The sequence below is a fragment of the Quercus suber genome, unplaced genomic scaffold, assembly GCF_002906115.3.
Source record: "Quercus suber isolate HL8 unplaced genomic scaffold, Cork oak 2.0 scaffold_40, whole genome shotgun sequence".
In the NCBI taxonomy this organism is placed as follows: Eukaryota; Viridiplantae; Streptophyta; class Magnoliopsida; order Fagales; family Fagaceae; genus Quercus; species Quercus suber.
The window spans coordinates 1135189-1206403 of NW_027069505.1; the positions used below are offsets into that span (position 1 = coordinate 1135189).

Genomic DNA, 71215 nt, shown 5'->3' on the forward strand with positions numbered 1-71215 from the left:
GTTGACAAACGATTAGATGTGGAGTGATCGATCTAATGTTTGAGAATGCGACAAAGGGAGGGGGTGATGAAAGATTTGATTTTTTGTGTGGAGGGATCTTATTTTTGTTAGGGAGAACAAAAGATATGATTTTGTTGGGGGGTTATGTTGTCAGTTTTCAAGCTATTTTCAAAACTTGTTACTGACTACTACATTGAACTCATTGATCTTGAAATGTTTAGACTAAAATACACTTTTGACTCTTAAAGTTAAGGCTTTTTTTCATTTCGGCTATTTAAGTTTCTAAATCTTTATTTTAGCCGGTCATGTTTAATTCAATTTTTTATTTGGCCCTTTATGTTTTAAATTTTTCATTTTTAAATGAAAATGGCCAATATGAAAATAAATCAAATATGAATGGTATGAAAATTTTGAAACATAAAAGATCAAATTGAAACAACCTCAAACATTCCAAAAGTGAAATTTAGTCAAATATTTACTACCAACAACGGCTAATGACCTTGCCAGAGGCCACCACTGCCAGTCAGCTATGATTGGTGGTGTTCAGTGGGTGAACAACCACACCCATATATCAGAACTTAAAATTATGTTCAACTTTGGATGGACCAAATTGTCATGCATTCTTACATATTATAAGCTTAACCTCGACAGCAGTGTTCAAAAGTATGATCCCATGCATGGTTAAACTTTAAATTAACGGCCGTTTGTTATATTTGTTGTAATGTTGCTCAGGAGATATAATTATCCTTAAGATTTGCAGCCATATGTCAGAGCCTAGGTTAATATTGATTAAAACCAAAAGTACCAAAAATTCAAAATGTAAATGTAAAGCTAATAACAGGATCATCATGCATACTCTAAATTATGAAGTAAAAACAAAATACATAGATTCTGTGTGAATTGGACTAGGTTGCAGTCTCGGCTCTCATTGCATATAGAAATGCATAATTAGATTACAAGAGCTTCAGATATAAAAGAAAAGGAAATGTAATCTATTAGTTAATCTTTTTCTTTTCTTTTCCTTTTTTTTGTACTGGAGTATGCTAAATGTCAAAACAAAGCTTTTCCTTTGCCTCTCAAGTTGCCCTTAGATTATATTATTGTATTCTTCTTCTTCTTCTGCAGTTTTAACTCCATTACTTTGAGCTTGAGTCTGTGTCCCTCTGAGAGCAGAGAATAGCATCAATTGCTTCCTTTACTTGAGAAATATCAGGAGCTTTCCCACCTTGAGCCGGCCAAAATTCATCTGTTGCCAATACCTGAAACCAAAAAAAATAAAGTCATATATACGTTTTCAATTATTTGAGGCCTTGGATTTGAGAGTAAAAATGGCTTCAAGTCACACCTTTACTTGAAGTTGAAGAAACTTGACATAACTAATGGCTTTTTCTAACATGGTAACAAGATCAACCTGTGTAAGGCAAAAATAAAAATTAGATAGAAAATTTAATAGAAACCCAACATTGCAAGATAGTGAAAAGTTTTTGTTATGAGCCCTAAAGTAAAGAAGCAAGAATACAGAAATGGGAAGTAGTAGTGAAAATGCTCATCACCTTGGAACCATTAGGTACAAGTTCTTGTAGTACTTTAAGCCGCTCGCTAATCCTCTCTCTTCGATTCTGAAGGTCAAACATTCTTTCAGTACCACTTATTGATTTTGCTTAATTTGCACTCAAACTATGTATGGATATCAGGTTAACTTGGGATTGAGGCAAACCTTGGCAGCAATACTTTGCGGGTCTTTTGACGAACTTGTCTTTGGCTTTGGCTTCTTATTTGCATTGGTGAATTGCTTCTTTGAAGCTTGTGTGCTCTCTCCCTTCAAAAAAAAAATTCACTAAGTTAGACCGTTTATGTCTACAACCCTATACCAAAGGCAAAGACTGACAGAAATTATTAAGGTATTCATAGAGTAACTAAACGTGGTACTCTCATTTTACATGAATTATGGTTCCATTATGAAATTAATAGTGGGACCAAATTGAACTCCCAAAATACTGAATATTAGTGCTAATTATATGTGTAGTGCAAGGTGAAATTGAAGAAAAATTACCATATGGGGCCGCTTGTGGAAGCTTGTTTCATGTGTTGCAGACTCTTGGATGCTATCATTGTCCACGGGTTCTTCTGAGTATAACCACCCATATGCACCATCCTCATGCTGGTTTTCTTTTGTAGTGGTACTAGTGATGGAGCTGTAATTGCTAGCTGTCTGAAAACAATTGAACTCCGCCAATAGGCGAGGGTCACTGCTGCATTTCGAGCTAATTTCATTCCGCTGGTAACTCTGATCACTGAAATTACCCTCCCACATTGAGTACTCTTCTTTGTGATTATTAGTTTTCAAGAAACTGTTCCGAGAAGAACGTTCAGTTTGCTCGAAGCTAAGCAAAGATTCACAAGTACTATGCATAAAACTACCATTACCATACCCGTTTTTGAAGTTTATCAACGAGTGAGCTTCTTCATGAGCTGGTTGATAATTTGTTGCCCTAAACACAAACGCATTAGAATTCACGCCCACATTCTTGACATACCCAGCACTCTCCAACCCGGCTACTTCCTGAAGCGCCACCTTGTTACATTCATCATCATCAACTGCATAATTAGGTCCTGGTGAGGAAAGGTCTGGGACTAATTGATGAACCGAGCCCATGCATGAATCATGTAGCATTCGGTCCTTGGCGAGAGCCATTGAGAAAGACAGTATATAGGAATGAACTAGCTAGAATTGGAGCTACTAAGGCCAGTTCAAGCAGACAGGCAAGATTTAGAATGACTACAACTGTGGGAGGGCCTATTTGTAGAGACTTATAAACTAAATACAATAGGTGTTTTACACTGTATTATATTAACGGTGAAGGAATTTATTGTATTGTATTTTAAGCTAACAAAGAACAATTATAAAAATCATGACTGATAGTAGTTAGAAAGTCTTAATGGTCATGGAAAGTGTGTAAAATTATAGATGTTATGAAATTGCTAACCACTATACAATTAGTTTTTGTATTGGGATTGTTAGCTGGCAGAAGAAAATAGATTGGAGATTAAAAAAAAAATTGAGAGTAAACAAGCAAAAAGCTCGGCGGATCTTTTGGTATCCCACGTCTTCACTGAGATTCCCATCTTGTAAATTAGTCTCACTTTCGGGAACCTGGACCAATTTGCAGGATACTTCCTCTATTGTTTCCTTCTTGCTTGGGCACGTGGACACCTACTCTTTTTAATACTATATGTTACATTCTGTGTGTAGGGGTGTAGCTGGTCATGGATATTTTTCATGGTTATGAATTGTTTTTAATGGATTCATTGTTATGGTTACTGCATTCAGAAGAGTGAATTGTATCCAAGTTTAAGCGCATCTTCTGCAGAAGATGCCTTTGCCTACAGAACTCTCACATGTTTGCCTGATTTTTTTTTTTCCGGAATAGAAAGAATAGGAAACTAAAATCACTAAGTCAACTATATGATATGCAGTTATATATCATATCCTTGCTTAGACAATTTTACAATAGGATTATTATCAAGTTTATATATTTCTTCTTCTTTTTTTCTTTTTCTTTTTTATAATGAAGGAAAAGCTGCAAAATGACGTTCTATCATGTTAAATTTTGAAGGAAAGAAATGTTAAAAATGTGGAGGTAACTTAGCTTTAGCCATTTTTAAATGAGTGGTGTTTATTTCACATTATTGCACACAAATGTACATACACTCACACTAGTTATTGCACACAAACAATATACGAGTATTAATCCTTTTTTTCAAATAGTGAGATATCACACTCGAAGTTATTTAATAAGTCTATTATAACATAATGTTTTACTGAAATTCAAATCCATAATTGCTGCAATTGAGAAGAGAACACTTGAGGGGATTCCAATTGAGGGTTTTATTTTTATGGAATCCAATTGAATAGTAAATATAACATATACGAATGTCACTTAATTCAAAAGATTAAAACTATAAATTTGAGCGAAATTATGTTATATTAATTACCTACTTTTGTCATTTTGTTCAACTAATGTTGTAGAGTATTCCCTACAATAACAAATGTGAATACTCCATCAAACAAATGTGAATACTCCATCAGTCGTGAGTTGAGCAAAACCCAGCCTAATTCTCTCCATAAAAAAATTAATTAATTAATTAAAAAAATGCCACCTGACAAGAAAGCATAGGGTAGAAGTACTGTAATAAGTCTCCATTTAACTAATACATCACATCACTAATAATATTTAGTTCATGTTCCAAACTATTTGATCTCACCAAATCAAGCACCTTCAATCCCTCACGAGTTATAACTCAAAGATAAAGATTATCCCCAAAATATGTATTCATATATAATTACTGAATATACATAAACCGAAATAAGGAGCCACGAAACAAAGATATGTATTGATCATCATGATAGGAATTTGGTCCATATATTCATTGAGCACTTAAAGAAATAATTGGATGGTGTAAACTCCACTGATGTGAAGTAGTGTTGACAATCAAAATTGGGCATTGTTATTTGTTAAACCTAGTACTGGTATATTGAAGGTTGTTTGCTAGGATCTACGTGCGATGCATGGTATCATGGAAGAGAGTAACTATCAGTGAAAAAACACTTGGAACATGATAAACAACTTAACAAGATGAAACCTTGTGTTGCATGATGCAAAATGTACATATACAGACCATAAAAACTTAAAAATTGTATATGATCAAGGGTTCAGCTTTTGTCCAGTGGCCAGTGGCCACTGGACACATTGGATATTATAGGATCTGGTTTTTGTCTAGTGACTAGTGCCACTGGACACGTTGGATTCGCGACACATGTCCAAGACTGGACACGTGTCGCGAATCCAACGTGTCCAGTGGCACTAGTCACTAGACAAAAACCAGATCCTATAATCAACCAGTTTCACTTCTTAAAATCAAAATATGGAAGTCGATCGGGACTTTATTGTAACTTTGTAGGTGCAAGGCTTTAAGAAATGACACGTGTGCATTGAGGTTTGTATAAATGCAACAAAAGAACACTCACTCAGTTTTGTGGACAAATGACACCTTAAAGTTTGTATAAATGTATAAGAATACTTTTAAGATAAATAAATAAATATTCCACTAGGAAATAATGGTTCGACATCATGGGCTTATATGTTGCATTTGAAAAATGATAAAACTTAGATACAGTTTCACAAATGCAGTACTTTAATTAGGTTTCTTGATTAAATTCAAACACATAATTATATTGAATTTAATTCTCATTAGGAAAATTAATGACTATATGCATTGCATTAGTCAATGTAGCCGTGTGTTTGAATTTGATTTGTGAACCTTAGATACTTTACATATGCAATTTCCTTTATGAAACCTCAAGGGTATGAGTGTCATTGCCTGAAGCTAGCATTTGGAAAGCATCAATTCATGAACAATAATGTTAACTATGAGCGATGAAAACAACTAATTAACACTCGTGAAACGTGATGGATCCATGATCCTATATCTATCACGTTTTATTCACCACTCACAATCAATCATTTCAATAATTATAAAATTTATCGTGAAAAAAAGTTGTGCTTGCCGCATTATTTCGTGAAACTTCAAGTAACATCAATCTAATTAATACCAAAAAAAAAATTAAAAAAATAAATAAATACTAAATAAAACATATATATAGTTCAGTGGTTTCGAAGAGGATCAAAAGGTGAGCATGATGTGTGCTATGATATTTCTGAGATGATATTTTTTTTGTTTGTTCTGAATGAGTGAGCAAATTAACTGTCGTTATCAGTTACCGACGCCGACTATAAATTCCTTCCTTCCACAGCTTCCGGTACAACCACCACTATGACTTTATATCAATATTAGTATCTTTATTAAACGATATAATCATAGATTTAAATAGTAAGTAGTAAATAGGCATGCACTACTGAACGTTAGCAAACTATTAATATGATGCAAGCAAACCCTTTTTAAAATACCCCTATAGCCGTATAGAGCCAAAACTTGCTTCACCCTACTTAGACACAAACCGAATCAAATTAAACATTGCTTATAGTCAATAACTTGTAGTAATAAATTAATAATTACTATATTTAAACTTTTTGGCTGCATATTCAAACTTTTGGTGGCATATAAAGAACAGTTAAATACAATAGTATATAATTTATTAGTATGTTAATGTTAGCTCGGCTGATAAGAATACTAACATCGGTTTATGTAAAATTGTGTAAAAATACATAATTGCTACACTGACACTAATAATTTTCCTTTAGTTTTATTTTATTCTTTCTTTACATATTCTGATGATGAAGAAAGAGAGTGGATGATGATTGTAGTGTGTGAAAAAATAGAAAATTTTTTTAAAAAAATCAATAAAAATTAATATTTAATGAAATCTAGTGTAAAATACATAATCTGATGTGGGGTGTTTTAAAAAGTAAATATACGAAATAGAAAAAGTAAATTCTTAAACTAAAATAGATAAAAAAAATTTGCACAAGATATACAAATATTGCTCCAAAATCTCTTATTCTCGAATAATAGATCTGGAATTCCAGCCCCAGATATCTGTCAAATAAAAAAATACTCGTATATCATTTACTATTTAAACAAAAATATATATGTCATTTACTGCCCCAATGAAGATTATCATCCACACGTTTTCTTGTCCAGACAAGAAGAATTGAATAGGTTGATGAAGCAGCAAGCTGGCATTGACAGAGGAACACTATCCCTTGTTTTAAGGAGTTTTGAGCTATTCCTCTAATGATGAACTTGGCAACCCTTACCACAATGTACAGTTCATATTTATTATTGCCGGGCTTACCTTATCTCAAAGATTTAGGCATTAATGACAACCTGAAAATTTGATATCCTAATGTGCTCTCTCTCTCTTTTATACGGGTCTATGAATCCAACTGGCGAGTTTAAGTTCCTAATGATTCTTAATTATTTATTGAACATTATTGTTTGTTAATGTCACAGCTCTTAATTAAAGAAGTTGATGAAAACTATAGTTCTTGGTTGTCCCGATATGATGCTTATTGAACCTTTTGGGTTTCTCTATAACTCACTAGCGCACACATACACTTGTGCACGCACATTTAGAACCCATTTGATAAGAGATTTCTAGTAATGTTATTTAAATTTTGTAAAAATACATATGAGTGAAAAAATGCATGAAAATAAGTGTTGTAGTGTTGAAACAACAGTTTTCATTGTTTAAACATCGTTACCAAACAGGGCCTTACTCTCCATTGTGAATATCTTTATATTGAAATTCGTGTATGTTTTGTATATAGGATCTCAATATTCATATTCATCTGGTATTTTATTTTATTTTTTTATATGGGGATTTGAAATAATACACACTGTATATAGTCTTTGCTGCCTAATGTGGGGAATGAGAATTTAAAGAACATGATCGATAACAATTTATCGAAAGCCAAAAGTACTATTTATTTTTCCTCCTTGGATAAGTGAGTAAATGATCCTAAGGAGAAGTAATGAAAATTTTGAATGAGTATTGATAATGAATGTTCTTTGGGTATTTGTTAATAAGCTATTTAAAAAAAAAAAAAATTCTAAATTAATGCCTTTAAAATATTCATTAACTTTTTCCCATTTTGAATTTAGATTGGGGTTGGGTTTAATAAATTGGCTTATTTTTTAAACCAACTTGTGTATGGTTTATGTACAATTATATTTTTACTTTACTTTTTTTTAACAAATACTAAAAAATACTAAAATGTGGTGAGACTAGATCCATGTTTCACTTTCAAGTTTGAGCACGATAATCAAGATATGACTCTGAGGTGAACTTGTTTGGACAAGGCGACAAAGGACCAATCTGACAGATGAAGGGGACAAGTGCAGCGGAAGGAATTTGCAAAGGAATGGCAATTTCTCTATAATGAGAGTAAAACTGAAATGCAATGGGTGGTGGACGAAGCGGGTGGGGTTGATCTAAAATATTTTTTTTTAATGAATAATAATAATCCCAAACATTAAGATTAGAAAGAGTGGACCTTTTTTTATATTAAAACATAGAAATTATAAATTGATGAATTTAATGATTTTGAAAAATAAAAACCTTGCAAAAGTTTAATAACTTTCTTTTTGGAAAAAAATTAATGAATTTCAAGTTAGTTATAATAAGTTAATTCCAAATTACATAGATTTGATAAACTTTAAAACTATAAGATGCATTTGATAAATTTCAAATTACACAGAATTTTAAAGAAGTTTCACGAGACTAACACAAATTTGATAAATTTTGAATTACAATAAAATTTGAAAAATATAGCTGTTATGAAATAATAATAAAGTAAAGAAAAATATTTAAATGAAATACAGAGACATAATATTAATTTTGTTGAAAAATATATTTGAAAAAGTAATTAGATGAAATTTTTTTTAATAAAAAAATAGCTTTTCTTTCTATGTGAGAAAATAAAAAATCTACTAGAGATGCTCTAAGAGTCTAAATGGATCTTTTTAACTTATTGCATAGGAATCTTTCCTCGTGCATTTGTCCTTTCATTTGTCTCAAAAGGTATTGCATTGGATTGGATATGGATGTAGTGCAATTACCCCTTAGTGTGAGGAAAGTTATAAAAATAAAAATAAATATAAATATAAAAAAAAATTATCCAAGGGCTGAAATTAAAAATTAACTTTTTAACTTTTTTTTTTTTATTAAACCAAAATAAACTTTTAACTTTTTTTTTTTTGCTAGGTAAATGCGGGGCCTCGAGCTCCCAAGTAATAAGTTACTTACAAACTAAGTACCAACTCGCCTGGAAGTAGTGATGGTAATAAACTTTAAACTTTCAATCTTAGCAATTAAACACTTGACATAAAGCTTATATGTTGGACACGCCATGACAGTTAGTTTTCTCTGCTGCATTGGGTCAAATCTGCCAAAGTGTGTAGATCATGGCATAATTTTTTTTTTTATATGAAAAATCATAGTATAATTGACTTGGTTATATAAAGGTTTCATCATTCATGTTATATACAAGTAATTGGAGAGTTATCACTTGTCACATGGCAAAACTTGTACAAGTAATGGTTTCATGTTATATTTTCGAAAAAAAAAATTTACATTTTACACAACAATTAAGTTAGCAAGCTTTTCGTGGTTTGTATTTAAACCCACCACTATCACTTTCTTATTTACTACTAACAATCTACCACATCAACAAACATCAATTATGAAATTTTGTCAAAATAGGTGTGAAGATACAGAGGGTATACATACTTTGTTATCTATTGGTTATGGGAAGGAGAACAGGTGTACCAGCAAAAGCTGGGACTAGGATGGTGGCCTCAGTTATAGGAAACAAGAATATCCTTGAGAGAGTAAACTTATGAGAACAGCCTAATCAATTTCTCATATTGCAAAAAGTCCAATTAATTTTCTCAAAGACTCCAAGAGCATTTCTTTGCTCATTATGCAAGCCATCACCAAATTTAATTCACTAATGACAATTTACTAAAAAAGTATTTAACCCCCCTCACCATTTTCTCACCCTTTCCATTTGTCCTTGACAGTCTTTACCAATGCCTGCATAAGCGACCAAGACTTGTGCATACTGTATATCATGAATAGCGCTAACGCTTACCACCTTAAATGCATTTTCCATTTTCAAACACAACGCAGACAAAAAAATTGCAACATAATGTGGAACTGATTTCCAACTGAAAACAAAAACTCCAAACAATAGCATTATAAACATTGGTCATGTTTATCTGAATCATGTTAATGTTCAAATGTGGCATACATAATAAAGCATCGTAATATGGAAGTAACATCAGCAGCAATCCGTATGATCAGTACCCAAATTGTAATACCTTCTAAATGACCACTAGGACATTAAACAAGAAACAAACAACAAAATTGGCAAGATGCAACCACATGATGTGGCAGGTTTTTCCATAATAGTAACAGGTATCAAACAGTTAACACAGATCCATATAAAGTATTTTAATTACAAAGCATAAAACAGAGAGGGACTAATGCCTAACAAAACTCAATATGAGAGCTTTGATTCCGCCTAAACAAAATACATACAAAATATATACACTTACACTACAGAGCAAGTTTCCAAAGCATAAAATGGGGAGAGATTAATTTCTTGCTAAACCCAATATAAGAGCTTTAAGCCAACCTAAACTAAATATGCACAGAGCAAGTTTCTTTATTGGGCTACCGAACAGGGTGGAGCTTGAGTTATTGGGGCTTGAGTCATAGGAAAGACGGCAATTGACAACCTGTAACAACAAATTTACTTCCAATTAAGCAACATAAAAACCTATACAGGAACAGCAATATATATGGAAATATGCACATATAGATTTATGACACATGGGGGCATGCAATGCAGAGAGAGAAAGAAAGATAGGTGCCAGCTTCAATGATATTCACATGCCTAGAAAAACTGAGAAAGAGATAGTGAAGAAAGCTTTTAAAATTAATGAGGAATTTGCGAACTTTTGCAAAACAAAACCTGTAAGTAATTTGAGAGAAATGTAAGATAGAGCTCTTTCTTATGTAAATATCTAATTTATGACCTTATCAATGATCATCCAAAGCACATCCAAATATCTAATTTACGTGTTAGTCTAATATAACCATAGAACATGAAAATATCCTTTTTTTTTCCTCACTAAGATACAAAGAACTTAAATCAGCTCTATGACTAATCAACAACAGCATGATGTGGAAATTTTTTATGAAAGGAGTAACTAGCAATAAGAAACTTACATAGACCCTAACTGGCAACAATAAAGTTACATAGATCCAATTAAAGTATTAAAACATAAAGCAACTACAACCTCAGAATCTGGTTCATAGTGCAGAAACAATAACAAAATTTACCAAATGCTCTATGCTATATACAAATATATATATATATATATAGAGAGAGAGAGAGAGAGAGAGAGAGAGAGAGAGAGAGAGAGAGTGAGTCGTGTGCTGCCCCATCAACCCTGAAAGAGAGAGAGAGAGAGAGAGAGAGGAGTGATCGTGTGCTGCCCCATCAACCCTGATAGGGCCTCACTGATTTTACATATATTGGTGAGATTACAAATATTTTTAAACCTAACAAAGAAATCTATTAACTGAAGATGGACATCTTTTAATTTTTGCTTGATTTACCAGATCAAAATTATTTATATACATAAATACATAGCTATGTCATAGTGTGCATGTGTGTGTGTGTGTGTGTGTGTGTTCGTTCGTGTGATTGGTAAGTTATAAAATCAAAAATAATCAATGATAACCTTTAATAGAAAGATACATAACATATAATAAAAAGGGTTAATAAATTAAAATTTAGTAATATATTGTCTATTAGTTCAAAGGACAGTGCCACTGCACAAAGGTTGTAACTTGAGATTTTACATATATTATTTCAGTTTCTTAAAATTTTTATATAGTAAATTTGAAAATAACAATCAATGGACAACATAATAATAATAACATAGACAAATTAGGATGCATAGATACTCCATTTTTGCTCACGTACCTGTATCTGATACGTATAGTAACAATGTCATAACGAATACATCTAAATCCATACCCAAACATTTTTTTTAAGTGCCAATACATATAGGATACACCCGTGATACGACTTGAATATCATAGTAAAGCAACCATCGATAGTAAGAGATAGCCCAACCAGCTATTGGCATCATTCTATGGCGCCCTTTTTGATTGGTCTAGCGCTTGGGAACTTGCCTCTAGTGATTCTCTACTTATGTTTCTTAGCTCTCTCCTTTGTAATTAGTATCTTTTCTTTCTGTTTTTTATCTTCGTTCTCTATACTCTTTTATCACTGCCTTATGTCTTTCTGCATGAGGTAGTGTTCTTGAATATACATCTTTATCACTTATCAAAAAAAAATTTATTGTTTTCAATGCTGAACACTTATCTAGTTATCTTTTATTTACTATTTAGATCTTAGTTTGTATTCTAAACATTATTTGATGGTCATGGATTCACTTTACAATCCATTATTGCTTTTAAAGTGGTATATGTTAAAAATATATATAAATAAATGCTTACTAATGTATAAAGATATATATGTATTGTACCCTAAGTTTTTCAACCAATATTGTATCACCGCACCAGTATAGTACCCATACCCATATCAATACCCACGCATCTATCACGTATATAGTTATACATAACATTTTCTATCATTCTCTTCTACTTTATATACACATAACATTTTCTATCATTCTCTTCTACTTTATAAAAATACATAATGGTAATAGCTATGATCAAAACGAAGTAATGGTTCAATCAAAATATTGAAAAGTATAAAAGCAAAAGGCAAAAGAATAGTAAAAATTTTGATACGTAAACAAAAAATTGTGCGTATAGAATCTTAAGAATGGTGATTCTATGATCAATCAATGGTTGGTGTCATTTCCTTCAAAAATGAGTGGTTATTTTTAGTGCTTCATTAATTTTTTTAATAAAAAAAATTGTGCCTAGCCATGCTTTCGTCTTCTTCAAAAAGCACCGAAAAAAGTGTGCTTGAAGGCTTACATCTGGTTATCAACTCTACCATCAATGAAGGACATTCAGGCCAATAAATGGATTAAAGAGATAGAGTTGATTCAAGAAAAATTCATGACAAAGTATTCCACTAGATAGAAGTAGCCAAAATAGTAATATTTCCAAGCAAATGAAACCTACAGCAAATAAGACAAGAATCATGCCAAACATGAAAAGAGAGAGAGACTAAAACATACGGAGTGTCAGACCGCAATTTCTTGTTAGGTTTCTTCTTATTCTTGCGCCGCTTCTTCAAGGAACTTGGACCTACATCTGAAGACTCTGGTAACACAGCAGACACAAATTGAATTGGCAAATTCACTGCTTGAGATGGTTCAGGTTTTGATACAATGAGTTCATGGCTAACTTGCCCAGAACTTTGTCCTATGCTAACTCCAACAGCCTGGGGTACAGCACTAATATTCTCATGGCTTGTATCCTTCAGTTTATGCAATGCAGCATAGAGTTTGTCTTTAGACTTGATTATCTCAGAAAGAATCGTTCCCGACCCAGAATTACCTGCATTATATCCTCAATTAGTAGCCACACAAAGTTTAGAACACAAAAGGCGTAAATAGTTTAAAGACAACTTCATAATAATCATAGAGAAAAAAGATACCCAAAAGAGAGATAATAACAGCGCGTGCTACCAATTGTTCAGCTTCTTTCTTGTTTTTACCAAGTTCACCAGTATGATATAAACCGTTGAAAACCAAAGTAGACATGAAAACTGGAAGGAACCCTTCTCGTTCTACCTTAACAGTATTGTAAGTAGGCTTCTCTAGGTTCATCTTGACAGCAAACTCATTGAGGATAGACTTGCAAAATATCTTATCCTGGAAAATAACTACAAAAAGGTTATTTTATAATTTTTTTTAAAGAAAAAAAAAAGGAAAAAGATCTTGGTCAATCGTTGAATCAATATTAGATCTAACATAAATATGTCAGACATACATAAATAAACAACCCTAATTCTCAACAAATTGATCCTACATGACATTGATAAGCACATTAACATTACACTTCCTATATGTGTTCATCATTCATAATTCCTTAGATTCACATATGTAAAGAGTAAAGTGCAAGTTTCATATTTAGATGAGTTACAAACATAGAGTGACATTTACAAAGAAACACATAAATCCCAATGTCTTGGGAAACAGCAGTGAGATTTAGGAGAACATATTAACATTGCTTGATAAGTGGGTTTTATTGCCCGTTTAGCTAATTTTGCAAACATATCAATTATGTAACCAAATTTGAAACATATTAGTTATATGGCCACTTTTAGAACACAGGGACTCAAGTTCCATGGAGAAATCATGAGATAATATATTTTTTTAAGTTTCTAGTGGATCTCGAGTTCTTCACATTGGAATTTGAGCCCCAGTACTCAAGTTCCAAAAGTGGCAACTAATAGGTTTCAATTTTGGTCACATAACTAGTATGTTTGCAAAGTTAGCATAACAAGCACAAAAAAAAAAAAAAAAAAAAAAAAAAAAACCTTGATAAGTAAAGTGTAAACTGAAAAACACTCCTTTTCTCCATAATTAACACGTGTTAGCTTATCATTTAGAAACTACCTAGCTTATCAATAGCCATACCAAAGTTAATATATAGTAACAAAATAATTATCTTAGATGTCAAAGCTAAATAACATGCTCAAGGTTGTACCTTTTATATAACAATGCAACCAAAACAGGTAACTTTTTATATAAGCATCGTTTTTTCCTTAGGATCTAGCTTGAATACTTATTATCCAGATTAAATTACTAATATTCAAAATTAATCCACCTAGAAAAAGATGCAACCTACATATTAATGTTCTAAAAGTTCACTAAAACTTTATTGTAATTGAAATGAAAAGATCATCTTCACAGACATGAAGACATTCTTTCACACATAGAAGCATCTTTCAGGCTCACAATCTAGGCTTCTTTCAACCTCAAAAAAGTTAATCTCCCATCTTTTGCAAAAAAAATAAATAAATAAATTTCAAGTTTCACCAGACAAAGTCTAAATTTACAACATGATGTAACAAACCTCATGAATATGAGGACATCCTTCATCCTTTATCTTCTTTAATATGTGTTCCAACGCAAGTTTGGCAGCGTCTTGTTCGGCTGTTTTTCTAAGCGAAAAAGTGTTTGGAGAGGTATAGCTGCATCCATCCACTTCCACGGTTGACCGAAACTTTGGCGCATGTTGCATTCCCTCATTTCTAGTTTGGTATATTGGCATTTGAATGCCCGACCTTTGTGTGTATTCCTGCAGGCGGTTCTTGTGCATCACTGGTTCTAAAAGGCCTAAACAAATTCCATCCACACAACTCTTAGAGAATACTTCTCTACAACAGCTAGCAAAACATATTCAAGCAAAATATTGCTTATATTATTAGAAGCCTTGAAGGGAAACACAAATCAACAATGAGAAAGCACTGTGCAATATTATAAGAAGCCTTGAAGGAAAATTCTAATGGAACACAAATTGCTTAATTACAATAACAATAGAAGTGAACTAGTCTACTCTTTAAGCAAACACATCATCTTATACATGGGAAATAAAAGCATCAAGAATTTAGACCCCTATTTGAACAAGTACACCACCAAAGACTGATTGGGTCCTAAAAAACACATTAAATAAGTTGATCTAGCACATGATGGGGTTTTGTTTGTTTGATGACACTTCTTTGCTAAAAACACCTACCCCAAAGCAAATAAAAATTAAAATATGAATCTGCACAGCCATTTTACATAAGAATCACATCCCAAGTTTTGATTTTTCTAACAAAATGTAAAATTTGATTATACAGCTATTTTACATAAAGATCAAATCCCAAGTTCTGATTTTTCTTTTCCCTTTATTCATCCACAGAGTCCAACAAATTGTATAGCATAAACAAGCACCATTTCCACTCAGAAAACAGGAAAATTCCCTTATTTATTATTTTGACAAAGAAAGTGAGACACCCTTTGGTTGCTCAGAAAATGTATTAAAAAAAATTCTAAAATGTTCAACAACAAAAATTGGACAGAGAAGAAGCAAGAATTTTTCGAAAGCTCGTATCTTTAAGTATTAAGGACTAAAACTAAATTATCAAAACCCAAAAAGGAAAATGTATGAAAAAACAGAAACAAATAAAACCCAGAAAAGTTTAGACTTACGTGAAGAAGAGAACTGTGCTGCAGAGGTAGAGGTAGTCTGAGGGTGAGGCTGAAGCAGAGGCTGAGGCTGAGGCTGAAGCACAGGCTGAGGGTGAGGCTGAAGCTGAAGCTGAGGCTGAGGCTGAAGCAGAGGCTGAGTTGAAAGCTGAGGCTGAGGAAAGGCATTGGAGCTCAATTTCTCAATTTTCAAGGGTTGAGAGGACGAAGAAGAAGAGGTAGGCTGAAGCTGAGGCTGAGGAAAGGCATTGGAGCTCAATTTCTCAATTTCCAAGGGTTGAGAGGACGAAGAACCCATCATCTCTCTCCAAAAAGTAGTGAGCTCACTGTGTCTGTGACTGTGTGCTTGTGTTCAAAGAAATGGGAGAGAGAGAGAGAGAGAAAGAGAAAGGTCTGTGTGTGCTTGTGTTAAAGCAATTGAGAGGTCTGTTTTTTTTTTTTTTTTTTTTGAGAGATTCTCAAAAAAAAAAAAAAATTTGAGAGGTCTGTTGTTTCGCCATTTTCGGGAGAAGTGAATTTTATTATAGAGATGCATTAAAAAATAAGACCAACCTTCCCCTTTTTTTTTTTTTTTTTGAGAAAGAACCTATTAATTTCCTATACAGAACAGAAAACGATTAATTTCCTAATTGAAAATCATCCCCTTTTTTTTTTAAGAAACTAAAAGTGGATTGAATTTTTTTTTTAATTCAAGCCTAAAACTGGATTTTTTTTTTTTTTGGTAAAAAGAATACTATCTTTGTTATATCAATTAATACACACATAAGTTTGAATTAAATTAAATAATTTTTTAGTATCATAAATGTATATTTCTCTATCTCACATAGATTGGGATTTGGGGGTGGAATTTGAAAAAAAAAATTTAGATTAATTTGGGTAACATATCTACTAGAAATACAATGATATTTTTGAATTTTCCTACATGCCCTTAATTTTCTTTAAGAATAGTTTGAAATATATATATATATATATATATTAATATTAATAGGGGTAATTTTTGAGATTGTGTAGAGGCATTAGTAACTAACTTTTGGTATTCACTTAATAGTAACAAAAGTTTTTTTTTTTTTGAGAAGCAATAGTAATATTGGTATAATGTTAAGAATTTAAGATTGTGTGCTGTAATTTCTATCTATTAATTTGTGAAATTTTAGTGGATGTAAGCAAAATATGTACACCAAATCCTTTTTGAAGACTCATATAATGTTAAGAATTTAAATCCAAAATTTTAAATATTGGAGACAAAATTAAATTATTTTTTTTTAGAAACATTTTGTTCTTTATTTTATTTTATTTTATTTTATTTTTTTGGATAGAATAGAAACATTTTGTTTTGTTCCTATAGTTTGACCCGTTATAAGGAGGAAATGTGGAGAATATACGTGCACGTGTCAGAGAATATACTCGGAATTTACAAACACTTTTTTTTTTTTTTTGGGGGTTAAAACAAACCAAACGTTTTTTTTTTTCTCCCAAGAGTGGCAATTAATGGATTCATAATTGGCTGTTTGGTTGTAATTCTCAGAAATAATGATAAGTATTTAGGAATGTGAACAGGTGCTTAATTGCACTTGTTAAGGAGGAATTGGATGAACCATATTGGCTATTATATTATGGAGTGTTAACTATTCAACTTTTCGGGTAATAATAATGCCACTTTAACAGATGTTATATAATTTTTTAAAAAAAATTAGTTAATTATGATAAAATATACTAGTCTCATCATATCATACACGTAATAAAAAAAACCATTCGTTGATTTTTTTTTCTTCTTTACAAAAAAAGAAGTTTTATTTTTTAAATTTAGACAAAAATAAATTGAATCCAAACTTAAGCTTTAAAAATACAATTTAGTCTACAGTCGGCCATTGCTTTTGTTTCATCTATAAATATTTCCCCAGTTGTAGGTTTTTGGTGTAACTGAAAAATGATCGCCAACTTGAAAATATTTTTTTTTTTTTTGATGGGACCAACTTGAAAATATTTTAAAGTTGATTGTAAAATAGGTGGCATTTTAGCATAAAAATATTCCAACATCTTGATTTGTTGTCCTAATATTTCATGCTACCCATGCTCTCCTACCCAGTAGTCAACGTCATCATCCCACTTAGCCATCAATGATGTTGTCCTACGCGAGCCATCAATGTTGCCATTCTCCACCACGACCCTTGCCCTACTCTACCACCGTCGATTGGAAATTATTATCTCCCTAGTTCTCTCTCTCTCTCTCTCTCTTGTAAGTCCCAACAAACAAACACCCTTGCTCCTCCAAAATGGAGTGGATGAGGCCCTCGCCAGCATTCTCGAGCTACGTTTTAAAAATCATACCAAATCGGCAGGTCCGACCAGTTCAACTGAGAACTGACTACTAATTCAGTTCGGTAAAACCGGTCAACAACCTGCCAAAACCAGTCAAAAATCGAGAATAAAGTGCCAAATCATTTCATTGACCGATTCGATTTTTAAAACCATGTTCTCGAGTTGAGTGGCCATTAAACGTTCTCAATCTTATTCTTTGCTATAGTCGATGTCTCTAAATAATCCCCATTCGCATTCACATTCGTCAAACCATGGAGTGCAATTGATAAGGAAACCCTATGCCATCATTCTCTTTCTTTCTCTCTCGACCTTTTTTTTATTTGGATTTTTTATTGGAATTTTTTATTATATATTTGTCTGGGAGTTCAGAAAATGTGAGGAAGTGATAAAAAAAAAAAATATATATATATATATATGTAAGGACCAGATTTGGATTCCTAACCCAAAAATATGAATGGATTTAGACTCAAAAAGCCCAAAACAATGAATTTGTAGAGAAATGGGTTAGAAAATTGGGTTTTAGTTAATCGAACAACAGATTAAGTGATAGACAACTGTAGAATGAATAATAAATGTCCTTGACAGTATCCAAGGAGACTAGTTCTTATATAATAATCATAAATGTGGTTACAAGTTTGGTTCTATACTGCTACAGTGTTTCTTCCCTGATTTTTCTATCCTCTAGTCTTATTGCCTCATTTTTCTTTTATACTCATTTTCCTTTTCATCCCTATCTCCCACGTGCATGTCAGATGGTTGGTGTTGTACTTGTCACATCAGCATCTCCCTTAAGTCTTCATGTAGTAGCTGTAAGGCTGAAATCCACTGTTCATGTATCACTTCCACATTAATGCGGTCAGGGAGTTAGTTGCAATGCATTTAATGTGAATGTATCAATTTTCTCCTTAGATATTTTAGAACCCTTCCCTGTCCTGAGCTCTCATAATGCTTATTCGTATCAACTGAATGTTCCTGTGGTGTTCCTTCAGATGGCAAACCATCTCTACGAACATCGACCTCAGTCAGCCGAAGTGGCTCTTATTCTCGGCACAACCCCCTGAGCCGTCATGATCTAAACTAACTTCTACGTTTGCCAACATGGGCCCTTTTGACAGTGTTTACCCCTTTCTCAGAAGCCTTTAGTCCTCGGCTTGGGCCTTAGGTCCATTATATACCCAAATAATGGGCTCTAGGGCCCAAGGCCCCTACAATATATATATATATATATATATATAAATATAAATGTTTTTCAAAGTATTTTCATAAACACAACCAAATATCTAAAAATATTTTATTTTCAAGAAGGGCAAGTAAACACTTGAAAATATTTAGGTAAAATATATAGCAGTCTAAGTTTTATCCTATATTAGTATTAGGCTAAAATGTAAGGGTCACCATCTATGTTTCATGCTAGAATTCATTTCAATTCTTTAACTTTCCTTTCACTTATTTCAATACTCTAAGTTTTAAGTTTATTCGATTAGTGCCTCTCCATCAATTTCTATTAAATGTTGTGGTTAATTGTTCAAAATTTTAATTTTTTTTTCTTCAAATTTTTCAAATTAAAAAAATCCAATTAATGATTGAAAAATATTTCTCAAATTTTATTTTTTAAAATTTTTAATGAAAGTTGATGAAGGGGCTTTAATTGAATAAACTTGAAACTTAGAAGACTAAAATAAACAAAACCAAGTTAGAAAACTAAAATGAATTATAGTGACTTTAGGTGTCGAGTTTTACATTTTAACTTTTATATTATCTTATACATTTTAGCTTTTGTATTATCTTATAAAAAATAAATTAAACATTCTCAAGAATGAGTTAAACCCTACAAATGCAAACTCAAAATTGGTTCAACTATTATGCTATGTTTGGCTAGAGTTATTTTGGGGAGGATGGAAAAAGGGAGTGGAAAATATGAGAGAAATTTGATAGGAAGGATATTTGGTTGGAAGGAGAAGGGGAAGAGAAAATTGGTTAGACCAAACTGTTTTATTACCGTGCCCACCAAAATTCAATTTCTCTAAGGCTATGTTTGTTTCAGGTGAAATGGAGATTTGGAAAATATTTTACACCAAGGCATGTTTTTGGGTGCACATGAAAATATGATCAAACTGAAAATCATTTTTCAGTTGACCATAAAATAACCCCAGCTGACCCGTAAATGGAGTTACACTTCCATGTTACCTTCATTCAATTTTCAAACTCTCAAAGAGAGAGAGTGAGAGAGGGGTCAAAGGGACACAAGTAGAAGACAACCCAAGCAAGGTTCTCCAGTCAGATCGCGCTATCCTCTTCCCTTCCACGCGACGATGAGTACTATTTTCATTTTCTTCCTTTCTTTTCTCTCTTCTTTCTCGGCTTTTCTTCTCTCCCTGTCCATCCTCATCCCCTCCATCTTGCTCAAACCCAACTCCCACGAAGCAAGCCCAAATTGAGCAATGCATGTACCCAGTCTACCCACTGCAACTAAACCCACACCGATTTTAGCATCCCAACACCTGATCTGTCCCACTCCAAACACCGTCTCCTCAAACTCATCCCTCAAACCCACCACTCAAACCCATCCCTATACCAGATCCGCTATATATATATATATTATTTAGATATTGATATATATAAATATATTTATAGTTATTTATATATTCATTTGTATATAAAATATATGTGCATAATGTTACCTACAATAAGTGTTTGTGAAGGTATATGGTAGCCTGTGAATACTTTGGTAAATTGAATTCAGCATTGTTCTTGAATTGGGCTTGTTACAATATTTATGTGAATTTGAATGGTTTAACAACAATTATCGTGGAGACTGAGATGATAGTTGAATGGGTCTACACTATCTTGTATTGCAGGTTTTTTTTTTGGAAAATATTATCTTCTTGCTTACACATTTGGTTGAATGGTATGTCAAATAATTTCCTATGCTAAATATATATGTCATAAGGCCAATTTTAGTTTTTAAACTGTTTATCCTATTGACCACTTAAAGGGTAAGACATACGTTATTTTTGTTGGCTGTGTGCCTGGTGTGTACGACACGTGGGAAGAAGCCCGTGCCCAAGTTCATCAATATTCTGGAGTAGATCACAAGGCATTTAAGCATAAAATGGAGGCAGAAGTTGCTTTTATGACGTTTTGGCAAATTGATGGTGGGAATGTGCAACAAAGTTTTTCATCTAGTACATATTATACTCATTCTAGCTCAAGTTCCAGAATTCTTTTAATTGAAGAGAGCCTCTACTGCACAGGAGATGTTAAATACAATTTATTGAAATATCAATTAGATATTGCAATTGAGCAGTGAAATCGTGCAATGAAGATTGCAAAGTTGAATGCAAGAATGCCAAACGCAGTGGCATCTCAAGTCCTGCCCAATGATGAGCTCAATAAAATGGCATATCTAAACTTGGGTGAATGACCATGAAAGAACCGTTGATTTTTTTATTTTTGTATGTGGATACCTTTGTAATTGTTATGTAAAACTTGGATGTGTATATGTTAATGTATTTTGTGATTGAAAATACTTTTTCGGTGTATACATTAGAACCCAAACAAACATCTGAAAATATTTTTATTTTCGTAAAATATTTTTAATTATTTTTCTTATCATTCGAAAAATATTTTACATGTTACCAAACATAGCCTAAATTGAGAAAAAGACACAAAGGCAAACAATGAACAAAAGTTTTTGGATTTTTTTGGGACAAAATTGCCCCTAGCAATGCTAATTATCATGCCCCTAGCAAGTTTGCTTCTTTCCCCGTTATTTTGTTGTTGTCATTTTGTTCGTTTTTTATAAAATTATTTATTACGTTTTCTTATTCTCTAAATTTGTTGGGTTATTGAAATTTGTTTTTTAATACAAAATTTTTTTAATAAAAAATATAACGTTTTACTTTTTTTTTTTGTAATATCTAATAGGAACAATATGGTACATTTATACAAACTATATTTTCTATTTCTTCATTTTTCTTCTCAACCAAACAATAAAAAAAAAAAAAGTTTCTATCTCTCCATTTTTTTTTTTCTCCCTAACCAAACAAACTTTAATATCTACCATCCAAACGCACCATTAATAAGTTTCACTTTCCATTTTGGCATTTTCCAGTTCCACTTCCGGTCTCCTCCCCACTGCCACACACTGACACACTTAGGTTTCCTCTTCCTCTTCTTCTCAAATCCCTCTCCCAAAACACCCAATTTTCAACCCAGAACAACACCATGGGCAAGAACAAGAACAACAAAAGACCCTATTATAACAACAATAACAACAGACCTTCAAAGTCACCCAAAAAACACCATCCCTCTTCAAACATCTCAAACCCAAAAAACTCCTCACCATCATCACAACAACAACAACAACAACAACAGCAACTCCAACCCAAAAAGCGCCCAACTTTCTCCTCTTATCTCGACACCCCAAACCTCCCTCCGAAAGTCAAACTCCTCTGCGAAATCATCGCCACCACTCAGTCCAATTCCATCGACGCTTCTCTCACCGACACCGGCATCCGGGTCACCCAGGCCGACGTCGAGCAAGTCCTCAAGCTCTCCTACTCCTTCCCGGGCCCTTCCGTCAAGTTCTTCCGCTGGTGCGGCCACCAGCTCAACGACGATCACAGCCCCTACGCCTGGAATCTGGTCGTGGACTTGCTGGGCAAGAACTCCCTTTTCGACGCGATGTGGGACGCAGTCAAGTCGATGAAGCGAGAGAGGCTGCTGTCCCTTGCCACCTTCGCTTCCATCTTCAGTAGCTACGTGATTGCCGAGCGGGTTCAGGATGCCGTGCTGACTTTCGAGGTCATGGAACAGTACGGCATTCCGCGTGATGTTGTGGCGCTGAACTCCTTGCTCAGCGCCATATGTAGAGATGGTAAAACCATCAATGCAGTTGAGTTCCTGCACGCTGCGAAGGAAAGGATTAGACCCGACATGGATACTTATGCCATTTTGTTGGAGGGGTGGGAGAACGAGTCCAATGTGGTTTTTGCCAGGAAGACGTTTGGTGACATGTTGTTTGATATTGGTTGGGACCCGAATAATGTCCCGGCTTATGATTCGTTCTTGACTACATTGATCAAGGCCGGGCCTGATGAGTTTGATGAAGCGCTTAAGCTGTTTCATTCTCTCCGGGAAAAGGGGTGTTGTCCCGGGTTGAAGTTCTTTAAGGTAGCACTTGAAGCGTGTTCTAAGAAACGTGATGCTCGTGGGGCTGCTATGCTTTGGGATGTAATGCTTCGTGATCGTGATCGCGGTGTGGCTTTTCATGTAAGCCCTGATTTGGAAATGTATTCTTGCGTTATTACTTTGTTTTGTACTTGTGGTGATATGGAGACTGCGAAGAAGTTGTTGGATGAGATGGTTTTAAATGGGATTTTCCCGAATTCGAAGATTTATAATGTGCTGTTTCAATTCATGTTGAAGAGCAGGCGGTTGAGGGATGCAACGGTTGTGTTTAATGAGATGGTTAAGAATGAGTTTGTTCCGGACTCTGCTAATTGTGCTTTAGCTGTTAGGAGTTATTTGAATTCTACGGAATATGTTATGGCTATAAAAATTTGGAAATGTATGATTGAGAACTATGATTCTGACTTGGAAGAGACTGGGAATCGCTTGGTTGTGGAGCTTCGTGATATGAATAGGCTCCCAGAAGCCGTTAAGTATGCTGAGGATATGATTGCTAGAAGAATCAAGGTGAGCTCTTCCACATTGTCAAAGCTGAGAGAGGGCCTTAACAAAGCCAGAAAGACATTAGTGTATGACGAACTTTTCAGAAAGTGGAAATATCATTAGGTAAGTTACGGGCAGTCTCCAAATAGCATAGAATTTGATAATTTTGCTCTATGATACATGCAAGTTCCATGGGCCTGGATTTATCTTTGTTGTGTACATGTATGGAAGTTCGTCGGATCATCTCACATTATGGCTCTTTCCTTTAAAAAGATTGGGTGCATGATGTACATATTGTATTCTTGTGCATGTCTATAGGTTTTTCCCATGTTCTAAACCATACTAGAACTGTGTAGCTTGAAATTTAAAAATAAAAAATAAAAAAAATAATGGAAACAAGCTAATAAATACTTGAGGTCGAGAGCCTTGTAGCTTAGTGGCAATGACTAGTCTCCGTCATTAAGGAGAACCGGAATTAAATTATCAAAAAGGCTAACAAATAGTTGAGAATGCATTGGACTGAATCAAATGAGTTTGTTATCTAACAGATTAGCACTTTCTTTAACATACGATTGATCAATAATCTTAAGAGGAAGAAATTTGTGAGGACCATGGAAGGTCTCTTTGTGCATTTGCTAATAAATTCTGCCATATACAATGCTTCCTTTTTTAGTTATTTACTTCATATCACCAATTTCATCCTGGAATATATAACGGTAGAGAAAATACATCTTCAAGACTCTTAAATTGATAATTAGTCAGCTAATTCTAGTTAATGTAGCTTTGGTTATGGAGCTTGTGAAGGAGTGGTTGTGCAGGACCCAAATCCGTACCTCAAACAGATTACTACAAAAGGAGCTTAGACCTACTGAAGAAGTCAGCATGATAGGTTTCAGTAATTTAAAAAAGAGTATGATGACTTTTTGAGACTAAGCAACTGTATAATTTTTTTAAAACGTGGATGATCTTAGATATCTGTTTGGCAATTTCTTGAGAAAGAGGAGCAAGAAAAATGTATATGATTTGTGCCTCATAGTTTATTAGAAATTATCATTGAGGGCATTAGGAATGTGAAACTACTGTTCCTAGAAGTTCCAAAACAAAGGTTTTGTTGCTTTTTTTGATAAGCTCAAAATGCAACATCTGATTTGCTCTTTACCTTTAAAGGTCATTTCTTTCATAAAACCAGTTTCTAGGTTCATTATTTTCGCTTTAAATTTATCGAATCCAATCTCTAGTTTGAATCTCCCCTTTGATTGTTGATTGCAGCATGCTAGGCCTAGCCGAACTGCTATAAAGGTTCTGCAAACATAAATCAGGCCTAAGCCTATAATTGTGGAAACCGGATAATTTACCTAGTTTATGACCTTTTTTTGTGATGATTTCATAGTTGGGGGAGGGGGATTGGAACCTAGACGTTTCCATTGGAAACCCCAAGAAGTGCCAATTTAGCTACAAGGCTCTTGGCACCTAGTTTTTGACAATTTTGAGTCTGGAAGTAGTTTTAAGACCTTTTCTTTGGCTCTCTGTTGCACTGCAACCATTTTCTGAAAGGGGGAAAAGTCATGTTTCAGTTGACTATGTTATTAAAGCAGCTGCTGGTTTTGGCTCCTATCTAGTGACTTCTCATCTGTACACTCCTGTCACCTTTAAAATGTTGCTATTTTTCTGCTTCAAATCTGCAAAGAGAGAAGCTTTGAGACCCACAATATGGCAAGTCTTGTGTGATACCTCAAGTGAACCTGAAACCTGTTGAATTAAATTGTTAGGTGCTGGGACAGTCTGATGGCTATTGAGTGCAGGAGAGTATTTGATGCAGGACAGCAACTTTAGTGGGCCCTGATACCAATTTGATGTAGGATCTTTAGAAATTTAGGTCTAAGTTAGGATTCTTGATAAGTTCTTGAAGGATTCTTGTATAAGGTTGGATATTTAAGGGTTTAGGAATGGTTAGGTGATGCATGATTGGATCTCAACTGATTCTTGGGAAATTTGATGGTTGCATGATGTAACCATGAATTGAATGAGAAGCAAAGGGTGCTAAACTCTAGGCAATCACATCCTTAAAGCTTAAGAATATGCTAGAATTTTATTAAATTCAATCTCTCTCTGAGTTATATTGAATTCATACAAGTCTATATAGGCTATGGACAATTGTTTTCTTAGAAAGACCATGATTCCTAACACAATAAAAAGTAATTAAAGAACTTCTAAACCAGTACCGGATTGCCCTCTGAAATAATAAAAGCTTAAGAAAATTTAATTTGATCTGAGCAGCAGTTTTTTTTGTTGTAAAGGGACATAAAACTAAGACTTATTAGCAACTAAAATAGTCTTTGAAGGTGCTGATTAGATCCCACATCAAAAGTGGACCATATTTTTGAATTATATTCTTATTTGCTATTTTTTTTTCAAAAGCTTTTTGATGGCTTGCATCAGGTTTTTTTTTTTTTTTTTTTTTTTTTTTTTTTTTTTTAATTTTTATCACAAGGTCAGCAATAATTCAATCAAAAGTCAAAGCTGTTTATTATCTAGAACTCAAAGACCAGGAAACGGAAGCATGCCGTGCAAGACTATCTAACCTCAATGGTTGGGATTTCAATTGTAAGGGTGTTGCTGTGCTGCAAGATCAATTGAGTCTCACATGTGAAAAAAATCGAGAGGGAAGAGGGACTCCATTCCTTGTCCTTCCTTGCTTGCCAACTCCTTTCTGCAACTTGTAAAATGTACAAGTCCAATTCTTTCCTATAAGTTAAAATTTGGCGTTTAGCATTTCAAAACTTTTCCTTACATATATAGAGACACATATTGTTTGCATCATTGATGCAACTATTGCATTGTTTAGATTTCAAAGGAAATAATGCCATTGCCTCAAATGTAGCCTTTACATTGGAATGGCTGATTCTTTAGGTGTCTCATCACAGCATAAGCACTTCTAGTTACCTTGTCTCTAAAACTTAGAGAAGGTAGAAAATTTAGAAGTAGAATGCCGGTTCTACTAGAAATTGTGTTTTATCTGTCTCTTTGCTGACATTCTATAGAAATGGAATTGTGTTTATCTGTGTATGTTAGCATCCTCTTTTTCATGTATACGACTTTGTCATTTTGTTCTCTGGAGAAAGAATACCTTTGGTTGTACAGTTGCAAAAATACATGCACACACACGGAATTTACTATTCTTTTATTGCAATTTTTGGTCTATAGTCTTTAGTTAGGAGTGCATTGAGCTTTTTAGTAGGTTTTTTTGTGTGATGGGTGGTGGGCTGAGGACACAAATTGTGGAAAGTTTAAGATGGTTATGTTACCTCGAGAAAAATATTCTTGCATTTATTGTAGCTTTTGGGAATTTTTAGTTTATGGTTGTACCTCATTGTTTGATGTGGTATATTTAGGGGAAGAGGAATTACTAGAGCTTTAAGGATTTAGAAAGGACTTTAGCGGAACTGAAATTGTTTTTCCTTAGAACTTTATTGGATTGGATGTTAGTTGTAGGAAGTTACTCTTTATTTTTGGGTTGTGATTGGATAGATGTTTGTTATTTGAGTGTTTGATTGTTTTCGGTCCCAAGTTGTATACACCCTGTAGACTTGGGTGATTTTTTTTTGGTTCAATAAATTTCATTTATATATATATATATATAAAGATTAATTTTCTTATATAAGTTCTTTTAATGAACCTATAACTGGTGAATTGGTTTCCAAATTAGTGGCACTACCAGTGTGGACTGTTAAGTCTCATGATTGTTTATTTGGTGAGGAGAACTTAGGTCTAACGTAGAAGAAGGGTTTAAGAAGAAATTTTAGTAACAATCAAGGTTTAAGTAAAGAAAAAGATAACAGAATTAAAGATAATATAGGCTTTTTTACAATAGACTTTAGCAACCATAGAATCCTAATCCTTTATCTTACATATAACAATTAGATTCTAACCATCCAACTTCATTAAAGGTCACTTGCTAGTGACATGACATTTTGAAATACTAAATACATAATAATAAATAAAATATAACATAGAGAAATAAAAGATAAGGGACAAAAGATATGGGACTAATGGTTTCTTTTTTAAAAATAAAAAAATTCTTTTAGGCTTATGTTTCCCTACATCAGTTGTGAGTTGTCTCCCTTAACGTATGTACTATTTGTAGTGGTTAGTCCTTTTTCTGTTGGTTGATTAACTCCTTATCTCACAATCTTCTTGGTTTATTTTGGGTTACCTTTGATTACATCTCTCCTTTTTTTCTCATGTTATAGCTTGTTTCCAATATCATGTGGTTCTTGTTGCTTGTAATGCGCTTGTTTGGATACCTTATTTGTTTTTCCTACCAAGTGTTTCATTATTGCACTTCATTTGGAGTTTCATGCTTCCAATCCAATAATTTTTTATTCATTTTCAGATTTCTGTGCACCAATGCATCTTTTGGTGATTTATTCTCGATTAAGCTTGAAACTTATCTATTTGAGGCATCAGAATTCAGAACATTAGCATAATAGATACTTATATAACGAATGTGATTGGTAAATATTTTGTATGGTATTTTGCTTATCAAAATTTTATATAGTATTTTAAAATGTTTCTTCTGTTATATTTCAGAATCTAGAACTCAGCTTTGAAGCTCTTTGTAATGTGAGAGTTTAATGCTTTTAATGAAATGAGTCCTTTTACTCCATGCAATTTTTTATTTGTTAGCTTTTCTGACAATTTAATACTCATTTTGTTAATTTCGATCCAAGTGTATATGCTCCAATCACCACAAATATGTATTCTTTTAGGTTCACGAATTGGCTTCTTTTCTTTCCTTTTTGTTTGTTGTTGTCGTTTTTGTTGTTGCTACTGCTTTTTTTTTTACCCCATTTAGGTAATGGTTTAGATCAAAACTTGCCTACCTTATAAACTTCAGCACAATAGGAGAATGTACTAGGCTTACATGAATTATGACTTCAGGAACCCCTAGCAAAGTCCAGATTACATTCCTTTAGGTTATAGTGCTTCCCTATAATTGGGTTGATGAAATAATTCCCCATTCGTAGGTAAATCTTCAATTTTTATCATGCAGCAATGTGATACTGGTACCTAAATTCTTGTTAGTATCCCAGAAAAAGAAACTATCTCTTTGTTTATTTGGAACACCTAATAAATCATGCTTGTCCAGGTTGGCATGAGAACACAGGTTTGACTGGAATTCCAGGTTCTGAAAGAAAAGCTATTCTCAAGAAAATACTCATTAGTCTCCATAGTCACCCTCTAGAGATATTGGGTTTCAGAGTCTTGTGTCATAGACTTTCAGACTCTGTCGCTAATAAAAAACTTTTGGCTTAGTTTGCTAGGATAGATTCCTGGATGAGCATGTTACCATCCAATGTGATTTGGTTAAAGCTACTTGAATCTCTTATTAATTGTAATATACTAGTCCTCTGGAGTTATGTCTTAACTTTCTTCAAGTGTCATCAAAGATCAAAGATATTGTGGCGAAATGAGTGGTGGTTCATGCTTAAATTGATGGGAGCAGTATATGAATCTTGTCATGATTCATGAAAACATCTTGGTGATTGTGTGAGGGTAGTTAAATTATTAAACTGTATATATCCAAAATGAAATGAATTTTTTTTTTTTTTTAAATGTACTTGGCGGGGCATGACCTATAAATTGTCATGCCTTTGGCATAGATGAAGATCCTGGAGTTCAGAGGTAAGCTTAATGGTTTATGAAGTGCATAACTTGCTAGGAACATGGAGTCTCGAAAAAGTTTTTCATTTATCCTATCTCCCTTGGGAAGCAAACGTTATCAAATTTCTAGTTGATCGAAAATGGCATCCTTGTTTTTCTCCAGAAGTCCGGAGGGCTTCTAATCCAGTTGTTTCAACTTTCCACTTAATAGAAACTTATCGAGGAAAAAAAAAAAAAAAAAAGAAGAAGAAGAAGAAGAAGAAGAAGAAGAAGAAGAAGAAAGAAAGAAAAATTAACTTAGTGTTTCCTCTGTTCTGATCAGATCTAGACATTTTTGTTATGCATGAATGCATATAAACACCAATGCTCTTAGGACATTCATTAACTTTTCCTATAGTTACATGTGCTGCTCTTTTGGGTAGTCGCTTTTTCATGATTTTTGTTCCTCATTATTTTCATAAATTTTTTGTTAGGTGGGGTTGATATCCTTACTTTCTTATTTGTTTGTTGAGAGCTTTAGTAGGCAATCTGAATTTATTGGAAACCTATCATCTCACCAAGTTCCTTTCTTCTAAACGGAAATTTGAAAGAAGTGAGGATTGATTTAGTAATGATTGTAATGTTGTCATTGGATTTTAGAGCAATAATGAACAAAACTCTATGTGAAAGATATTCCATGGCCAGCGTAATGTGTAGATGTTCCTTACTTCCATCCATGTCGTGTAGAAATTGTCCATCAATTTATCAGCAAAAGCCTTGAGCTATAATGGCTTTCATATGTGGGGAAGTTTCTGAGGCAAATTTGGTTATGCTGAACCATTCATAGTATTCGTAGCCTAATAAAGAGAAAAAGTCCTTTATTTATTTTATTTCTTAAAAAAAAAAAAAAATTAATGTTGGTATGAATAACAATGAGAATAGCCTATATAATCTTATAATCAATAGTTCACAATTATAAACAGTATTTGCATTATAGATTCCATATTGCAATGATTCTATCTTTTAACAGCTATGGAGTCAAAAAAATTTGGTAATGGTTTGTTCAAGTTTGAGCAAATCCTTTTTGGCTCAATTGATGCCTCTTTGTAATCAGTGTTATGCAGAACTCTTGATAAGGGGTATAATTTCAAATTAGAGTGTTTTCGCGTTTTCTCTAATAAAATTACAAAATAACTATAAAAAGTGGATCCATTGTATTTTCTCTAGTTTTTGTATTTGACCATCTTTCTCTCTCTCCCTCTTCAAACTTGTTGGCCCTCACACAATATTTACAACAATTGGTGTGAATCAATCTTCAAATTCCTCATCTCCTTCTCTTCCTCCAACAACAACGAGCTTTATTGTGTCTTATCTATACAACTATAAACAAATTATTATGATTTTAACTTTGAAATACTGCTACATACATATTCTAGGAGCTTTGATGTATGTTGTATAGTTTTGAAGTTGTTCAAGTTGATGCACCCTTTGTTCAAACTGGTATATTTATTACCAAATAATCACACAATTTTACTAGCTTAATGCCTTGCTTTTTAGCTTATATGTTGCCAATGGCTATATGAGATATAGCATATGTTAGGATCTCTATTATAATTAGGTAAAAAAGGAAAGAAGAAAGGTTTACATGTCAAAGCTAAACCAAATGGAACCTCGTGATGATAAATAAAGTAATATTAGGTACATAATATTTTTCACAATTATTGATATTAACATGATTTGTTAAAGAATAGAGCAACATCACGTTTATCAAGGTTAATCACTAACATTATTTTTATTATGTGATGATTTGGTGCTCTCTCTCTCTCTCCCTCTTTGGGTTGCTGAGTTGTGAAGGAGGCCAAAAATGGGTTGAAGGTAAAATGGCTATATAATTGGTTTTATCGAAATAAGGGCTCTATTTTACGGTTAACTGAAATTTATTTTCAATTTGACCATAATTTCACGTGTACCCAAACACCCTTAAGGGTGTAAAATGTTTTCCTAATTTCTTTTACAACCGAAACAAATGCAACCTAATTTTGAAGTCAAAATTTTTGAGTTATATACACACACACACTAGTGTATAACTAGTGCATATGCATGATACAACTAGACACATATATATTCAAATTATTCTCTCTCTTATTTTTTATTTATTCTGGACATATACATGAGTTTACTCTTTCTTTTTTTCTTTTTTTGTCTTTTGAGTTCTTGTTGATTTATTTATATTAGATTCTTTGTCTTTTGCACCTCATTAGCTCACTTAGAATAAAAATAAAAAACTTAAATAGGGTACGTGGTGCAAAATTAGACAATAGTTAGAATCTAATTTATAACCTAACTAGATTTTCGTTTAGTTTTATCTATTAATATATATATATATATATATGAGATGAATTCAAATTACACATTTTTTTTAAATCATTAGATTTAAGTAGATGTAAAGGTTAAAAAAGATTATAATTATTACAAATATTCTGATTAGAATCTAATTAATTACCTTCATTTATTACTTTCTAAACATATTTCTAAACTCAAAAAAAGTTTGATTTCTACCTCTCTCTCTCTCTCTCTCTCTCTCTCTCTCACATTTACGTTTCTCTCCCTCTCCTTTTCTTCTCGACCACCTCCACAGGTTGCCAGAGAAAAAAAAACAAAAAAAAACAAAAGCAATATGGATCCGTTTGGATAGCACTTATCATTGCTGAAAGTTGATAAAAACTGATTGTTGTTGAAAACACTGTAGCAAAATAATTTTTAAATGTGTGAATAGTATTGTGGGACCTACTTTTAATATTAAATATTACGTGAACAGTGTATAAACAGTGCACGCACAGTACATGCACAGTGATTTTTGTCTCTCAAAAGTCAACAAAACTGGCAAAAAAAAAAAAAAAAAAACAGAAAACGCAACTCTACTTTTAGCAAGAAGAAACGCTATCCAAACCTAGGCATGGTGTACAAAGATTATAAAGCATACAAATAGCAATTGAAGAAGGTTAGCACGTGTTGCTCCGTTGTAGAGCCCGTGGACATTTTCATAAAAGGCCAGTATAGGCTATAGCACCACTAATTACAAAACTGATGCTGCATTGGTGAAGCCAAAGTCAAATATTTTGGCTTCTCACACCTGCAATGAATAGCTACTTTTTAACTGTTCACTGTAACTCAAAGGTTAAAAAAAAAATTTACTTGTGCGTTATATTTAAATTATTTCTTTTATTTTTCTCTTTGGTTTTTCCTTCACTGTCTCTTCTCTTTTCTTTTCCCCGAGTCAAAGTCTCAAACTTGCTGTCTCTCTTCCTTCTCTATCTTTTCTCTTTTCTTTTCCTCTGAATCAAAGTCACAAACTTGCTGGGTTGTGGGTTCAGATCCTGGGTTTCGTGGGTCAGATCGGCGTGTGGGTTGTGGCCTGGTTCTGTTTTTAGACGATAGGGATTTACATCCGATCCAACTCTCTCTCCATTTTCTCCTAAGTGAAGTGAGTTTCTCTCTTTCTCTCAGTTTTTTGTTTCTCGCACTTTCCTACTAAAAACGAAAAACAAAAATCTGGGTCACTTGTCATTTGTGGATTCAGTACCCATTTCATTGTTTTTCACGGTTGAAGGAAAGCGATGTCAGACAATTTATCTACGTTGGACTTTCTACCTCCTGAAATCCTGACCAATGTTTTCGTTCGCCTACCTATAAAATCCATAGTAATATGCACAGCAGTGTGCAAAACATGGAAATCTCTCATCCAAAACCCAACCTTCATTTCCAACCATCTCCACCACTCCTCCAACAACAAACACCCCCTACTCCTCTTCAGGCTCTGCTCTTTGGAGCTCGCCGAAGCGGTTACTGAGATGTCAATTGAAGAAAATGAAAAAGAACAATACGTTTTGCATTTTGACAACCAAGATTTCAATGAGTACACCAGGTTTGATGACTTCCCTTTTCATGGTCAAAGCTATGGCGGAATATTTCATGTAGTGGGTACTTGTAATGGCCTTATCTTCCTTGCTGATGATTTATATGGGTACCATTATAAGTTCTTTCTCTGGAACCCTTGTGTTAGAAAGTTTGTCAAACTTCCCAAACCCAATATCACCTTCTTTTCACACGGCGGCTACGACGCCTCTGTTGGGTTTGGATTTGATTCCAAAACCAATGACTATAAGGTGGTGAGGTTTGTGACTCTTGGAGAAAAAGGCCAAAAGGGTAAGTCTCCACCGGAGGTGGAGGTTTACTCACTCTCCTCTAGAAAATGGAGAATGGTTACTGCTTCGCCTCCTATAGGTGCTGCACGTGATCGTGAGCCGGAGGCTTTTGTCAATGGGGCTCTGCATTGGGTTGCTTTGAGGAAGACTGGGAACAAATTTCTTAATTTTGTTATGGTGTTTGATTTGGGGGATGAGGTCTTCCGTGAGATAGCGTTGCCGAAACTTTCAGATCAAAATAGAGATGAGTATTGGGCGAGGGTATCTATTTCAGCGTATGGGAATTCCCTTGCCCTGTTTCAACGGGGGTTTTCTATTCACCGTCTTAGTATATGGGTGATGAAAGACTATGTGGATGCGTCATCATGGACTAAAATTATAAGTTTGGCTGATGAAGGTCTCATAGAGGGCATACCAAGGTCACATTGTATACCAACGGCAATAGGTTTTAGGAAGAGTGGTGAGGTTATTCTGGAAATGTATGGAGGATACCTTGTCTCACGAGACCTTGAGACCCAAGAGATTAAAGATCTTAGGATTCGTGGATATGCATATACTTTTGTTGATTCTTATGTTGAGAGCCTAGTTTTACTTGACAAACCCAACCAACTAAGGAAAAGACAGAAAAGAAAAAGGAACAACCACAGGCAAGATAAATTTTATTGTCAAGCTTATTTTTATGGTTTTCCATTTTGTTCTTCATATATGCCTGGCTTTGATTATGAGTTCGATATGAATGTAATTCTATAAATACTTATTGTTGATTGATTACCTTAATTGAGTGGCTTTATATTTAGAATAGATAGCTGATCAAAGTTGTGGTTGTTTTCAGTTATATTGAGAAACAAAGTGGTTTGTGTTGGTTATGAACTCTTAGCATGCTTATTTATCAATTGGTTGAAGATATATGGACTGTGTGAGTATCATGTTTCCTGCCACTTATAACATTATAAAGATAGATGTACTCAACTTATTCTTTCTTGATAATGTTACGGTGACCTCTTTTAACTTCATGTTTTTGCACTCGTACTAAATGTTCTTTGTGTTCTCCTGGGATTATTAGAAAATTTCTTAATTTATCAATTATGATCTGTTTATGCTAAAGATAATGCTTGTACATTTTAAATCTTCTACTACCTTAGATGCCTATCTTCTCACCGCAAACATTCCCATAGAGCCATGTTCATTGAGAAGGCAGCTCACCAGTTGTCATTGCTAGCTTTGGTGTTAGGATCTTGGATATTGGGTAGTTAAGAGTATGAATATTAAGGTGATGGCTAGATTTGAGGGTAGTGTTGCCTCCTAAGATGTGAGAGAGAGAATGAAAGACTAAAAGGTAAAACTGGTTTATTCATCAATTGATCATTATACAGCAATACAATTGAGCAGATCAATTGTTAACTACTTAATCAGCTGTAACAACTAACTGATTACCTCAAACACCTCTAACAACAACCAGCTGACATCACTGTTTCTACTTGTAACAGCCTATCACTTGACTTCTTTAACACTTGTATATTTGCAGATATACCTGTAAGACATGCATCCCAACATAGCACAGGAAGTACATATCATAATACTACCAACTTCTAACTTCTAATTTCAGCTTAGTGTTACCTTTGCACAATCACCCCAATGCATCAACTTCTTAATGTTTTGTTACATATCAGGTTCCTAACCTTTGGGTGGTTAAGAATTGAAAATGACTTTTTTATAATCCTATTCTTCTTCTTCTTCTTCTTTTTTTCCCTCCCTTCCCCTGGATAAGTAAATATAAGGGCAAATTACATTTGACCCACCTGTGGTTTGGTCAAAATTTAAGTTGTTTTCCTGTGATTTGAAATTTGACACTTTACCCACCTGAGGTTAGCTTAGTTAGAGTTCTGTAACCCACCTCTATTAAAAACATGGCTAAATACGTAATTTTGCTCCATTTTTATGTCTCTCTTTTCCAAAAACACAAAAAAGGATAAAAAAGATGTTGGTTTGGAAAAATGAGTGAATGTCATAAGATAAAATTGAAAAGAAAGAAGAATGTTTGAAGGAATGATGGATCCAGAGATGACTTGCTCAGGAGCAGATGAGTCAAATGTCACCTGCCAGTTTCACTTGAATCCAATAACAAATTTCTACCTAATCATCAATCTATGCCTTTTCATATATGGCTTTGAAAATTCAAAGCTGAAATTGTGGGCGTTATTCTCCAATTTTGAATTTCTGCTTTCATATTATTAGCTTTTTTTTAAAAAAATTTATTATATAATCTATTGATTTGATTAAATTATGAGTTTTGAGAATTGGGTATCTCATAAATTTTCTTTTCAAGTTCTGGGTGCTGATTTTTTTGAATTATGGTTGAATTGGGTGTGATTAGGGCCTTAACTGACGCTCACATTTGCAAAACTTTTTTGGATCTTTAAATTGTATGGTTTTATTAGTTATAATTATGTGACTGACATTGCAGCTGATTTCTAGTCCAGGTTTGATGAAGATGGCCACTGAAGGTATGAAGAACATGAGGCCTGAAGACTTAAAAATGGCTGCAGAGCAGTTGATCTCAAATCATGCTCTAATAATTATTGAGCAACATCGATTTCATATTCAGTTCTTTACTTTATAAATTAGTTTAGTCATTTATTATGTCAATTGAATTGATGATTGAACTGCTTGTCAATGTTTGTGAACGGCATTTTCCCCTCTTTCAAAATACTTCTAATCTTATTTGATATAGTATTTTTATGTTTTTTGTGCTTTTGGAGGAGAGAGGTATAAAAGTTGAGCAAAATTACATATTTATCCATGTTTTTAACAAAGGTAGGTTACAGAACTCTAACTGAGCTAACTTTAGATAAGTAAGGTGTCAAATTTCAAACCACGGGTAGGTAGCTTAAATTTCGACCAAACCATAGGTAGGTAAAATGTAATTTGCCCTAAATATAAATTCAAAATAAAAATGTAATTGCAGAAAACAGATTTGTGGACCAATGTTATATAAGATCCATAGGTTTTGGTTCTTCTGGAGATGCAAAACACAGAATTGCTCTTGGTCCAAACACTCCAAACACAGGTATAATCCTCTTCTTGAACTAATATTTTTTTTTTTTTATCTTTCATTCCTTGGCTTAATTTGAGTATTTTTATCCCAATAAAGTAAAAATGCTTAGATGTATTGTTTTGTTGACCCCATTTCCTTCCATTGTTTTTCATTTCCCTCTCTTCATCTTTTGTGAATGAGTTAATATTTTCTATTACACAGTTGTATGAAGTAGATGCAAAACAGTGTTTGCCATGCTTGCATCGTGTGTGTGTGTGTGTTAAATTTATGCTTTCTCAGTGAACTAGATAATAGTTATGTCTATGTAATGGGTGTAAAGGTATTTATGGAAACTACTTATAAATCTGTTCTTTAATCTTAGGATATTTACATTGATAGGGTGGGATTGCATATTACATTTCACCATCTAATAAGGGCTTTGCTGGATACATTCAAACTGCAACAAATGTCACCTAGAAGAACCAGGGTTTAAATTCCCCCCTCCCCCTCTATAACAGTATAACTATCAAATTGTCAACAGCAAAAAAATGGCAACATAAGTTTAATTTTATTTTTCTAGTTATTTGTATTGCACATAAAATTTGAATTTTATGTTAGTATCCTGCAATGATAGCAAGTTTAAGAGACAAAACCAAATGGACTTGTTGATCAGATGCCATCACTTGAAACATTAAATTGAAGGCTTTCTTTCTATGTACAGGAAAGGAAGCAACCTTGGAGGTAGGAATGGTGAGTTTAAACATAGGATTTCCAATGTTTAGGAAAATAATAATAATAACTGTTTGAGACATGTCCGCCATGCTTGCATTGGGATGAAAGATGCTTGCCAGTGCTGTATGGTCTTCATCTTACAACATTTGGTCACTAATGTTTCTTTAAATGTGTATAAGTGCTAAATTTGTGTGATAATTCTTCTTCTATGCAAGCATACAAGAGTTTTTGCCTTACTGTGCTCACTAATGAATATATTCCCCTACTTGGAAGTGATCATTCTGGAAGTTCACGGTAGTTAGCATCTTTTTAGCCTTTTCTCTTTCTATAAATGAAAACATGTTGATGGAAAAATCAATCCTTGGTACCTAATTTACTGTTGCAATGAGATCTGCGATAGCGATGCTTAATGAAAAAGGCAATGATATTCGTGATAATTTGTTAGTGTTGCTTGGCAAGAGAAGGTGGTTCAGTCGTAGTTTTTGGTTATATTTTTTCTTCTTATGAAGATTGCTAACTTTTGCAGCTAGTTTCTTTCACTTTTCCCCCATTTGGGTGGTCGTTTCTCTATTATGTAACTTTTCCTTATTTGGCCTTTCCTTATAGACAATCCTCTCATCCCTTGTGAAGGTGAAACTCAATCCAAAATCCTAACACCACTCCCAAAAAAAATCTACCAAGAAGCTAAGTTGGCAACTTTTCTTACGTGATTTATAAGCTGAAAATCTTTTCATCATATACTGTGATAATGTTCTTGCTTGGTTCTTTAGATCAAAGTTATCCCTCAGAGAATGGTTAAAATATTTTTCTTAGAGAAAGAGGTCATTGATGTTATGAATGTAGAGAACACAAGCGATCAATTATTGTTGATTAAGGGACAACACCCTGCACAAAAGGAGACTCTAAGTAATACACCTCTAGGTGCTAGTTAAGGGTTTTTTTTCTCCACCCCCTTTTAAATAGGACATCCTTAAGTGTTCAATTGTTGATGGATGATACAAACCTTGTCTCATAGTCATAATAGTGATTTGTGGTTATCTAGTTGGCTTTAGCTTTACTTTGAAATTATTTGTTTTTGTTGTAATTAACAGTTGATTTCATATCGTATTTGTGATCTTTCTATTACTATGAACTTTGCAATATTTCTACTCCCATATTTTCTTTTGGAACAATCTTTTCTTTACAATTGTCCTTAGTTAAGTAGCAAGCTATCTTCTTATTGTATAATTGTTGTCATGGGAACCTTCATAGATCATTTGCCCCCGTCCCCCCCATCCCCATTGTTGCACATGTTCATGTGGTAAAGGCTGGGAGTATCTCTTAATTTGTATATCTCGAAAATACAAATCTTAGTGTTTATTTTTCTATATGATTACTAAATTGATTAGTATTGTTCTATCTTCTTATGTTAAATCATGAACAAGAATGCTCTTACAGTTTTTAAATTCTTGCAGGACCTTTTGAAATCATGCTTGATGATGAGTTGTACATAAGTAACAAACTTTAACTTAGGGAAAGAAAAGATTCAACAAAGTGTTTTGATGGTGTTTAGTTTCTTAGTATTGGCATTAGTTTTTATGTCAAAATGGACTGTAGTAGTTATTATGTGATTTTACTTTGTTAAACTCATTTGGGCTACACCACTCTTATGTTTGTAATTCTGATGATATGTAGTTTGGTTTTAGTGTGTTTATAAAAATGATTAAGCACTAAATTGTTTGCCATGCTTGCATTGTGTGTGTTTGCACACATGTATATGTGTGTCAAATTTCTTCCATCTTAGTGTGTTAAATTTCTTCTTTATAGTGAATGAACTAGATAACTGTTATATCTATGTAATGGGGTTATAGGTTTCTATGGCAACTGTACGGGGTATGATCCCAGGCCCATTGGGCCTTGGGCATTAGCTCGAACATTCTTTAGGATCACAATCGAGCCCAAATAAGCCCATTTCGTTTCGAATGCATGATAGACAAGCTCATATTGGTCAATTATGACTTGATCGGGAATGTGTTTGCTCGAAGCGGCCCATGCCCTCGGCAGCTCGGTATTACCTTGGGGAGTATCGCTGTCGAGCAATTTTTTGGAGGCAGGACTCAGTTCCAATGCCATTATCACTGTTTCCAATGGAGCATATTCTTTTTTAGGAATAATCAAATTGGACTCCACTCACACAAGTGAGACCAAAAGCTAATCATGGGCACCCCACCAACCTCAAGCTATAAATAGGAGGAGGGAGTAAAGAGAAGGGGTTGTTGATTCTGGGTAAGAAATAGAGAGTGATAGAAAGAGAGAGTGTACTATCTAAAGAGCGAAACTAAAAGAGAGGAAAAGGGAAATTCGTGAAAGTGGAGAGGCGTAATGAAGATACTTGGTAAAGAACTACCCTTAGTAGTAAACTCTAAGCCCACCATACAAATAAGTTGTGAGCCCAATTCTAAGCCTGGTCCATTAAATAGAATTTGAGTACTCACAATTGGCACCGTCTGTGGGAACCTCCTATGAAGCTGTAGTTTAGCCGAGATCTACACAAGGAAAATGTCTCAACAACAATCAGGAAATTATATATAAAGATTAGTTTTCATATATAAGTTCTTTTAATGAACCTATAACTGGTGAATTGGATTCCAGTTATAGGTCTAATTGAATTTCATAATAGTTTTCATATATAAGTTCTTTTAATGAACCTATAACTGGTGAATTGGATTCCAGTTATTTGGTGAGGAGAACTTAGGTCTAATGCAGAAGAAGGGTTTAAGAAGAAATTTTATTATCAATCAATATTAAAGCAAAGAAAAAGATACACAGTCTTTTTTATAATAGACTTTAGTGACCATAGAATCCTTATCCTTTATCTTACATATAACAATTAGATTCTAACCATCCAACTTCATTAAAAGTCACTTGCTAGTGATATGACATTTTGAAATACTAAATACATAATAATAAATAAAATATAACATAGAGAAATAAAAGATAGGGGACTAATGGTTTCTTTTTTAAAAAAAATTAAAAAATTCTTTTAGGCTTACGTTTCCCTACGTCAGTTGTGAGTTGTCTTCCTTCATGTATGTACTATTTGTAGTGGTTAGTCCTTTTTTCTGTTGGTTGATTAACTCCTTATCTCATAATCTTCTTGGTTTATTTGGTTTACCTTTGGTTACATCTTTTCTTTTTTTCTCATGTTATAGCTTGTTTCCAATATCATGTGGTTCTTGTTGCTTGTAATTGCTTGTTTGGATACCTTATTTGTTTTTCCTACCAAGTGCTTCACCATCTAGCTTGCAGACATTAGAAGATAATATAGTAGGATCTTTTTGTCTTCTTGTACTTCATTCGGAGTTTCATGCTTCCAATCCAATAATTTTTTATTCATTTTCAGATTTCTGTGCACCAATGCATCTTTTGGTGATTTATTCTCAATTAAGCTTGAAACTTATCCATTTGAGGCATCAGAACATTATAGCACAATGGATAATTATATAACGAATATGATCTGTGAATATTTTTATGTGGTATTTTACTTATCAAAATTTTATATAGTATTTTAAAATGTTTCTTGTGCTATATTGCAGAATCTAGAACTCAGCTTTGAAGTACTTTGTCATGTGAGAGTTTAATGATTTCAATGAAATGAGTCCTTTTACTCCATGCAATGTTTTATTTGTTAGCTTTTTTGACAATTTAATACTCATTATGTTAATTGTGATTCAAGTGTATGTGTTCCAATTACCACAGATGTATTCTTTTGGGTTCATGAATTGGCTTCTTTTCTTTCCTTTTGATTTGTTGATGTCATTGTTGTTGTTGCTACTGCATTTTTTTTACCCTATTTAGGTAATGGTTGAGAGCAAAACTTGCTTGCTTTAAAAAATTAAGCACAATAGGAGAATGTACTAGGCTTACATGAATTATGAAAGTCCGGGTTACATTCCTTTAGGTTATAGTGCTTCCCTGTAATTGGCCTGATTAAATACATACCCATTGGTAGGTAAATCTTTGATTTTTTTTTTTCAAGCAACAATGTGATACTGATACCTAAAATCTTGTTGGCGTCCCAGAAAAAACAAATGATCTCTTTGTTTATTTGGAACACCTAATAAATCATGCTTGTTCAGGCTGGTATGAGAAAACAGGTGTGACTGGAATTCCAGGTTCTGAAAGTAAAGCTATTCTCAGGAAAATGCTCATTAGTCTCCATAGTCACCCTATGGAGATATTGGGTTTCAGAGTCTTGTGTCATAGACTTTTAGACTCTGTCGCTAATCAAAAAGTTCTGGCTTAGTTTGCTAGGATAGATTCCTGGATGAGCATGTTACCATCCAATGTGATTTGGTTAAAGCTACCTGAATCTCTTATTAATTATAATATACGAGTCCTCTGGAGTAATGTCTTAAGTTTCTTCAAGTGTCATCAAAGATCAAAGATATTGAGGCGAAATGAGTGGTGGTTTATGCTTAAATTGATGGGATCAATACATGAATCTTGTCATGACTCACGAAAACCTCTTGGTGATTGTGTGAGGGTAGTTAGATTATTAAACAGTATGTGTCCAAAATGAAATGAATTTTTTTTTTTAAATGTACTTGGTGGGGCATGACCTATAAATTGTCATGCCTTTGGCATTAATGAAGATCCTGGAGTTAAAAGGTAAGCTTAATGGTTTATGGAGTGCATAACTTGCTACGAACATGGGGTCTCAAAAAAGTTTTTCATTTATCTTATCTTCCTTGGGAAGCAAGCAAACATTATCAACTTTCTAGTTGAAGGAAAATGGTATACTTGTTTTTCTCTGGGAGTCTAGAGGGCTCCTAATCCGGTTGTTTCAACTTTCCACTTAATAGTCACTTATTAAAAAAGAAAGGGGAAAAAAAAAATCACTTTAGTGTTTTCTATGATCTAATCAGATCTAGATATATTTGTTATGCATGAATGCATATATAAACCAATGCTCTTAGAGCATTCGTTAACTTTTCCTTTAGTTATATGTGCTGCTCTTCTAGGTAGTCTCTTTTTCGTGATTTTTGTTCCTCTTTATAATCATAAATTTTTTGTTAGGTGGGGTTGATATCCTTACTTTCTTATTTGTTTGTTGAGAGCTTTAGTAGGCAATCTGAATTTATTGGAATCTTGTCATCTCACCCGGTTCCTTTCTTCTAAAATGGTTATTGGAAAAGAAGTGAGGATTGATCTAGTAATGATTGTAATGTTGTCACTGGATTTTATAGCAAGAATGAACAGAACTCTATATGAAAGATATTCCATGGTCAGCGTAACGTGTAGATGTTCAATACTTCCATCCATGTCGTGTAGAAATTGTCCATCAATTTATCAGCAATAGCCTTAAGCTATAAAGGCTATCATATGTGGGGAAGTTTCTAAGGCAAATTTGGTTATACTGAACCATTCATAGTATTCGTAGCCTAATAAAGAGAAAATGTGCTTTATTTATTTTATATCTTAAAAAAAAATAATGTTGGGATGAATAACGATGAGAATAGCCTATATATTCTTGTAATCGATAGTTTACAATTATAAACAGTATTTGCATTATAGATTCCATATTGCAATATTTCTGTCTTTCAACGGCTATGGAGTCGATTAAATTTGGTAATGGTTTGCTCAAGTTTGAGCAAATCATTTTTGGCTTTAATTGATACCTCTTTGTAATTAGTGTTATGCAGAATGTGAGGTTATATGTTCAAGATTCATTAGGTGTGTAATTGATCAATAAAGATAAGGGTTAAGAAGCTGTGCAAGCTGGGTGTGGTTTTCAGTGGTGTTGGTTGGGCTATGGTGCTACCATGAATGGGGAGAAAAAAAGAAAAGAAAATAAATTAATTAGCAATAGAACTAATTTTTTAGGAGTCTGAATTTGGTAAGGATGAAATGTAAAATTCATGTTTTACACCATCGAATAAGAAATTTTCACATCAACATCTTACTAAAAATTTAATACATCCTATTATAAATTTTCAATAAACTTCTAATTTGGTTGGATTTATATTTGGGTATTAGAATTGATTGGGTGTGATCATATTTATTTTTATATATGTAATAAGATGATGTAGCATGATAGGATTGGAATGGTAAAATATGAGTTTTACACCACATCTTTAAAAAATTTAATCTCTTGTTGTAATTAAATTTATTTAAATATTTTTTATATTAAATGCTTGCATATCTTGTCTATTAATGGAATGGTAACACAAAGTGTCAAGGTATGAGAGGGGTATTTATCAAAGTTCAAAGATTTTATTATTATTATTATTATTTATAATTCAATAGTACAATAATAAGGAGGGGAATTTGAATCTTGATTCTTCTAATAAAAAAGAGTAGACCATACCACTTCACTACAAAACTCTCGACAAAGGGTAAAATTTCAAATTAGAAGTACAATGAACAATTTGATCAAAGGGTGTTTTCACATTTTTCTTTAATAAAATTACAAAATAACTATAAAAAGTAAATACATTGTATTTTCTCTAGTTGTTGGCTTGTGACCCTCTTTCTCTCTCTCTCTCTTCAAACTTGTTTGCCCCTCACACAACATTTACAACAATTGGTGTGAATCAATCTTCAAATTCCTCATCTCCTTCTCTTCCTCCAACAACAAGAAGCTTTATTGTGTCATATCTATACAACTACAAACAAATTGTTATGATTTTAACTTTGAAACAGTGCCACATACATATTCCAGGAGCTTCGATGCATGCTGTATAGTTTTGAAGTTGTTCAAGTCGATGCAACCTTTATTCAAATTGGTATATATGTATAACCAAATCATCACACAATTTTACTGGCTTAATGACTTGTTTTTTAGCTTATATGTTGCCGATGGCTATATGAGGTATAGTATATGTTCAGGATCTCTATTATAATTTGGTAAAAGAAAAAGAAGAAAGGTTAGCATGTCAAAGCTAAACCAAATGAAACCTTGCCATAATAAATAAAGTAATATTAGGTACACAATATTTTTCACAATTATTAATATTAACATGACATTGTGAATGGAGCAACATCACATTTAATCATTAACATTATTTTTATTGTGTGATGATTTGGTGCTCTCTCTCTCTCTCTCTCTCTCTCTCTCTTTGGGTTGTTGAGTTGTGAAGGAGGCTGGAAATGAGTTGAAGGTAAAATGATTAGGTAATTGGTTTTACAGAGATAGGAGCTCTATTTGATGGTCAATGAACTGTAATTTATGCGTTGTTTGTTTTAGTAATGATGTTTTCTAGAAAGTAAGGTATTTTTCAAAAAGTATTTTCTATAAAACTGTCTTATTTTTCTATATTTTGTAACAATCTTAAATGAATTGAAAAACAATTGGCTAACTTCCTTTATTTAGCTTCTTGTGAGATAAAGTTGTTTTCCAAAAAAAAATTAGTAGAAAATAATTTCTAAAAGTAAGCTATACTTTTTATGTTAATTAAAGATAGTTTTCTGTTGACTCAAACACAAAACACAAAACAAAATCCAATTCTTAAAATAAAATTGAATCAGAACAAGCAAATATGAAAAAAAAAAAAAAAAAAAAAAAAAAAGCCAATCTGACCCAAGCCGATCAGTGGGGAGGACGACGAGCGGTGGCTGGAGCGGCGATGGAGATGCTGTCGCGGCGACTGGAGCGGCGGTGAAGTGCTAGAGCGGCAGTGCATGCGGTGGAGGCCCAAGCTCTCTCTCTCTCTCTCTCTCTCTCTCTCTCTCTCTCTCTCTCTCTCTCTCTCTCTCTCTGATGTGATGAAGCTTTGATGTGATGGAGGGCTGGAATGTTTGTGAGGTGAAAAAGAAAATAAAAAGAAGGGGTATGTGTGTCTTGTGTGGAGGAGAAAAAAAGAAAAAGAAAAAAAGGAAAAAAAGAAAAAAACGTGGATGAAAATGAGAGGAAAGGTAGAAAAATAATATAAAAAATAAACAATCCTAATTAAGAAATTCTACTACAATATTTTTACAGTAAATTTTAAGTAACAAATTTTTATTAGATAATATTTGTGAGAAAAAAAAAATTTCAATAGTGAGTTCAAATTAGAACTAGTAACAAAGTTTTAATTAAATTTTGTTGTGAAAGTATTGCGAAAAATGTTGTAAATATGACACTTTTCATTAANTCTGAGTTATACTATTATATAAAAGAGCAGATCATATACATAAGAGCATCATTATTTTATGTTTTAACTTTTTTGGCACCGCTACTACTTTACTTGAACCTGAAACACCACACCACCACCACAGCCAAAATCCAAGAAACCCACACCCAAAATCAATCACCACCACCAAACCCACGGCCAAACCCACACCTAAACCCATCTCCAACGCCATTATTGTTTTCTTTATTACAACAACAGAGTCGTGGTTCTGTTTTTAGACGATAGGGATTTACATCCGATCCAACTCGCCGGGTCGACTCGCTCTCCATTTTCTGCTAAGTGAAGTGAGTTTCTCTCTTACTCTCATTTTGTTTCTCGCACTTTCCTACTGAAAACGAAAAACAAAAATCTGGGTTCCTTGTCATTTGTCGATTCAGTACCCATTTTCACTGTTTTTCAAGGTTGAAGGAAAGCAATGTCAGACAATTTATCTACGTTGGACTCTCTACCTCCTGAAATCCTGAACAATGTTTTCGTTCGCCTACCTATAAAATCCATAGTAACATTCACAGCAGTCTGCAAGACATGGAAATCTCTCATCCAAAACCCAACCTTCATTTCCAACCATCTCCACCACTCCAACAACAACAACAAACACCCCCTACTCCTCTTCAGGCACTGCTCTTCGGAGGAAAAAGAACATTACATTTTGCATTTTGACAACCAAGATTTCAATGAGTACACCAGGTTTGATGACTTCCCTTTTCATGGTCAAAGCTATGATGGAAGATTTCAAGTAGTGGGTACTTGTAATGGCCTCATCTTCCTTGCTGATGATTTATATGGGTACCATAAGTTCTTTCTCTGGAACCCTTGTGTTAGAAAGTTTGTCAAACTTCCTAAACCCAATATTACCTGCTTTTCACATGACGCCTATGACGCCTCTGTTGGGTTTGGATTTGATTCCAAAACCGATGACTATAAGGTGGTGAGGTTTGTGACTCTTGAAGAAAAAGGCCAAAAGGGTAAGTCTCCACCGGAGGTGGAGGTTTACTCACTCTCCACTGGAAAATGGAGAATGGTTACTGCTTTGCCTCCTGTAGGTGCTGCACGTGGTCGTAAGCCGGAGGCTTTTGTCAATGGGGCTCTGCATTGGGTTGCTTTGAGGAAGACTGGGAACAAATTTCTTAATTTTGTTATGGTGTTTGATGTGGGGGAAGAGGTCTTCCGTGAGATAGCGCTGCCGAAACTTTCAGATCAAAATGGAGATGGGTATTCAGTGATGGTATCTATTTCAGCATATGGGAATTCCCTTGCCCTGTTTCAACAGCTGTTTCTCCGTCTCCGTATATGGGTGATGAAAGACTATGCGGATGCGTCATCATGGACCAAAATTATAAGTTTGGCTGATGTAGTTCTCATAGAGGGCATACCAAGGGCTTGTATACCTAAGGGTTTTAGGAAGAGTGGTGAGGTTATTATGGAATTGTATGGAGGATACCTCGGCTCACGAGACCTTAAGACCAAAGAGTTTAAAGATCTTACAATTCGTGGATATGCATATACTTTTGTTGGTTCTTATGTTGAGAGCCTAGTTTTACTTGACAAACCCAACCAACAAAGGAAAAGACAGAAAAGAAAGAGGAATAACAACAGGCAAGGTAAATTTTATTGTCAAGCTAATTTTTATGGTTTTCCATTTTTGTTCTTCATATGTACCTGGCTTTGATTATGAGTTCGATATGAATGTAATTCTATAAATTCTTATTGTTGATTGATTACCTTAATTGAGTGGCTTTATATTTAGAATAGATAGCTGATCAAAGTTGTGGTTGTTTTCGGTTATATTGAGAAAACAAAGTGGTTTGTGTTGGTTATGAACTTTTAGCATGCTTATTTATCAATTGGTTGAAGATATATGGACTGTGTGAGTATCATGTTTCCTGCCACTTATAACATTATGAAGATAGATGTACTCAACTTATTCTTTCTTGATAATGTTACGGTGGCCTCTTTTAAATTCATGTTTTCACACTCATACTAAATGTTCTTTGTGTTTTCCTGGGATTATTAAAAAATTTCTTAATTTATCAATTATCATCTGTATATGCTAAAGATAATGCTTGTACATTTTAAATCTTCTACTACCTTAGATGCCTATCTTCTTACTGCAAACATTCCTATAGAGCCATGTTCATTGAGAAGGCAGCTCACCAGTTGTCATTGCTAGCTTTGGTGTTAGGATCTTGGATATTGGGTAGTTAAGAGTATGAAAATTAAGGCGATGGCTAGATTCGAGGGTAGCGTTGCTTCCTAAGATATGAGAGAGAGAATGAAAGACTAAAAGGTAAAACTGGTTTATTCATTAATTGATCATAAGACAGCAATACAATTGAGCAAATCAATTGTTATGGAGATTTGGGCAAGAAAGGGATGCTCTTTGGCGTCAAGTGATAGAGGTGAATTATGGTTGTGATTGGGGTGGTTGGTGTTCTAGCTCTTTCTCTGGTCCTTATGGAGTTAGTTTGTGGAAAAATATTAGAAGAGGGTGGCACTACTTATCTCGGTTTATTCTGTATGAAATTGGAGATGGATCAAAAGTGCAGTTTTGGCTTGATCGTTGGTGTGGGTCTTCTCCCCTCGCAGATCTCTATCCTGATTTATTTAGGATTTGTTGCAAAAAAGAGGCAAGTGTAGCGGATCTTATGAGGTTCACCAATGGAGTACTCCACTGGGATTTTCAGTTTTGTAGGGAGGTGCATAACCGTGAATTGGAAGCTTTTAGGAGTTTCGTCAATTCCATTTATTGCACTCTCGTAAGGGGGAACGGGGAGGATAAGAGATGTTGGCTGCCTTATAAGAGTAAGGGGTTCACGGTCAGTGCTTACTACCATCTTCTAGTTGGCCATAGTGAGCATTTTTTCCCTTGGAAAAGCATTTGGAAGCAGAAGATCCCCTCTAGAGTAGCTTTCTTTGTATGGACGGCAGCCTTGGGGAAATATCTGACTATTGACAACTTAAAGAAAAGAAAGGTTTGCATTTTGGACTGGTGTTTCATGTGCAAGTGTAATAGTGAAACTATTGACCATCTTTTCCTTCATTGCCCTGTTGCTTTGGAGTTGTGGGATATGGTTTTTGGGTTATTTGGAGTTTGTTGGGTTATGCCATTCTCTGTTGTTGGGCTTTTGGCTTGCTGGCAAGGTCGTTTTGGTCGCCATCGTAATGGAGATTTATGGATGGTTGTTCCTCATTGTTTGATGTGGTGTATTTGGAAGGAGAGAAATAGTAGGTGTTTTGAAGACAAAGAGCGTTCCATGCCTGATCTCAAGCTTCTTTTTTTAGAACCTTACTTGATTGGTTCTTTGTGTGGAGAAACCATCCTTTTTCTTCTTTTTTGGATTTTCTTGATTTTTGTAATGTTCGTTTTTGATTTGTTCACCCCTGTATGCTCCCTGTGTACTTGGGTGTTTCTCTCTTTTTGATATCAATGAATCTTTATTACTTATCAAAAAAATTGTTAACTACTTAATCGGCTGTAACAACTAACTGACTACATCAAACACCTCTAACAACAACCAGCTGACATCACTGTTTCTACTAGTAACAGCCTATCACTTGACTTATTTAACACTTGTACATTTGCACATATACCTGTAAGACATATCCCAACATAGCACAGGAAGTACATATCATAATACTACCAACTTCTAACTTCTAATTTCAACTTAGTGTTACCTCTACGCAATATCCCCAATGCATCAACTTCTTAATGTTTAGTTACACATGAGGTTCCTAACCTTTGGGTGGTTAATAATTGAAAATGACTTTTTTATAATCCTCCTCCTCTTCTTCTTCTTTTTTTCCCTCCCTTCCCCCGGATAAGTAAATATAAATTAAAAATGAAAATGTAATTGCAGAAAACAGATTTGTGGACCAATGTTATATAAGATCCATCGGTTCCAGTTCTTCTTGAGATGCAAAACACAGAATTGCTCTTGGTCCAAACACTCCAAACATAGGTATAATCCTCTTCTTGAACTAATATTTTTTTATCTTTTGTTCCTTGGCTTAATTTGAGTATTTTTAACCCAATAAAATAAAAATGCTTAGATGTATTGTTTTGCCGACTCCATTTCCTTCCATTGTTTTTCTTTTCCCTCTCTTCATCTTTTGTGAATGAGTTAGTATTTTCTATTACACAATTGTATGAAGTAGATGCAAAACAGTGTCTGTCATGCTTGCATCGTGTTTGTGTGTGTGTTAAATTTATGCTTTCTCAGTGAACTAGATAGCAGTTATGTCTATGTAATGGGTGTAAAGGTATTTATGGAAACTACTTATAAACCTATTCTTTAATCTTAGGATATTTACATTGATAGGGTGGGATTGCATATTACATTTCACCATCTAATAAGGGCTTTGCTTTTTTTTTTTTTTTTTTTTTTTAAAAAAAATGGCAACATAAGTTTAATTTTATTTTTCTAGCCATTTGTATTGCACATAAAATTTGAATTTTATGTTAATATCCTGCAATGATAGCAAGTTTAAGAGACAAAACCAAATGGACTTGTTGATCATATGGCCTTACTTGAAACATTAAATTGAAGGCCTTCTTTCTATGTACAGGAAAGGCAGCAACCTTGGAGGTAGGAATTCATAAGGCTTTCTTTGGGACGGCATTGATACTTTTCCTTAGAAATGGAGTGGCCTAACTTGGTGAGTTCAAACATAGGATTTCCAGTGTTTAGGAAAATAATAGTAATAACTCTTTTTGAGACATGTCTGCCATGCTTGCATTGGGATGAAGATGCTTGCCAGTGCTCTGTGTGTATTGTCTTCATCTTACAACATTTGGTCACTAATGTTTCTTTAAATGTGTATAAGCACTAAATTTGTGTGATAAATCTTCTTCTATGCAAGCATACAAGAGTTTTTGCCCCACTGTGCTCACTGATGAATATATTCCCTTACTTGGAAGGGATCATTCTGGAAGTTCATGGTAGTTAGCGTCTTGTTAGCCTTTTCTTTTTCTATAAATGAAAACATGTTGATGGAAAAATCAATCCTTATAGACATTCCTCTCATCCCTTGTGAAGGTGAAACTCAATCCAAAATCCTAACACCACTCCCAAAAAAAAAAAAATCTACCAAGAAGCTAAGTTGGCAACTTTTCTTATGTGATTTATAGGCTGAAAATCTTTTCATCATATGCTGTGATAATGTTCTTGCTTGGTTCTTTAGATCAAAGTTATCCCTCAGAGAATGGTTAAAATATTTCTCTTAGAGAAAGAGGACATTGATGTAATGAATGAAGGGAACACAAGTGATCAATTATTGTTGAGCAAGGGACAACACCCTGCACAGAAGGAGACTCTATGTAATACATCTCTGGATGCTAGTTAAGGGTTTTTTTTCTCACCCCTTTTTAATAGTACATCCTTAAGTGTTCAATTGTTGATGGATGATACAAACCTTGTCTCATAGTCATAATAGTGATTTGTGGTTATCTAGTTGGCTTTAGCTTTACTTTGAAATTATTTGTTTTTGTTGTAATTAACAGTTGATTTCATATCGTATTTATGTTCTTTCCATTACTATGAACTTTGCAATATTTCTACTCCCGTATTTTCTTTTGGAACACAGTCTTCTCTTTACAATTGTCCTTAGTTAAGTAGCAAGATATCTTCTTATTATGTAATTGTTGTCATGGGAACCTTCATAGATCATTTGCCCCAGTCTCCCATCCCCATTGTTGCACATGTTCATGTGGTAAAGGCTGGGAGTATCTCTTAATTTGTATATCTCGAAACCACAAATCTTAGTGTTTATTTTTCTATATGATGACTAAATTGATTAGCATTATTTTATCTTCTTATGTTAAATCATGAACAAGAATGCTCTTACAGTTTTTAAATTCTTGCAGGACCTTTTAAAATCATGCTTGATGATGAGTTGTATGTAAGTAACAAACTTTAACTCAGGGAAAGAAAAGATTCAACAAAGCGTTTTGATGGTGTTTAGTTTCTTAGTATTGGCATTAGTTTTTATGTCAAAATGGATTGTAGTAGTTATTATGTGAATTTACTTTGTTAAAACTCATTTGGGCTACACCATTCTTATGTTTGTAATTCTGGATGATATGTAGTTTGGTTTCAGTGTGTTTATAAAAATGATTAAGTGCTAAACTGTCTGCCATGCTTGCATTGTGTGTGTTTGCGCACATGTATTCGCGTGTCAAATTTCTTCCATCTTAGTGTGTTAAATTTCTTCTTTATAGTGAATGAACTAGATAACGGTTATATCTATGTAATGGGGTTACAGGTTTCTATGGAAACTATCTTTAAATTTGTTTTTTTAATCTTAGGATATTTACATTTAAAGGTCCGTTTGGTTCGCGTAAAATAATTTCTGAAAAATAGCATATTTTCCGGAAATGGTATTTTTAGGAAAGGAAAATATTTTCAAGTGTTTTGTTGCATTATGAAAATTGTGTGTAGAAAATATTTTCATGTGTTTGGTTGTATTCTTGAAAATACTATAGAAAACACATTTTCTACTTGTTGCTCACATTTTCTCAGCTTCCAAACAAATATTAATATCATTTCTCAGTCCACAGTCACAAAAAAACAAAACCCAAAGAAAAAAAATCATCAAATCCGGTCAAAAGGCGAAGGCGTGTGGGTCGGGTGTGGGTTCGAAGTGACGGTGACGATGTGTGGGTTCGAAGTGACAGTGACGGTGTGTGGGTCGGGTGTGGGTTCAAAGGTGTGTAGGTTCGAAGGCGACTGCGACGGCGTGTGGGTACGAAGGCGAAGGTGACGGCGAAGGCGCTTGAGGCAACCGTTGGAGTCGATCGTTGCTTGGAGTCGATTTGGAGCTTGAGGCGACCGTTGGTGTTTGGAGTCGATGGTTGCTTGATCGACGCGGTGCTGCGATCTGGAGCTCGGGGTTCGCCGGCGATCTGGTGTGATCTGGAGCTGAGTTTTCTCTTCTTTCTCTCGCTCTCTCTCTCTTTTGCGTTTTTCGGAAATGGTTTGAAGTGAAAATAAAAACGTAAAATCATTTCCGGGTCAAAGCAACATTTTACACGGTCAAATGAAAATAATTTTCAGAAAATGCTATTTTCAAAGCCAACCAAACAGCTTATTTTACGGAAAATAATTTTCGGAAACCATTTGAAGTCAAAACAAACGGAGCCTAAGATGATAGGAAGGAGGGGGTGTATTTTTACCATCTAATAAGGGTTGTATCTATGTAATGGGTTTAAAAGTATCTATGGAATGAACACAACCCGTTGCCATGTAACTTTAAATTTGTTTTCATCAATTGCTCGATAATGTGTGGCATATTCTCAATGATAGATGAGTGGGTAAAAATTCTAATCAATGCAAAAAGATAACTCAATATTAAGAGAGAACAAGTCTCAGACCTCCTTTTTGCAAACAATAATGTACTGTGATGTGTTGTGGCTATATCCCCAGATATGAACAAAGCCTACACTTCGCACATTTTCTCTTGGGAATTTATCAATAGGCCTCAAATGAAGAGACTTTGACTTCAACTCCTCCCCATGCTTACAAAATCAATTCTCACCTCCTGATGCTTAAAAAATTATTAGCATACTTTGCTCTAAATAAAACTGTAATACTAAAATTTTAAGAAATTTAGAATACCACACTAATAAAACTAAATACCAAAATTTTAAGAAATTTAAACAACTTCCATTATTTATTGTAATATACTATTTATAGTTTTTAGTTTTCATAAAAGTTTGGTTTTACGCAATTTGCTTCAATATGTAAATTGAAGTAATTTATTTTAGGAAAAAAAATAAATTGTTGGTTCCTAAACTTTAGTCCATAATCAATTTCACTCTTTGAAATTTAAATTAGTGGCATTTAATCTCTAACAACTTGATTGTTCTATTCCTAACAAACTTATAATAATCACTTTTAGTACCTAACATGTCTAATATGAAGTGATGACATATCAATCTTTTGTTGAACTCGTTATCTATAAGACTAAAATTGATTGTTTTTAACTTGAACGGCTAAAATAACTAATAGGCTAGGTTTAGTACCAGCGTTTTGCCTTTAAATATATGATTTTTGATTTACCCATGGATCAAACTAGCATACTATTAGTATTTTAGAATTTTAGTGAATTCATCCCGGGCCTTGTAACTCAATTAATTGGCGCCTTCTAATATTTTTAAGACATCTAGGATTTAAATCATCTATTTCCTATTGTAATTATCAAATTATAAATAATAAAAAAAATATTTTAGTGAGTTCAATTGAGGGAAATGGGAGGAATTCAAAAAGCCCTATTTGCAACATTACTTTGTTGTGAATTTGTGTGTGTGTGTGTGTGTGTGTGTGTGTAATTTGATAGTTGGAGGAGTGGGGATTTGAATAATATCAATATGTAGTAATTTTTTTTTTTTAAAGTTAAAAGATAGAAAAATATGTAGCAATACTAAGTGATCATTTGACTCTTCTTAATTATGGCAGTGTCAAATTATGACTACTCTAATTAATCAAGACTGATAGTTTGACAATATCCAACCATCAAGACATAGTAAGATTTGTCTTAGATCCCCCAATGCAGTTAATGGGGCATTCTCAGTGGTCAAAGGAAGATTCTCAACAATATACCTTGTTTGTGGTTTTAGTTCTTGAGGTTAAGATTCTCAACAATATACCTTGTTTATGGTTTTAATTCTTGAGCTTATTTGGAACCTCAAGAACTTTGTTGCTCATCAGAAGGACAAGGTGAATATTCCAGTCATCATCAACAACATCAACAACAAGGCAAGAGAATATATATACCAGACATAGATCCAGCACAATCTCAATTTCAAGTTCCTAGACAAAAAATCCAATGGAAACCTCCCCCGACAAAAATAGTGAAGCTAAATGTTGTCGCGAATATCACAAATAAATTCACAAAAAAAGGTGAGGAAACATGAAACATCTACTTGGGCTAGGCAACATGGGCTTTGTGACCCAGTGCAGTCAGAAGCTACAGCCATAATCTGGGCCTTACAGTTACTCTGGGTATTAGAGTTATATTGAGTAATTTCACAAAATCATCGTGGAAGGAGATGCTAAAACTTGTTTTGATGCTTTGAAGTTTAGGTTGTCTAATGTAGAGTGGTCTATATCTACACTATTGAGCAATGTCTTAGAGCTTAATAGTATATTTCTTTCTTGTGATTTTAGTTGGGATAGAAGGGGTGCAAATTGTGTTGCTCAAGCTCGCTAAGTATGCTTTTTGTACATAGGTGGTTTATTCTTTATAATATGTTCTCCCTCACTCCGTAAGTGTTTTAATGATATTATGCTTTATAATAATTATAATAAAAAATGAACTTAATCAAAATCGGAGCCAAAAAAAAGAAAAGAAAAGGAAAAAAAAAAAAAAAAGAGGTGGTTCTATTGTTCTAACATGGGTGTGATCCACTGTATAGGGAACATAAAAATCGTGAAGTCAGTTGCAAAACAATTATTGAACCATAAGCACATCATGTTCTTGAGTCAAAGCAGACAATTTTAATAAATTTCATTTTTTTTATTAATCTAGGAATTTTAAACAGTAAATATTCAATTGGATTAAAGCATCTCCATCATTGTGCTTTGAGGTCAAATGGATCAGCTAGCGTCGGAGAATCATAGGCCTTTTTTTCTCCTGATAATAGAAGAAGAATCATAGAAACTCAAACTCCCTATAGCACATGGTCCACATTCAGTGGTGTCGCTCTAAAGGGGCAGAAGGAATATGGGCAATTGTTAAAAGGGAATTAAAACTATCACTAATAATATACTTGCTCCATTCCTGGACTAGCATATTTTACACAAAGTTGCTACATCTCAACCGGCATATATAGGAATAGAAAGGAGATGGCCCCAGGTCCATGTCCTTTTGTTCTGTTCTCATTGCACAATCAATAAAGTATTTATTCACCAACAAAAAAATAGGCATAGAATGGGTTCTAGTTAGCTCAACTAGTAAAATCTCTGATAGTTGAATATGAGATTTGAGGTTCAATTTCAATCCTTGCCGACACCAAAAATTGATTGTATTTTGGTTTGATGATAAATAACTATTATTAGAAGCGGACGTCATAAGTTGAAATTTTCTAAAAAAAAATATATAAGATGATAATGCCCAAAAAAATCACCAGTGAACCACACGGTTCTCGCACACTTGAAACAACACCTGCACAACAAAAAGAGAAGACCTCGCAAAGAGAACCGGTGTGGTGTCGGCCAAATACCCTCCGAAGGTTAAGTTAGAACTTCTCAAAACTCTAAAGTGCTAGAGCAGGGTCAATTATACGTACCTTGGCTAGTGAGGGTATTGAAGCTTTTATAGTAGTAGAGGGTTAACATTCTTTCCTTGAGTCAGAAGTCTTTTCCTTATAGGAGTCTTTATGAGTGTATTTAGCAGAACCCTTTCCTTGTAGGAGTCCTTTTGATTAGCACTAAACGTGAAGCGCAAGACATTTCCTTATATACACAAATGTGGGACCAAGACAAGCCACGTCAAGGTCGTTAGCTTTGCCTACCCCCTTCAACTTTATTGGCGTCAGCTACCCATCTTCGTTGCCTAAGGTCAACTTGTCAGCTATGCGGTGAGCTTCGTGGATTCCCTAACATTGTTACTTACTAACGGAGCCCGACGGAGGTTTGCTTACCCTCTTTAGCTTGTTCTCATCAGTTTCCTCTTCAGCTTACTGTCTTCAGCTTACTATCTTCAGCTTACTGTGCCCAAGATGCAGCCGTTAGGTATGGGGTGGAGCTGTAGACTTTACAACAAGGTTTTCTCTAATGAGTGAAGCTAACAACTTTGTTATCTCCGTTGCCTTTTGTTTCGTCATGGGTTAATTACAAAATTACCCTTATCAAACACCAAGCGTGGGGTGCAAGATATTTTTTTATATATGCAAATGTGGAGACCAAGTAAGGCCACGTCAGGGTCGTCAGCTTCACCTATTCCCTTTACCTTAGTAGTGTCAGCTTTCCCTTTATAACAAGTTAACCCCGTCTTCCTAAAGCTATAGACATCCTAAAGCTGTTTGACTGCCATTTATGACAAGTGAGGTTGATGGGTCTATTTTGAATGTCGCTTTATGATACTATATTCATGAGTATTCACATTCACAATTTTACTTTTATCAGCTGCCCCCCACTCCATGATCTCGTCAGCTTAAACTGACAAGTTTATCGAGTTTAAAGTCCTTTTCATTTGGACAATTCCAACTCGTCTCTTCAGTAGACTTGTTCATCTTGTTATCTTTTATGTTAAAACCTTCGTCTTATAATTTTAGTCATATCCTCTAGTGGACAAACTCGTCAGCTTTATGGGCTTGTCCGCTTTGGGGACTTGACGTAATCGTCCATTTCGTGGGTATTACTAACTGACTTGTCCAATCTGTAGACTTAATGATAAACTCGTCCACTTTGTGGACTTAATAATTTTTCATTCTCTTAGGATGAGGTCATCTACTTTGGATTTATCAATGTCATCCACTTTGTGGATTTAATAGGGTTGTCCACCTTGTGGTCCTAATAAGGTCGTCCAAATTGTGGACTTAATAACACATGGTTGTCCACTTTGTGTCCATTTTATGGACTTCATAATTTTTTCATCCTCCTGGGATGAAATCGTCCATTTTGTGGACTTAATAAGCTTGTCCATTTTATGGACTTGATAACATTTCATTCTCTTGAGATGAGGTCGTCCACTTGATGGACTGCATATTAGGGTCATCTACTTTGTAGACTTGGATTCCTCCACTTTGTGGACTTGTTAAGGTGACTAAGTGTTGGTACCTCGTCACCTTGTGAGTCGTCCACTTGGGGTCGTGGACTAATTGAGGTGACTAAATTTTGGTACCTCGTCACTTTTTTGGTTGTCTACTTGTAGGCGACTTAGTATGGTGATCGTCCACTCGTAGGCGACTTTGGTCATGCGTCTACCTGTAGGTGATTTAGCGTAGTGACCGTCCACTTGTAGGCGACTTGGCCATGTCTGAATAAACTCCTCTTATTATAATAAACCATGCATTCGTAGAAAAAGTAGTTCTTAAAAAGAAAACGAAGACTTGCCCTTTGGGCTTTAAAAGAGTTATTGTAGCAAAAACTAAAGTAAATAGAAAAATTGAGGAGTATAGCTAAAATTCACTAAGGTAAACTAGAAATAAAGGGGTGCTACTCTTCATGCCATCCTTTTTACTGGTAGTACTTCCGTAGGTGCTTGGTGTTCCATGGGTGGTGTAGCTTTTGTCCGTCCAGCGTCTCCAGTTCTTGCCATCTTCCGCCCTCTGTTCTGTCATGTATCCTCTTGCCTTTCTCTCTTCTCTCGAGTCAGAAGCATGTCTTCAGCATTCATGTACTTGGTTGCCCTGTAAAGCACGTCCGACATAGTCTTCGGGTCATTCTTGTATAGTGAAAATAGGAACTTACCATTCCGCAGCCCATTTGTGAAAGTGGCTAAAAATATCTTGTCGTCAACTTCATCAATTGAAAGCGCCTCTTTGTTAAAGTGTGCTATGTAAGACCTTAGCGTCTCATCTTCCCGCTGCTTAATGCTTATTAAGCATGCTGTAGACTTCTTATACCTACGCCCCCCGATGAAGTGCGAAGTAAACTGGATGCGTAGTTCCTTGAAAGTATGATGGAGTTAGGCATCGGCCTACTAAACCATATCCTTGCAGGACCTTTCATAGTGGTGGGGAAAACTTTGCACATGATCTTGTTAAGTACTCCCTAAAGGTGCATTAGGGTCTTGAAGGACTCCAAATGATCTAGAAGGTCTTTGTTTCCATTGTAGTTTTCCACCTGCGGCATACGGAACTTTGGTGGAAGGGGAAAGGAGTTGACGGATGCAGTGAACAGCGAATCGGTTCGGTGGACCAAATCATAAAGGTCGTTGGACACCCGTCCTATGAGGGCATTCATCATGACGTCCATCCTTTCCTTTATCATTTGCATCTTCGCGACCATGTAAGGGGGGGCTGTATCTAAGCCGAAGGGACGCTGGTATCCTGTCGTTTTTGTTGGCTTGGGGCGTTGCTGCCTTCAGGTCCTTCTTGGTTCCTTCTTTCAGTGCTGGTTCCTTCTTGATATTCTCTTTGGTTATTCGGTGCTGCATTTTCTAGCGCAGCTGTTCTTCCAGGTCGTGGTTTTGTTTGGTAAGGCGTTCCACAACAGCAGCGGCGAGAGTTTGAACCTGTCTCTCGAGGGTAGTCGTGGATGATTCCTCTTCTTGAATGTCATTAGTGGATGCCATCGAGCGAGTGAGTACTATGCAACTTTTTTCTCCACGAAGCTATAATATGGCTTACAAATCGCAAGACTTCCCCACAGACGACGCCAACTGATGATGTCAAAAAAAATCACCAGTGAGCCACATGGTTCTCGCACACTCGAAACAACACCTGCACAACAAAAAGAGAAGACCTCGCAAAGAGCACCGGTGTGGTGCTAGCCAAATACTCTCCGAAGGTCAAGTTGAAACTTCTCACAACTCTACAGTGTTAGAGCGGGGTCAATTATGCGTACCTTGGCTAGTGAGGGTATTGAAGCTTTTATAGTAGTAGAGGGTTAACATCCTTTCCTTGAGTTAGAAGTCTTTTCTTTATAGGAGTCTTTATGAGTGTATTTAGCGGAACCCTTTCCTTGTAGGAGTCATTTTGATTAGCACTAAACGTAAAGCGCAAGACATTTCCTTATATACACAGATGTGGGACCAAGACAAGCCACGTCAAGGTCGTTAGCTTTGCCTACTCCCTTCAACTTTGTTGGCGTCAGCTACCCATTTTCGTTGCCTAAGGTCAACTCGTCGGCTATGCGGTGAGCTTCGTGGGCTCCCTAACATTGTTACTTACAAATGGATCCCAACGGAGGTTTGCTTACTTTCTTCAGCTTGTTCTCATCAGTTTCCTCTTCAGCTTATTGTGCCCAAGATGCAGCCGTCAGGTATGGGGTGGAGCTATAGACTTTACAACAAGGTTGTCTCTCATGAGTGAAGTTGACAACCTTGTTATGTCCGTTGCCTTTTGTTTCGTCATGGGTTAATTACAAAATTGCCCTTATCAAACACCAAGCGTGGGGCACAAGATATTTCTTTATATATGCAAACGTGGAGACCAAGCAAGGCCACGACAGGGTCATCAGCTTCGCCTACTCCCTTGTTAGGGTCGTCAGCTTCGCCTACTCCCTCGTCAGGGTTGTCAGCTTCGCCTACTCCCTCATCGGGGTCGTCGGCTTTGCCTACTCCCTCGTCGGGGTCGTCAACTTCGCCTATTCCCTTCAGCTTAGTAGTGTCAGCTTTCCATTTATGACAAGTTAACCCCGTCTTCCTAAAGGTGTAGACGTCCTAAAGTTGTTTGATTGCCATTTCTGACAAGTGAGGCCGACGGGTCTATTTTGAACGTCGCTTCATGATACTATATTCATGAGTATTTACATTCACAATTTTACTCTTATCATAGGATAACATTTTAAATTTATTTTTTGAAATATGTACAATCAAATGGTTCTATGTACTGGAATTGCATAGGCTAGTGCCGGAGGTTGCTCAAGCATTAAGAATAACCGTACTATTGATCTAATTTTGCTAAACGACACAAGTATAATTAGACATGTATTGGAGGATAAATAAATAAGAAGAATGCTTTGTGCATCTCAAAATTAGTCTTGGGTTCAAAATGGAACCTTAAAATATTGCTTACTAAAATAATGCTTACTTGGTATTATAGAGATGGGCACGATCTTTTATGAATTTTAAAAATAAAATAAATAAAGAGACTAATTTTTTTTTTCAAAAAATGAATACTTATTTGGGACATCTCAAAAAAAAAAAAATATATATATATATATATATAAAAATTTATGATGTCTTCTTTGTAATAATTACTCATTATCATTAGATTAAAATTTCAAATCTTTTATTCGATTACTTGAAAGAGCTAAATGAAACCCATAATTTAATGGGTAATTTGTTATGAAAGCAATTATTTACATTTTTTTTTCAACACAGATTCATTACTAAAGATCTTAGAAGCTAGCAGACTGGTTTAACATTTACAAGATTTGGAAACTGTTATGTCAGCGGGCAAGGAAGCACCCAACCAACGTTGATACTGTATCTGATACTTTGTCCCAAAACGACATTTGCTTCAATTCTTTCTGTCGATTTATCCTCGGCCTTAACCATTAATATATACACAGTTTTGACCTATTATGCTATTCTCTTCTCTCATTTTTTTTTTTTTCATTAAATCAAAATCCTAATTGTAATTCTAAACACCACCGAGAAGCCCAAGGTAGTTTCTTTCTTTCTTTTTTTAATTTTTAGACTAAAATGGTAAAAGTTTAGATAAATTGACGTTTTTGTTTTTAATTTTTTAATTTTTTTGGTCGATTTTGTCATTAAAGTTCACATTTGTTATAAATATGATCTTTACATTCATTGCCTTTAAAGAATTTTCCATCAAGGCCACAAAAACAATGTTGTTTATAGTTTTGTTTTTTTAAATAAAATTTCTTTCAATTTTTTTTTTCTTTTAACGTTACTATATAAGAGTTGGATTCATGGCACAATCATGTGATCTGAGTACTTTTTATCGCCAACTAAATAGTCAAAACACGGCAAAATTCATATAGCTCAACTAACACCTTTTAGTTTTTTTAATGAAAACATTTAAAATTCAAAACCTTCCCATTGAGTCAAAATCTTCTATCACACTTTTCCTACTCTACTATATACTCTATAAATGAAAACATGCCACATGTCAATCTATTTAATTAAATGCTAAATTTATATATTCTATTATTTTAATTACCTAAATATAATGGGTTATTTATTTATTTATTTTAGAAATTGAAATAATAGAAGACATAAATTTAACATTTAATTAAATAGTGAGCATGTGGCATGTTTTAATTTGTTGAGTATATAGTGGAGTAGAAAGAGTGGGACAAAAAATTTGAACTCTTCCCACCCAACTATTCAACTAAAAAAAAAGAAATCCTTATACTGTTAACCCAGAAAAATTAAATTAAAGAAAAGAAAAGAAAAAAAAAGGGCCATGATTTTGGCCGCACACCTTAACCAGCTGCTGGTATTGAATTTGTATTAAAAATGTCCCAAAGAGTTAATAGAAAAATCCAAACCAATTGCAATAAAAGGAAAAGATTTTTAAAATAAAGTTAGAATTATTGTTGATTTTTTTTTTGGCTAGGTAGATGAACAATTAATGTTTTTTTTATTCCACAATTAACGTTTACTTAAAACAAAAACAGAAAATTCTTTAATATAGCATTCTCTGAACCAAAAAAAAAAAAAAAAAAAAAAAAAAAAAAAGAAAAGAAAAACTTGCACTCTCTTTCTCTCTCACCTAATTGGAATTAAGTAACACAACCACTGAATATGTGCCATGTATCTATTCTTGATTTTGTACCTTGAAAGAGGAGTTTTTTTTTTTTTTTTTTTTTTTTAATTTTTTTTATATAAGATAGAATTCCTACTCTACCTAATCAAATATATATGTGTGTGAAACTCTTACTTTTGAACCTCGGCCCTTTCTCTCTAACCCCTCAAATACTTATACTTGTAGAGTGACCACTATACCAAAGGTGCGCAGGGTGAAAGAAGAGTAATATTATAGACAAAGTTTTATAGTTTTAAAGATGATCATTATTCTTTGTGGGCCCGTTTTCAGCCCCTAATTCTACTACACGTGCAAGAGCATTCATGCATGATTATCTAATTAATTCTCTTGTGTTTTGACAACTTATTATTAGAAGTTAGAAGTGACCAACCATACCAGAACCCTCATCATCACCCAATATTTTGGCCACCATCTACATCACTGGTACCAAATTGGGTCCTTTTTGTGATTATTAATGGTTGCCAATAAATAGTCTAACCTACCGCTAGCTGAGCTTGGCTTGAGCTTTAGCTCATGAAATATGTCATACATTAATAATGTTGGGCATTAATATATGTTGCATATTCCCTATTATTACTAACCCTACAGTCTTAAAAATAAAATTTTAAATTACACTCACAATTTTGAAGCATGGATCATGGATCTCTCTCGTTTTGTTTTTATTTTTATTTTTAATTCAAAATTGAAATATGATGAGAATTATACCCAAGTTCAAAATCCACAAATTAGAAGAAGAAGAAAAAAAAATCCTACAAAACTACATGCTCTAATTCTACTTATTGAGAAGATAACACCTTGAGAAGACTTTAATTAAATAGTTAATAATATAACATATAGGGTCATCACTTTACCCACAAGTTTAAACCTATGAATTTGAGCTTAACTATGTTATATTAATCACTCATATTTGTTGTCATTACTCAATGTGGAACCTTCACTCATATGTATATACCCAACTATATGATACACACCCAGAGGCGGACCTAGGATTTCAAGCTAGGGGGACCGAAGTATAAGAAGAAAAAAAAAATCTAAATAGGTATTCATATAGTACTAACAAACTATCAACTAAGATCAATACACAAAATCACTGTTTCTTAATATATTAAGATGCAATCATTTACCAACAAAAGAAAAAATGTAAAATAATATTGTTTCTTAAAAGCATCAATTGTTGCAATATATATAATATTATATATATATATATATATATATTATATATTATATATATATATATATATATTTACAAACCAAAACTTACTTTTGCTACTTTAATATAACATTTGAAATATCTCGTACAATAATATTTTTGATATTTGGTGTTCTAAATATTAAATATTTATCATTTAAAACATCTAATACTAGTACTATAATATTGGGCTAACTAAGAGTTTTTATTTTTTATTTTTATTTTTGTTTTTGTTAAATTTTTAAGTTTGATAATTGCTAGTTGGGATATGCTAATTAAAAGTGAGGGAATCTAGTTTTGGAAGAGTGAGGCATAACCCTAGGAAAAAAAAAAAAAAAAAACTATCATTAAAAAATTTTGTTTTTTTCTTTGGGCTAGCCGGCTAGGGGGGCCTTTTTTTTTTTTTTTTTTTTTTTTTTTTTTTTTTTTTTATGGGGTGGGGGCCGGCCGTCCTTGTATACACCCATAAATTAAACTCATTACTCTTAAGCAAACAAAAAAAGGGTATTGTTTTTTTTTTTTTTTTTCATTTTTTTTTCAAACACTTCTTTTTTAAGGAAGCTAGGTCAATTATATCAACTAGTGTGTAACTCTGTACATATGCACTAGCAAAATTAAAGACAATTACAATTATATAGTTCAATTTATTTTTTTTTTTAGAAAATAAAATTATACATGATATTAGCTTACACATTTTTTAAATCATAAAATTTTAAAATATGTAATGGTTTTTATATTATATATATTATATTATTAAGAATTTAATTGTATTTAAACTTTTCTGTTTTTGCATTTAATAATTCACTTGCCACAAAAATTAAAAAATTTGATGGACAAGTGGTGCAAAATTGGACTACAACTGAAATCCAATTTAGAATTTAATTGCATTTGAACTCATCGACTTTTACACTTAATAATTCACTTAGCACAAAAATTAAAAATTAAATATGATACATGGAGCACAATTAGACTCTGATTGAAATTTAAATGAGAGAGAGAGAGAGAGAGAGAGAGAGATTGTTTTCTAGAGGGTTTTTTTTTGTTTTTTTTTGGGACGAGAGGGGGGGGGGGGGGCTCAGATTTTGGAGGCTCAATTTTTAAAATCTTTTAAAGATAAATGTTTTATATATGCTCCAAAAAAAAAAAAAAAATCATCAAAATTTTAAAGGGATGACGAGGCCCCAACTCATAATGTGGCTTCCCCACTGAATCTGCCAACCTCTATTGTTGCCCAGTTAATTGAATGTCTAATCTTATCCAAAAAATAAAAAAAATTTGAATGTCTAATCAGTGATCAGTCGCATGATTGAAACACTTGCACTCCAGTCCTATGATTACTATTCGAATTACCAATATATTCTCTTTTCTTTGTTTGATTTGAATTTGACATGACACTTTCTTTTTTGGAGATATGATCATTTCATATGAATTCCCTTTTTTCCTTTAAATGGAATTGGCCCCTAAGCATAATCTGGATCAAACTTAGTCTTTCATTAATAAGGCACTTTAATAAGTACTTAAGTAGTGACTAGATGAAATATTCTCCAACTGATCAACTTTCTTTGTTTGTCTCAATTTGAATTTATTCGGTTTGTTTTCAAGATTTGAATTCTAATATCTTTTACTTTAATACGTTATGTTTGTATATCTACTCTAGGAATCAACTTAGGAAGATCCTTACTTGAATACGGCTTTAGGTGACATTAGTAAAGTGATACTTTGTTGGTGTTTTTGTTCATATGTTTAGAGTTCAAATCAATTCTCCCTTAAATTGTTAAAGAATTTAGCTTATTTTTAGTACTTTTTTAATTATACATTTTCTGTTGTTTTAAATATACAATGACAAGTAAAAAAAAATTGGGCTCAGGGGGGCCTCGAGTCTCCTTGGGCCCCCACTTGGGTCTGTCTCTCGTAAGTAGTAGTGAATTTTAATCTCTACATTTCATTTAGTTAGTGTGTAAAGTTGTAGTTTTTCATTAAAATTAAAGGAGATTCCGATTAAAAAAGTATTGGAGATAAACCAAACTTATTTTTAATTATTAAAATAAAAATTAGTGAACTTTGACTCAAGTGGTTAGAAAGTATAATATTTTCAATAATTTAGAGATGAAAAACGAATGTTTTAAAACTTAGGGACAAAAAACAAAATTAGTGCAAACTTTAGGGACAAACAATATTTTAGTATATTAATTTTTAATAATATAAGGTTGGTGAATCTAATTTTTACAATTTCATAAACGTAAATTAACTCAAATAATATAATTTCAACTATAATTTGATATTAAGTATTAGCAAAGTTTTAATTTGTGACGATGTAAAACATTTTATTCATAGTGTTTGTTATATATAGGAAAGAAAAACTTGATTAAGTATCTTGTGAACAAGATTGAGCTTGTTCAATAAGAAAATGAACTAAGATTAAACATGTAATCTAGTTAGATGATACGCTCAAACTCAACTAAGATTAAACATGTAATCTAGTTTGATAATATGCTCGAACTCAACTAGTGTTCGAAATAAAATAAAATGAACAACAATGAATTTTTAATAATAGGCTTGCCTCGGGTTAGCTCGTTTAAAATCCTACTCCTTTTTCTAACATAAACTTTAGTGGTATATTCCTAGGTTCATGTCTAATATTGAAATGACATGTATATACATGTTTAATATCAAACTAGACAATTCTTTTATATTAATTAGAGTTTAAAAGATGAAAATCTTTATTAAAAAAATTAATAAACATTTAAAAGGCAAAGTTGATAATGTTGTATGCACTATTATTTATGAATTATGAACTCTGGTATTTAAAAATTAAGATCTGTATTATGAGTGTAGTGTGTGTGTTAGGGGGGATGGGGGGATGGATATGAGCACCATAAGATAATTAGATCTAGTGAAAAGGGCGAAATCAAAGAAAAATGAAGACAATTAGATCTATTGAAGCTCAAAATGGCAATAAGTTTTTTTTTTTTTTTTTTATTTTTTTTTTTTTTGGATAGAAAGTTTAGAGAAACATACTAATTTAAAATTTTTAAATATGTTTCAAATTATCAAATGAGTACAATAAGGAAGTAAAAAGGAAATGAATGATGTGAATATGATCCCACAAATTATTTATTTATTTATACGAGATAGAAATCATTCTCTTACTTTATTTAAGATTCTAAGTGTATGCATGTAAAATTCTTTTCTAGAGACTTGAACCATGTTTTTTGGCCCCTCATCCCACAAGAGCTTGTCTTCTTACACGCCCAAAGAACATCAGTTAGTGATTAATAGCAAGAATGTAATGTGTGCTTGTTTTTACTCCACAAAAATTGCTAAACTATTATTAATTTTGCTATAAATGATTTTAAATTGATGTGATAATGAATGTAATTTATGCTATTTCAATAATATAATATATAAATGTCTAAATTATTTTTTGTGATTGGTGTACACATCAATTTGTAAGATTTGGGTGGTAAAATTTTTAGTATTTCTTAACATCACTCTTCTATTTGCATATTGTAATTGTTAGATACAATCAGGATTAGATGTATTCAAATATAACTAGAGGTGACATATGATCTTCCCTTTAAAAAGAAAAAAGAAAAAAAAGAGAGGAGAGATATGATCAAATTAAAATTGGAATATTAATTAAATTGTGTAATAATCAGAATAAATATGAAAGATTGAATAAAATATTAATTGGAACACGTTTCATACACGGAATGAAATTTTTGATAGCAATAGTAATCTCTAAATATGGAAAGTTTGTAAAAGGTGATGCATATAATTTTTAGAATTTTGGAAATGTATTAATTTTACAATTTTTTTTTTGTGGAAAATTTTACAATTTGTTACACATATTAAGGAAGATTTATTACAGTCCTTTTGAAAGAGGAATAGTTATTCCTCAATTTAAATAAAAAGTTTAAAATTTTTTTTTTTTAAAGAAGGTAAATAATTGAATAGTTATTAATCATCAATAATCATTCTATTATCAGACCTATTATACCAAACATGTCCTTGGAACATAACTTTGTAGTTGAATTGACAAATTTGATACACATATTTGGGCACAACAAATCTAATTTTGATTCTGTTAAAATTTAAAGCTCTAGGAAATCAAGAACTATGGGTTTGAGAAGCAAGTCAATTATCAAAAGGGTTCATTTTCCAAGCTTATAAAGGCTAAGCTAAGCTGTTAAGACTCGAGAGGGAGGGGGGGGGGGGGAGGGGGGGGGGGGGTGTGGGGTTGTTGGGGGTTGGATGGCGGTGGCTAGTCACCAAACTACATAGTCATCTTAATATAATTTTTGTACTAGTCATCTACTTATTATCTAAAAGAATCTCCCAAAGCCACAACCTTCACCTTTTCCTCCTCCCATCATCATAAACATAGGCCACCACCGCCTTTATGTACCATAAAAATGAAAAATCCTTACTCATCTCTCTCCTACTTGGTGATTATTGGGTAATACTAATATCAATCTCATAATTCAATCTTGCAAGAAAATCCCAAAAAAGCTACAAGCTTCTCCTTTTCCCTAAACTTGGGTAGTCCCCACAACTCTCTCTCCTTCCTCTGTCACCATCCAAACTATGCACAAATGGTACCATTTTGTGGGTTACTCTTTGTCCACTTTACCATTAACATTATGATTTAAGAATCTCTCTCTCTCTCTCTCTCTCTCTCTCTCTAAAAGAATCAACTTACCTTAAGGAATAATTGCACCACCTACAAACCAAACCCATATAATACACGTATTAAGTAATAAACCATTCCTTGTCTTTCGTATGAAACCTTCTTTGGGGACCATAGTCTATACACCCCTCCACCCTACATTTTCTTGTTCTCCCACTACCATGTAACATTTCTTTTACCAAAATTCCATTTTTATATATATACATATAGCCTATACCAAATACACATCTCTCTTGTTATTCTCTCCCACCCTGCAAGCAAAGCAGTCAGCTTTTACCTTTTTTTTTTCTTTCTTTAATCTTTCTTTTCCCAATTGGTTTCTGGGTTTCTGTGCTCCTCTCATTGAAATTTGAGATCTGCTTCAAATATCAAAAAAATGGGTTTTTATCAAGGCACTAGAACTAGCTCTAGCGAGGACTACTCTGACTATAATGAGTCCAAAGTCAAGTCCATACTGAGAAAGATGTTTTGGCAACTTGGGTTATCTTGTTTGTTACCAGCTCGCCTGAGGAGAATCTCTAGCAAGAACCAGAGCCAAGCTGACATTCTCAACAGCAATGGTGGGAACAAGAATTTGGAACACAACAAGGCATGGTTGCTAGCAGAGTCTGGTGGGTGTGGTGCAGAGTTGACAAATGCTGACCCACAATCTGTGCACTCATCTTTCAGGTTCAGTTTTTGCTCTCAGGTTGAGCTTGAGTCGTTGAACATGAATTCTTCAACTGCTGCTACTGTTTTAATGGTGAATTTGGATAATGGAATGACTGAGTCTCGAGCTAAAGAGCTTAAGTGGAGAAGAATTGAGTCATTGGAGAGAAGCATATCACCTGTGGCCAATACTCTTATCAGATTCAGCTATGGTGAAATTCTTTCCGCTACTCGCAATTTCTCCAAAGGTACTTCAATGGGTTTCTTTTGTTTGAATCAAATTTGGTTTATGTTGTATTGTATGAGATTTCTGATTGATTTTGTTGTGATGGGTAGGCAGAGTTTTGGGAAGAGGGGCTTTGAGCTGTGTTTTTAGGGGGAAAGTTGGGGTTTTGAGGACAGCTGTGGCAATTAAGAAATTGGACAAGGAAGATAAGGAGGCTGCAAAGGCATTCTGTAGAGAATTGATGATTGCTAGCTCTCTTCACAACCCAAATGTTGTTCCTCTTGTGGGTTTTTGTATTGATCCAGAAGAGGGTCTTTTCTTAGTCTATAAGTTTGTCTCTGGTGGAAGCTTAGAGCGCCATTTGCATGGTATGTTCTTATAATTTTATTTTTATTGTGAATTTGATTTGGATTTGATGAGCTTGAATTGATTATGTGACCTACACGTTGGCAGGGAAGAAGAAGAAGGGTGTGAAAGGTGGTTCTTCACTTCCATGGTCTGTGAGGTATAAGGTTGCCATAGGGATTGCAGAGGCAATAGCATATCTACATAATGGGACTGAGAGATGTGTTGTTCATAGAGACATTAAGCCCTCTAATATTCTCCTTTCTTCAAAGAAGATACCCAAGGTAAAAGGGCTATTTTCTTTTAAATTTCATGTTGGTTTCACACTCAATTTGTTCTATGGTAAATACAATTCATTCTGATGGATTGTTATATGTGTAAATGGTGTTTACAGTTATGTGATTTTGGATTAGCTACATGGACTTCTGCACCTTCAGTTCCTTTCCTTTGCAAAACTGTCAAAGGAACATTTGGGTATGCTATCTAGGAAACTTATTATAATGTTCTAAAAGCATAAAGAAAGGAAATCTTTTTGGTTGATTATTACATGAAGTCTTGTTTTCTCTCCATTAACTGAATTGATACCATATGCACAGTTATTTGGCTCCTGAGTACTTCCAGCACGGGAAAGTATCTGATAAAACCGATGTATATGCTTTTGGAGTGGTTCTACTGGAACTCATAACTGGCCGGAAGCCAATCGAAGCAAGAAGGCCTCCGGGGGAGGAGAATTTGGTCCTATGGGTAGGTTAAAGTTCAATTTCTTTTATAGTTGCCTTTGACTTTGTGGTGGTTACAGTGAGTGTCCCCTATTTGCTTCTGATGTGGGGAAAAGGAAGTTTTCCTAATAGCTAATTGTGACAATAGCCCAAATGACCAATAGATATATTGATTTAATCATGTGGGCCATTTAATTGATAAAGGTCTTTTTTTTTAGCAATGGTGTCAAAACACTGCATTGGTTTCTGATGTATTAGATAATCTTATTCATTAGTCGATTTTGAATAGTGTTTTGTTATTGTGATAGGTTCGACATTTAATTCTTTGTTTTAAGGTTGTACGCATATGTGACCAACATAAATGGTGCACAGCATATATGACCTACATGTATAGAGAAATAAGAAGTAAAAGCTGCACCAAGTCAATCAGTGGGTCCCACAAAATGTACAATTTTTTGACCTATCAAAGTTGGAAACAAGTGCCAAACATGCCACCTTAGGAAGTTGTGGTATTTTCAATGATAAGTAATGAGTTATAGAGTGATGAGTGATGAGTGATGATATTTGAGTGATGAGTGAGCATTTTTTGAAATCCAAACAGCCCCTAAATTTCATAAAAAATATTTTCATGACTAAGAGTATGGGATTATTTGTGCGCTGCCAAATTAGTTGGTGTTGCACCTTGAATTTTGTATATTAAAGAAAAAAAGTTTTGGTGTTCCTTTAAAGTCCACACAGATGCAAAGATTCCATCTGTTCTGTATTGTAGAATCCCAGAGATACCCACATTGTACAGTTTAAGTTTTAGTGATGGCACCATTTATACAGTATATAAGGCTTTCTTTAAAACAAGCTGTTCTTTTATTTCGGTAACCTAAAGTTTGTTCTAACTGCACTTGAATGTTTGTAATTGGCGTAACCTAAAATTATGTTATTTTAACTTGTATAGCTCAAAACAATTTAGCTTCTTCGTGAATAGTGTCTTATAGATTCCTGAAAGACTAGGAAGTGTTTTTAACATTTAAACTACACAGCTTTCATGCTTCAAACAAATTATGACATAAGACTAACACAATTTAGTTTTCACATTAGAATTAACGAGATCTTGAATTTTAGATTTAGAAATTTGTATTGTACTAAATTTTTTACTGGACTAGATATCATAAACTTATAAAGTTGTCAAATTTATTAGTATTTGCATCTTCCTTCATTTATTTATGAGATTTATAGACTGGCTTTATTTGCATGGGTAATGTACTTAAATGATTTGATGTACAAAACATATAATGATCAATATTCCATCGGACAACTCTGAAGCATTCTTTATACTTTATTTTTATTCTCTTGGAACAAATGAAGCCTCAGTCTTGAGGTTATGGAATTTGATGAAGGAAAAATCTATGGGTATCTTGGCCTTGTGGCATTATAGGTTGGATGTTATGGGTTCAAATCCAATTGATTGGAGTTAAAAAAGGAGTGATGAAGTATAAATTGTGCGTCTCTTAACAGTTAAG

The 71215-nt window shown here is 33.8% G+C and overlaps 6 protein-coding genes and 1 non-coding gene across 13 annotated transcripts in view; 4 read left to right on the forward strand and 3 right to left on the reverse strand.

Annotated features, from left to right (window-relative positions):
- Positions 1 to 826: 826 nt before the first annotated feature.
- LOC111995224 (putative transcription factor bHLH086) lies at positions 827 to 2914 on the reverse strand. The gene is made up of 5 exons (XM_024027141.2): positions 2054 to 2914; positions 1718 to 1819; positions 1554 to 1619; positions 1346 to 1411; positions 827 to 1259 (listed from the first exon to the last, which is right to left on the reverse strand). Exons 1-5 carry the CDS (start codon positions 2693 to 2695, stop codon positions 1137 to 1139), a joined length of 999 nt encoding a protein of 332 aa, XP_023882909.1. The 5' UTR covers positions 2696 to 2914; the 3' UTR covers positions 827 to 1136.
- A 6978-nt stretch (positions 2915 to 9892) lies between these two features.
- On the reverse strand, positions 9893 to 16154 carry LOC111995912 (uncharacterized). The gene is made up of 5 exons (XM_024027860.2): positions 15724 to 16154; positions 14603 to 14865; positions 13179 to 13395; positions 12757 to 13078; positions 9893 to 10266 (listed from the first exon to the last, which is right to left on the reverse strand). Exons 1-5 carry the CDS (start codon positions 16019 to 16021, stop codon positions 10194 to 10196), a joined length of 1173 nt encoding a protein of 390 aa, XP_023883628.2. The 5' UTR covers positions 16022 to 16154; the 3' UTR covers positions 9893 to 10193.
- A 5943-nt stretch (positions 16155 to 22097) lies between these two features.
- LOC111995151 (pentatricopeptide repeat-containing protein At1g77360, mitochondrial) lies at positions 22098 to 29651 on the forward strand. 4 transcript variants are annotated; one of them, XM_024027061.2, is made up of 2 exons: positions 22098 to 23838; positions 28865 to 29651. In XM_024027061.2, the coding sequence occupies exon 1, from the start codon at positions 22267 to 22269 to the stop codon at positions 23836 to 23838; it is 1572 nt and encodes a 523-aa protein (XP_023882829.2). In that variant the 5' UTR covers positions 22098 to 22266; the 3' UTR covers positions 28865 to 29651. The 4 variants fall into 4 exon arrangements, with proteins under 4 accessions (XP_023882829.2, XP_065627259.1, XP_023882836.2 ...); XM_065771187.1 differs by lacking the exon at positions 28865 to 29651 and adding an exon at positions 28109 to 28339; XM_024027068.2 differs by lacking the exon at positions 28865 to 29651 and adding an exon at positions 26207 to 26720.
- Positions 29652 to 32583: 2932 nt separating this feature from the next.
- Positions 32584 to 36289, forward strand: LOC111996045 (F-box protein CPR1). Its single transcript, XM_024027989.2, has 2 exons — positions 32584 to 34210; positions 36044 to 36289. The coding sequence occupies exons 1-2, from the start codon at positions 32976 to 32978 to the stop codon at positions 36063 to 36065; spliced, it is 1257 nt and encodes a 418-aa protein (XP_023883757.1). The 5' UTR covers positions 32584 to 32975; the 3' UTR covers positions 36066 to 36289.
- A 9211-nt stretch (positions 36290 to 45500) lies between these two features.
- On the forward strand, positions 45501 to 51670 carry LOC111996083 (F-box/kelch-repeat protein At3g23880). Of its 3 annotated transcripts, XM_065771188.1 has the most exons (5): positions 45501 to 45766; positions 45884 to 47083; positions 49340 to 49441; positions 50049 to 50138; positions 51346 to 51670. In XM_065771188.1, the coding sequence occupies exons 2-3, from the start codon at positions 45898 to 45900 to the stop codon at positions 49393 to 49395; spliced, it is 1242 nt and encodes a 413-aa protein (XP_065627260.1). In that variant the 5' UTR covers positions 45501 to 45766; positions 45884 to 45897; the 3' UTR covers positions 49396 to 49441; positions 50049 to 50138; positions 51346 to 51670. The 3 variants fall into 3 exon arrangements, with proteins under 3 accessions (XP_065627260.1, XP_023883809.1, XP_065627261.1); XM_024028041.2 differs by having other exon boundaries at positions 45501 to 47083; XM_065771189.1 differs by lacking the exon at positions 49340 to 49441 and having other exon boundaries at positions 45501 to 47083; positions 50054 to 50138.
- LOC111996245 (small nucleolar RNA snoR2/U65) lies at positions 49326 to 49462 on the reverse strand. Its single transcript, XR_002881214.2, has one exon. It is a non-coding gene; the product is annotated as a small nucleolar RNA snoR2/U65 (small nucleolar RNA).
- A 15856-nt stretch (positions 51671 to 67526) lies between the features above and the next one.
- Positions 67527 to 71215, forward strand: part of LOC111995182 (protein kinase STUNTED) — a 4965-nt gene continuing 1276 nt past the window's right edge. The window contains exons 1-5 of one of the 2 annotated variants that reach the window (XM_065771190.1): positions 67527 to 68659; positions 68748 to 69005; positions 69091 to 69266; positions 69377 to 69456; positions 69579 to 69726. In XM_065771190.1, the coding sequence (XP_065627262.1) occupies positions 68140 to 68659; positions 68748 to 69005; positions 69091 to 69266; positions 69377 to 69456; positions 69579 to 69726 (1182 nt within the window). In that variant the 5' untranslated portion in view covers positions 67527 to 68139. The remainder of the gene's footprint in view (positions 68660 to 68747; positions 69006 to 69090; positions 69267 to 69376; positions 69457 to 69578; positions 69727 to 71215) is intronic. The other variant, XM_024027091.2, reaches the window with a different exon arrangement.

What these genes read in the sequence shown, in the direction of transcription:
- LOC111995224 (XM_024027141.2), bottom strand. Translation starts at nt 2,695, where the DNA reads ATGGCTCTCGCCAAGGACCGAATGCTACATGATTCATGCATGGGCTCG. An exon ending in CGCAAAGTATTGCTGCCAAG is followed by an intron (nt 1,620 to 1,717) that starts GTTTGCCTCAAT and finishes TTTGACCTTCAG; the next exon opens with AATCGAAGAGAGAGGATTAG. An exon ending in TTCTTCAACTTCAAGTAAAG is followed by an intron (nt 1,260 to 1,345) that starts GTGTGACTTGAA and finishes TTTTGGTTTCAG; the next exon opens with GTATTGGCAACAGATGAATT.
- LOC111995912 (XM_024027860.2), bottom strand. Translation starts at nt 16,021, where the DNA reads ATGATGGGTTCTTCGTCCTCTCAACCCTTGGAAATTGAGAAATTGAGC. An exon ending in AGCACAGTTCTCTTCTTCAC is followed by an intron (nt 14,866 to 15,723) that starts GTAAGTCTAAAC and finishes GAATTTGTTTAG; the next exon opens with GCCTTTTAGAACCAGTGATG. An exon ending in GATGTCCTCATATTCATGAG is followed by an intron (nt 13,396 to 14,602) that starts GTTTGTTACATC and finishes GTTATTTTCCAG; the next exon opens with GATAAGATATTTTGCAAGTC.
- LOC111995151 (XM_024027061.2), top strand. Translation starts at nt 22,267, where the DNA reads ATGGGCAAGAACAAGAACAACAAAAGACCCTATTATAACAACAATAAC.
- LOC111996045 (XM_024027989.2), top strand. Translation starts at nt 32,976, where the DNA reads ATGTCAGACAATTTATCTACGTTGGACTTTCTACCTCCTGAAATCCTG. An exon ending in AGAAAAAGGAACAACCACAG is followed by an intron (nt 34,211 to 36,043) that starts GCAAGATAAATT and finishes TTTCTAGTCCAG; the next exon opens with GTTTGATGAAGATGGCCACT.
- LOC111996083 (XM_024028041.2), top strand. Translation starts at nt 45,898, where the DNA reads ATGTCAGACAATTTATCTACGTTGGACTCTCTACCTCCTGAAATCCTG. An exon ending in GAGGAATAACAACAGGCAAG is followed by an intron (nt 47,084 to 49,339) that starts GTAAATTTTATT and finishes ATGTAATTGCAG; the next exon opens with AAAACAGATTTGTGGACCAA.